This window comes from Halichoeres trimaculatus, unplaced genomic scaffold, assembly GCF_033239565.1.
Source record: "Halichoeres trimaculatus isolate MK-OKI-2021-1 unplaced genomic scaffold, fHalTri1.1 fHalTri1_scaffold_7, whole genome shotgun sequence".
Classification (NCBI taxonomy): domain Eukaryota; kingdom Metazoa; phylum Chordata; class Actinopteri; order Labriformes; family Labridae; genus Halichoeres; species Halichoeres trimaculatus.
Window position 1 is genome coordinate 12,483,363 of NW_027437185.1, and position 72,089 is coordinate 12,555,451.

The window sequence follows — 72,089 nt, forward strand, 5'->3', positions numbered from 1 at the left end:
CCAACAAAAGTAAACACAAACATGAGACATCATGTTTTATGGCATGTGGTACACTTTTAAGACTCGCCCTGACTTTGTGGTCACATTTCAGGAACTGTTTTGTGTTGGAGTCCTTTAGAATGTTTAGAGGTCTCTTTTAATCCTTTATTTTCAGTAAAATGCTCTCTAAAAGTCATTCTTTAGTAAAAACTTGATTGAGGTTGTGTTCATCGTCACCAGTAACGCTGAGGATTGACTGATGCAATTTTGCTTGCCCAGACCTCTGCCTACATTACACAAGCACACAGTCATAAAGAGCAAAGAGGCGTAAAGAGGATTAGGAGGAATAAAAGATAAACCTTCAGCATGCTTTTCAAGCTTGGTTGAGTATTTCTTTTTGACTGTGTGGTTTAGTGATAGATCATTAAAGCGGGTGGGGAGGAAGGACCGGCTTTATATTCCAGGTTTTTATTCACTGACAGCGAGCTTACCCGACTGTTCTGGACTTTCTGCAGATCTAAACAGGTTTTAAAGACGGCCTGGGGGATAAGCTCTTGGTGCTGGCCTGGTTCTACCACTGAAGGAGGGGTCTCTGCCTCTAAGGAATGGCTTCGTCGGTTTCTGCTGCTGAAGCTGGTGACAGTGCTGCTGTTTCAGGGCACCCGGGGTGCACAGCTCCCCCTGTTGGTGAGCTGTGCTTACAGCTTGCAGGCCCTGGTGCTGCTGCGTTCCCCCCGCATCTCCACAAAGCCCTCCACGGTGCTCCTGGGTCAACTGGCGCTTGCAGATGTTCTTGTGCTGCTGAGCTGGTTTCTCCAGCTGGGGGTGAAAGTGGCCTTGTGGATGGAGGGGGCGGGGCTTGAGATCAGCGCTGACCTCATGACAGAGGGAGACTCGGCGTGGTGGAGGGAGGCTGTGAGCATGCTCAGTGAGCAGCTGCTTGATGCTCACCACCTCGCCTCTCTGCTCATGCTGGGGCTGCTGGGTTTGGAGGCCACGCTGGTGTCACGCTGGCCTCAGCAGACCCGGAGGTTCAGGACTTCTCACTGGGCTCAGCTCAGCTGCAGCCTGGTCTGGGTACTCGTGTTACTCGAACTGTTGTTCCTGCTCCACTCAAAACTTTTGCCTAGCCCCGGCTCTCAGACTCATCCTTCAACAGACAAAAACGCTCAGACTCTCCCTCTGGGACAGGAACCTCTCACCTACTTTCCTGCGTTCTCCCCCTGCCTGAGGACGACTCTATGGTTGCTGAATTTAAGGCTGCATTATGTTTTCCTCTGCAGCAAGGTGAAGAAGAGAAGAAGCTCCTTTCATTGAAGAATGTAGCTGGAAAAACATTATGAAGCCAGCAGAAGTACTGCCTTTTCATTTTATTTTTTTAGAATTATTTGATTATAAAAGGTCCGAAACCTACAATAACAGCGTGGATATCAAAACTGTTTACTGTTGCGGATTTCCCTTGTATTTTATGAAGTTGGCGTTAGCAGTTTGTAAAAAGTAGCCCAAATGTAAAGAGGTTAGAAATAAGTAACTGCAAATTAAACATTTCAGATAAAATACCAGAGTCTGTTTGAAGCTTCTGTGGGGAGCTACCTGTTTGCGTAGAAATTGGCACCCACTGTGGACTAAGCTGAAAAAAAAAAAAAATCATCCTGCTATTTAAAGGTCTCATATTAACTTTTCAACAAGTTCAAATAGGTCTCAGAGGTCCCAGGACAGTCTATTTAATTTTTTCCCCTCAAAATCCAGTTATTTTCTGGACTTACGGCTGCAGCATGACGTTTCTGAGTGGTTAGTAACAAATATTATGTGTCTTGATACCCTGCTGCAGTTACCATCAGGTAAACAAAGCTAACGTTAGCAGCTTGGTGCTAACCAGAGTTATATGACCATACCGAGCAGAAAGAACCGTATGCAGCCTGGACTGTTAGTTTTTTTAGACAGCACCATGAGGGACATCTAACAGGCAAACTAAACTGCAGCAGTAACACACACATTAGTGGTGACTGTGGTCTTAGCGTCCATAACAACAGCTGAGAGTGTGTTAGCTACCCTGTAGCACAACATTAGCTCAGCCGAGTGCTACCGCGATAAGTAGTCTCAACTGCCCAAACAAAAGACAACATTGTGTATATAAAGCTAGCTTCATGTGAAATATATTTCCATATATCTTCTCTTCAATGTCCCCTGATATTATTTACTCATGTGTGTTAATGTCGTGTAAGGAAACTAAGTTACAAACCGTAGCTTACGTTAGCTGCCATGCTAAAACCACATTCATCAGGCTATCGTGATAGGTAGAGCACATAGTAAAGCAACAAAAGTTAAACTTACAGCTCCCACGTATGTAGCTGGGTCACGGACAGTTGGCACAGATCCATGCTTCAGCTTCAGGTTCTTGGCGAATCCTGGTTTGTACTGGCACTCATTGTGACAGCAGTACGAAGTGAAATAGTGAGCACAACATTTAAGGAGTTGTTGTGGGTGCATCTCCATCAAAAATAAAATTAATCCACCGCGTCTTCAAAACCTCATGAGAGGGAGTTTAAAAAAAATACTTCTGTGCTTTTTTGTGCAGCCAACAACAGAGCAACCGCCGTGCTCGTGCCTTCGCCATGTTTACATTACAAAAGCAGCTGAGCAGCCAAGGTGAAAAACGCGCTGCACAGAAGGGGCAGTACAAGGGGCGGGCCTGGAGGAGTTACTGCTTCAGGATCATGACGTCATGCAGGGCAGATCTCAACTCTGCGTGTTTGAGCACACATGTTCTGAAAGCAAACTTTGTCTGGAGCAAGCAAGAGAAGGGGTTGTTTGGGGTTGTTTGTAGACAGGCTGTTACAAAACCAGTCTAAAGTTAATTTTGCATAATATGGGACCGTTAATGTTTCAAACATTTGAATATTTTCTGCAGAAAGAGAAAAAAAACACTTGTCTGGACCTATATCTCTCAAGTGTTTGTAATTTAAAATTACAGTTTTATGAAATGTAACATTTTTAGCTCACGGTCATGTTTGGTAATATTTGCTTTTTTAGGTCAGGAAAATAAATCACAATTAATCTTAGTCTCTTCAGAAACCAGGTAAAACACAATTTACAAGAGCTTTAACAGAGAAGGGATGAATTTATAAATTTTTGTTTCTAAGTCACCTTTTTGTTTAGTGCCAGCCTCTGTGTTTCAATTTCCTACAGTGACAGGATTACTCCAGCTATACAACCTCATCTGTGAGCCAAAATTGCAGAATAAGAGTAAATGTTTAAATCTTTTAAATTGTAAATATCTTTGAGCGACATTGGGCTGCTGTTGCTGTAAAATGCGGCTTCATGTGGGAGTTCACATTTGACACGCTTTGGAAGTCAGCTAAAGACAAATTTGAACAGATAGTGATCATGTTTATATTGTAAACAGGCTCATCCTGCCCTCCACGGGGTTTGATCTGGCAGATAGTCCAGGTCAAGACGCTGAAGTGAAATACAACAAAGGAAGTTTTTAAAAGTGTTTGCAGATTTTCAGACATGTGCTTCATGGAGTATTTCTCTTGGATACTTTTTCTTTCTAGCTAAGGTCTGTTTACAATTCTTTACCCCGATCAGTTCTTGGAAAATATAAAACAGGTTCTGCTGTCAGAATAGCTATAGTAAAACTGGTTTAACATCTGCTATCCACTCATTTCCTGTGCTAGATACTGTTCAGATGTGTGTGCAGTCACAGTACATAAATATTATCTGTGTGTACGAGTCAAAAGTCGGTCAGGATGATAACAGAAATGCTAGCTGCACAGGGCTTTGAGCTTGAAGGCAGCAGAGAGACAAACAGTGGCTTCAGCTTGGATACATGCCAACACAGCCATCAAAAAATTATACTAATTTGTTGCTGAGGATGTTAAAGATCAAAGATGAGCGTCCTGTGAGTAAACAGTTTGTCTGTGAGGTGCACTGAGGAAGTCTGTCTATCTGTCCCTCTCTGTGGTCTCAGCTGAGAAAATGTGCATGATGCAAACACAAAGGACCGAACTAAGGAAAAGAAAACCTCTGTTTGACTTACAGGTCCAGAATCCCCTGATGTGATGTAAGATAAGTCCAGTAGAGGGCAGCACAGCTCTTACACAAGCAGGCTGAACCAATTAGTATGTCTCCTTCAGTGTGTGTGTGTTTGTGTGTGTTGCTGCAACTTCAAGTGTTCCTGGAACTAATCAATTAGGGCTGGAGACAGAGGAACAACAGGGTGGAGAGGACTGAGCAACACTGGTGGCAGCTTCCTTCCCATGATGCTCTCTGTTCGGCTGCATTAACCCTGAACAGTGTACGCCAGCTTTGAGGCTGTCAGTCATAATGGAACAATGTAGGTGGGACGACAAGCATAAAATAACAGATCTGTTTGTCTTCTTCGGCAGGTCAGGGTTCATTTGTACAGGATTAGAAGGAGCAGAGGAGAGGACCATGTCATGTGATTTAAATTACATATAGTCTGACGGATACCAAGAGGGATGGTTTCCTTTATTGAGACACTCACTGTAAGAGGAATGTATAAATTGAAACTCGAGGACAGAATTGAATTGTAATGTAAACTTCTGCATGTTTCTAATCCATCACTGAAACTCTACAACCTGTGATTTGGCCAATCATTAACGTCCAGAACAGGATGTCCTTTAACTTGCAGTTGTAGTCCTCCCCCATCAGGTTGTGTAAACAGCTCAGTGTGTGAACAAACTGAAGAGATGCTCTGATTCAGAAATGTTTGTTTTTCACTTTCATTCACTTCTCTCTATCTTTTCTTTTGGTAAAGTGCACTTCCCATCGAGTAGATTTTCACTCCAGAAACTGTGAATGTCCAACTTTGAACAGTAACACTCAGGCTGAGTTCCATTTATCTGTCCACCAAAGTCTTAACATCAGGATGGCGATACCAGGACCAGAGTAGCTAAATGGAATGAAGCCACCGTGCATTTTAATGTGTGCACTTGCAAAGTCGACTTGTCTTCAATTGTTTCTAAGACAATGTAAAATACAAACAGGACCAAGCTGCTGCCAGCCCAAGTGTTCAGATGCATCTAATTTATCTCAGTGTTGCAAGAAATTAATTATTTTACCCCCAAAACTGTTACATCCTATGGTTATGAGCAACATTTTGCTTCTTGAATTTGTTATATGTCATTACAATGTTTCCCTCAGTTGCCTTTGTGAGTGTTTTGACAATAGACAGTATAATAAATCATGATGTACATGAAGTTGCCCATTTTTTTTGATTCAGTTTTGAGACCTAACATAAACGGGGGCCATATTAGAAATGCAGAACCCAGTAGGAGCTAGGATGAGGTAAGAAGGCACCTGTCAGTCAAATTTTTTTTCTTTATCCATTTCAGGTAGTTGTTACATTTTTTTTGTTATATACTGGACTCTAACATACCCTTTCTCAAACTATACTCATACATATATAACTTTGAAAATAATTATTTTATAAAAATCAACCACAGTACAGTGAGGGCTGGTAGAGAATTCAGCAATTCAGACCAAAGCAGTTTTTCAACCAGGGTTTAATGTAGTTTATTTTGGCTTTTTGGTTCGGTGGTTGAGTTCCAGCCCATAACAGAATCTCGAAGAGTGTAGTTTTTAACTTTTCTGCATCAACTTCATAATCTCAGACTGGAGTATGTCGCTTGCCTTTAACTAGTGTTAGTTTTTTTGGACCTTAGTTCTTTCTGTAGTCTTGAAACTGTGCCTTCTTTGATTACTTGTGTGCAGAGCCTTTTTTCACATTTTGATTACAGAAACTAACAGGAAAGGACTATTTCTACAAACTATAGACTGTATAGTATGTTTGCGTAGTCTCATGACATCATACATTAATTTTCTGCTAACTTATTCTCTGAAGGGTCATGAGTGGCTGGAGCCGATCCCACCTGACTGAGGGGGAGAAGTGGGGAACACCCTGGACTGGTCACCAGTCAATCACAGGGCTGACACAAAGACAGATAACCAGGTAACATTTAGAGTCTCACGCACAATTTAGATTGATGAATTTATCTGATGAGCATGTTTTTGGACTGTGGGAGAACATGCAAACTCTCTGACTAGTCCTAACTCCTGTCAGTCAAGTGTCACGTGAATGATTTCATTGAGGAGGGCCATCAGCCCTTTCTGGTTCAAATTAAGTTTTAGTAACAAAATATCATATGGGATAGTTATATTCAATTATGACTTTTTTTGAGAGAGACCTTCACATGCAATGCATTCTGGGATGCTGCAACATTGAAACAAAACTACCCCTAGGGAAAAACCCAGAGATAAAATATACTTATTGGGGCGTGCTGTATCTATATATTCAGGATTCATCTTATATAGTTTTGGTTTCAAATTAATGGAGGTTGGTAGTAAAACTTACATGAAATTGATGCCTTGAAAATTTGTTTCCGTGAAACCAAGGAGGCAGCAATGTTGGAAGTGACAAAGCTCTGCCAATTGGTGGGATAGTGGGAAACTGTTTGTTGCTAATGCACAACTAAGTTCTGCTGTGGTACTTCTAAAAAAAAAAAAAAGGCTCATAAAATGTGGATGCGGGGTAATTAGGTAACAAGCAATTGGCTGTTGCAAATCTGCAACATCTGCCTTGAGAGGGCTTTTAGCATCTTCACTAACAGCTTTGGTGTGTCCACCTGTCAGTCAGTCAGGTCAGCTGTGTCTCTGTCAAGGAAAAAGTTAAACACTGAGTTAAAAGAAAGTTCACCATGTACAGCATGTGCCTTTAAAAAAGTGAGCTGATGGTCGTTCAAATAATTTCTCTGATGGGCTCTGAATAGGTTTATTTTATGGATAGCTTTTCAGGATGGTGGTTTTTGGGGCTTCTGCATCCAGCGTCATGTAAACACTCAATAAACTGCTGTCTCAGACACATTTGGCTTCATATTTCCATTCCTGATGATGCTGCTTTATAGAAACTTTTATACATTGATGTATCATCTTATTATCCGACCTGTTAACTTAGTGTTTCCTTTTTGAAACCCAGGACACTTAGGTTCTTTATTTGTTGGTTGTTATGTTACCAATACTGGAGCTTGACTTAATTCAGTTAAAGCTCTGAATCATATAAATACCCTCTCCTTATTCTTTCATCTGTCCACAAAATATGACATCTCTTCGGTGCTTATTTGTTCTGAGCTCAAAGGTGCACTAAGTGGGCCACTTTTATTAATATCTTTCTTCAACAAAGTCTATCATAACTATAATCAGGGAATACATTTTACCCTATTGATAAGAGCATCACCAAGTTACCTTAATCAGCAAGAAATCTGTGTACAATGAGCAAACCAGTGACTCATGGACCAAACTTAACTGATACTTTTCTCACGATCAAAATACATCAGCTGAAAATAAAGAGGAGTCACTGTTTGGGTGATAAGGAAGGAGAAATAAAGGTCAGTTATTGTGATTCATCATTATATGCCCAAACAATAGCTTTTTCTCTGTGCACTCATAGGCTGAACCTTTTCTCTTTAGTGTTGTTTACATCAAGATGGTTTTAGTTTAATTTGATCAAAAAACAATCACAGCACACTAACTTTATGGGGGTAAATGAAAAAGAAGATTTATTTGTGGAAGTAAGAGCTGTATCTGAAGCAAGAAAGTCCTCACCAGAACCAGGAGAGAGGATCACTTCACAGGACTTTTTAAAAATTTATCTCATTAAACTTGAGGTCTAATCGGCTCTGGCTCTTTCAAAGCCAGTATTTTGTTTTTGCCACAGGCTTTTATAGTTCAAATATTGGCCAATTTATTCACATCCTAACTCAATTTTTGGACCTTATTGAATTGAACGTGTTTTACTCTCTGAGCTCCAGGTCATGTGTTAAGTTTCTTTTCTTAATGCGTTCATATCTGATGTAGAGCACTTTGTGATGTCTTGTGCTTGAAAGTTTCAATATCACAAACCTTTCCAAGAAGGCCATGTTTGGAAATGAACTGATCAGATCTCTGGCAGGCAGCTCCTTCCTGGGTGTACCCTGAAGCAAAGTACATCAGCCCATTATATCAAGATAGCAACAGCTAGCTCTGTCTGCACAGTCTGGGGTCAGTCTGGTCAGCCTGTCTGCCTCGTCTCCCCAGAGAATGAGTGCTCACCCATGACTGCTCATGCTGCACCTATCAGTGCTGTGGGATAAACAGCCACAGCTCAATCTCTGGCTGTAGCTGCAGAAAGTCTGAGGTCTCACTCTGTGGTCTCGGTCACAGCCTGCAGCATTGATCTGCTCTGGTCTGCTGCCGACAGCTGGTCTCTAATCAGGTCAAAACTAACCACTGGCCCCAGAGTCTAAGGTCAGCTATAGACGAAGACACATGAACACAGAGGACTTCCCGTCCCACTGCAGCCATGTTAAAATCAGTCCATAAAGCCTACAGAGCTCCAGTCTCCTGGGTTGTACTGCATCGCTGCCTTTGTCCAGCTCTGTTGTCAGGGCCGAGGTATGTATGGCACGACAGGGCTGCCCCTAAACTCTCCTGGAGCCAATGAATGAGAGGATGGACGGAGGCAAGGGGAGGAGAGCAAAGGAAATACACTCATCATCGCTTTAAAGGAGAGCAGGACGGAGCGGTCGAGGAGGAGAGGAGGTGGAGGGAGGCAGGGAGGAAGAGGAGGTGGAGGGGGCATGGGGGGTTGGTGTAGTAATGGGGTCTTTGTTCTGGTTGGTGTGACTCACAAAGGCTTGGCCGGACAAGCACAGCTTAGTTACCGTTACCAAACACAGAGAATAGGGAGGAAAGACTCTCAGTGTGTGTGTGCGTGTGTGTGTGTGTGTGCGTGTGTGTGCGTGTGTGTGTGTGTGTGTGTGCGTGTGGACTAGGTTTTTCTGCAACCAAACCTTATATCAGGCGTAGCCTACACAGTGCCCATTAACACCTGGTTCCCCACAGCGACCACATGAGGTGCCCCTGAGGCATGTCCTGAAAAAGCATTAAAGGTCCCATATTGTGCAAAAATCACTTTATTAAGTCTCTTAGTGAAATTTGTGGGTCTTTGGCTTTCCTCCCAGCCCACAAAATGTGATATTTAATGACAAAACCTGTATTTATTAGTGCTTGTGAATGTAAAATCATGACCTAAAAGGAGCTGTTAGGAATTTACGGGGTTTGCCGACGTCAGAAAGTCCCTTTTTTGACCAATCAGGAGCAAGTCTGACACCTGACTAGTCCACTGGGGCAGATACCCCCCGAACCCCCTATCCGCCCACTACTCCCCCCACATCTGGAGAGAAATCTCTCCAGCAGCGGGGAGAGGATTGTGGCTGTTTTGGGCTGTAAACAGCCACATAGTTCCATGCACAAGCTTCCCATCTCTGAAGAAGACAAGTCTAAGCGGCTAGAGTTCATTTATCAAGGAAATGTTCCAGCTACACTCAGTAAAACTGTGCATGTGTGGGCTAGTCACTTCACGGCCGACTGCTTTTCCAACTTTGAACAGTACAACAGAGGGCTAGCGAATAGACTGGTCCTGAATCCAGGCGCATAACCAACCATCCACCAACAAACCTCGGACCCTGGAAATGTGAGTATTTTAAATGCTGTGTGCTGTGGAGCAGATGTAAGAGCTTTTCCTCAGTGTCCCCCCTGTCTCTGTGTTAGCTTCAGGATGCTAACTTTAGCTGCGGTTAGCCTGTTATTTTAGCCTGTAATGTTACGATAAACGAGCTTTGCTGTTTTCTAAACATTGTGCACTCGGAGCCCGTGGTGCCGCTGTCAGTGACGTGGAAGAGAGGGGAGGTATCAACGGTGTCTCATTTACATATGAAGGTCACGCCCACTAAATCAGAGCGTTCTGAACAGAGGGGCTATGAGAGCCTGTAAACAATGCTGCTGTGCTTGATTTATTGGCTTTTTGGACCAAAACATGTTACTACCATTTCATGAAGACATCAATGATCCATATTAAACTGCAGAAAAGGAGCATAATATGGGACCTTTAAAGCTTCTTCTAAAAATTTTAGTTGCTGTTTGTTTTTAATCAAAAACACTTTTATTAATGCAAATTTTAAAATAAAAATACTTATCATAAACTTTTGAAAACAAAACTGTTTAATGTGTTAATGAACTCTGACTTTGTCTGGAGTCAAAGTTTGATGAGCTTGTCAAAACCTATGGTCAAACCCCATGTGACTCTTTACTGAGGTGGGCGCAGATGTGCTGGAAAGCTAGCTTTCATTCTAAAATGTAAAAGAGTTGATTTTTCTATGTTACAAAAGGGATAACTTGTATATTTGTGAGACAGTGTTCATGAATTTGTCAAACATGTGACTTATGAAGTGTAATTTGAAGACATGGCAGTTAATGATTTCCAAAATACTGTTAGTGATAATTAAAACAAAGTATAACAGGTGTGTTCTTAAACAAAATGCTACAAATGTGCTCATTTCTACCACCAAGAAAAATATTGACAAGATTTTCAGAGATGTAATGCCTCTGGCTTTCAGATGTTTGAACGGTTACCTGAAATAATGTTGCATGTTTATATATATATATATATATATATATATATATATATATATATATATATATATATATATATATATATATATATATATATATATATATATATATATATTTGTGTGTGTGTGTGTGTGTGTGTGTGTGTGTGTGTGTGTGTGTGTGTGTGTGTGTGTGTGTGTGTAAGTGTGTGTGTGTGTGTTTCCAGCCAGCATTGTAAAAAATCATGGTCAGTAATAATTAACGTAAACATGATCAGAAAGTCTCTTATTGTATTAATATTTTTTTAAATTATGACTTTTACCAATAAGTGATTAGTGCAAGTTTGTTATTCAGGCAGTTTGTATCTAATGGGTAGCTCCTTGTACCACTCAGTACCCTTGAAGTAGCCCTCAGTATCAAAACAAATGGTGGCCCCGGCCTTTGCATTGGTTTTGTTTTATTTCTTGGCCCAAGCTTTTCACTGCCAAGACATCACAGGCAACCTTCAACAGTCAAAACAATGGCTTTGTCAGACACGGTTATGTAATATCGGCAGCAGACTGTGAATTTTACACCTGGTCCTCTGGTGCTCTGCCAAACCAGTGCATAACAACCTCACAACAGTTTTTGATGATATCTTAAAAAGTCATAAATTCTCATGCATAGATATAGAAATGTTACAGCTTTTTTTCAGTGAAGCTCTTTTTGTGTTTGTAAACATTTGGCCTCTGTCTCTGACTCTTTGGAGCAGAGTGATTTGGCTTATGTCACTGAAATCTGTTGAGTCTCTGCTTTCATCTGAGGTGTTGATTCTGTTTTTTTTCTTTGTGTAGCAGTGCAGCCAGAAATGTGGCGAGTGGATTGACACAGTGGAGCTGTAAGGGGTTTGAGATGATTTATGTAGTTATTTGAGTTGTGGTTTTGGTGTGTAAAAAATAGGTTTATACAGTCTTTTAGGGTTCTGCTTGTTCATTTGATGTGTAACATCGCTATATTTCGTAATCATTTCATGCTGTGTTCGCCAAGTGATGTCAACGTCCCTCAATAAGGGATCTTCTGGTTCAAAGGGTGACTCTTGAAAAATTCCTGCCTTTATATCCTGATAGCTACCTTACACAACCGACCACATAAGCCCATTACAAATGCTCAAGCATCTGATCTGGCAATACAAGCAGGAGGGCTGTGAGAACTATGAAAACTTCTGTGTTTACTTCACCAGCGGAAAGGTTTATTCAAATTTCTGAAGGCTTTCAGATCGTTTTCTTTTCTTTTCTTTTCTTTTCTTTTCTTTTCTTTTCTTTTCTTTTCTGTTTTCTTTTATTTTGTTTGTGTTGCAGACCCAGTAACTAACTCACAAACTCTGGATTAAAGCTCACTCTAAACCAAGCAGCACTGGAAGCAGCTCATTATTTTAAACACTTTCAGCAGTGTCTAAACTTTGGTAAAAGCAGATAAAAAACCCCTGGTGAGTAAGACTTGTCATATTTTGTTATGCCTTCTAGTAATAATGGTTGAAAATTGTGCTAAGAGATATCCAACTCTGTAAGATGCTGATGCTGACCACCACAGTCAGCTGATCTAACTTGAAGTCAGTAGACTTAAAATATTGTCCACCACGAAGAGAATTTGTCTTTGGCCCTTTAGCTTCAAAATGTGGGCACAATAACATTCATGCAGTCAGTATAACAGAAAAGCAGAGCATCAAAATTATACAGGGAATAGATCTCATCTCTCTTTATAAGGCTGAGGATGTTTATCATCTTGGGATAAAGGACTTCTTAAACATGTTGGAGCTCAGAGGCTCAAACTAGAAGAAGAGAGGATGGGGACTATTACAGGATCTTGATCCATGTCATAAGATCCAGCAGGGCATAGGCTACGGGATTCCTAGTATTGTTATCTCAAAATTAACTTCAAGCAACATTGTCCTTTAAATGGCCCACTGAGTCAGAACTGCAACAATTGTGTCTTCTTCTCAGTAAAAAGCTCAGTGAGAAGATAAGAGAGTTGCCAACAAATGTAACAATGCCATATTTAAGCTGACTAAGAGAAGGGAAATAATGTTATGAAACCAGCATCAAGGAAACATGTTTTTATCAACAACACCACCATCAAGAGATTAAAGACAGTGGTGTTCAAGGAATTGCATTTATGCAAGTGTGTGTGTGTATGTGTGTGTGTATGTGTGTGTGAGTTCATCTTAAGCAGTAAGCAGGATGTCCTGTCCTCCCTGCTGCTATTGTGGAGTGGACAGCCTGCCAGACGCTACCCTCAAAGACCACTTCCCTTCTGTCAAGGGCCTCTCTCTATCGCTCACACACCCACACACACTCACCCTGCCCCATGCCAGCCCGAACACAATGGGAACCTGTCCAACACCTCCCTGTCACCTGGCTAAAAATAACTCTTTGGTAGCCTCAGACATGAAGATTGTATTGTAACAATGGTGTGGCAGGACTTTGATCAGCCAAAATAGCCTTGCTGTTATTTTGGATTGTTACACATCACCAGTACTGGTATTGTTAGCTGATAATGGGACTCCAAAGGTGGAACCCCTTTGTTACTCTTAAATAATAATGTTCTCCCTTTTTAGCACATCAGTAGTTAAAGATTATAAATAGTTGGCACGATCCTACTGTCTAATAAAAGTCTGCTCACTTCAGTCTCCTGGGAGGGTCGGTTATCTAATCAACACAAACTTTATAAGAACACTAAAAACAAAAAAGTTGTTGTAAAAGGCATTTACACAAACATTACAGAGTGTGTTTCTCTGTACCAGGAAAAACAGCGGATAAAAAATAAAACCAGGGATGGCGTGACACATCACGTACATGTACCCATTTTAAAATACGTTACCATTTCCTGTCTGTGGTGAGCTGAGGTATGCATGTTACACACCTACAGTCGAAAAGAGCTCAACAGGTGGTCTTACTTTCTTGTTATATGTCATTATGAAAGTTTCCTCTTTGTTAAAATTAAGCAACAATGAAGCAGAACAAGCCACCCTGGGAATTTTTATTGTAGCATTCCTGCAAAACAATTTGAAATGTGCAACCTGCTTTCAACTTTTACTCAGAGAATAAACCATGCATCACATTCTCTGTGGAAGCCACTTTTCAATCTGTGATGGTGACATACTGCATGCAGCCTCCTGCACCTTAAAGAGACTCAATTCATGTATCAATTTTCTCTGATTTTCATTTCAAATTCTCAGCTTTCTTCATGATCTGGCCGGTTGGACATCAATAAGCTTTCATAGACAACACTGGCATGTGTTCATCTATCTATATAGCTCTGCTGGGTAAACTCCCAGAATGCCTCAGCAACCTGCTCTCTATTGTCTCAGTATTCCCTCAGATTAAGAACGCTCATACCCTTTAATGATTTTAAAGTGAATGGTAAATGTCACTGTTTTTCTTGAGAAGTCACTTTCTTTAAATAGTTTTACTCTGTTTTATTATTTTAACAATGTAATGCTTTATTGTTTATTCATGTGTCATGTATTTGCACCTGTTTTTATATTGCGTTTGACTTTGTATGGGTGCTAACTTGGCAAGGACTCTTTTGAAAAAGGTTTGTAATCTCATTGGGACTTCCTGGTTTAACAGAGGTTAATAAATAAATAAATAAATAAATAAATAAATAAATAAATAAATAAATAAATAAATGAACTCAATAACTTCTTTCCTCTTTATTTTGAAACTTGTTCCATGAATGTTGCCCCCCCCCTTTTTTTTCTTTTGTGGAGACAGAGATTTAAACCTTTATTTTTATTCATAAGGAGTATGTAAAATTAATCATTTAAAAAATAAAATAAAATAGGCCTAAATAAATAAATAAAAAGTAAAGATTCAGGAAAAAAAATTACAGGAAGTCTAGTAGACCGTAATCCCACCTTGATTAGAAAGCATAGAGGGGTTTATGGCTTTGATACTCGGTAGCATGGCGTAAACACGGAGCATGCAGCAGTTCAGTTTGACCCTGGCGCTAATAAGCTGCGACCTCCCCACTCGATGACACCAGCCCCCTCCCTGTGTCCTTCCCTCCTCCTCTACAGTCCCCTGTTCGCACTCCCCCTCACCCTCCATCCTCAGCTCAGTCGAGGTGCTATTGTCTCGTTGCTGGTTTTCCTGTGCAGGCAACTCATGTCACGCGCGGTGACAGACGCACGCGCACAAACAGCTCCGCTCCGCGCGCTGGCTGTGATGAGGTCCCATATCCAGCGGGCGGACGGAGCGAGCAGTCAGGACTAATTGGCGAACTAACCAGAGTAGCTGTCGCAAGTTTCTTGATTAAAAGCGACTTCATGGTATCAGTGAAGAGGTTGAGCCCCCTCACTCTGAGCTGTGGAGGAACAATCTGCAGAGAAAGTATGGAGTCTTTCTTTTGACAGCTGCGCCGCTGCCAGACTGACAAACACCAGTGACCGGGAGGTGAGCTGTCACCATCCATTCAGCTGCCAGTAAGTTCACTCTTATTGTCCTCTGACAAAAACACTTTTTCCCCCTCAAGTTTGGAAAACAACTTGTGTGAATCTTACGCTCCTGTTAGTATAAGTGTCTTTACGATGCAATTCGGAAAAGTTGACAAAATGTTAAGTCAAGTCGTGAAAAACTCACATTATATTATAACTGTGATAACTACTTTCTTGTGAGGTGAATCAGTAGACATACAAGACTAACGCCATTTATTCGAATAATAATGTGTCTTCATAGAAAAGAGTTCAAAATGCGACGTGCAGATAACAAACACTGAGCACTCACAAAAGTGTGCTTCTTTAACGTGCAGGTTATCTGTTAGGTCAGAGACTGAGGCAGTCAGTGATAACTTGTCATTAACACCAAAATACAAAAAACTAGTTGTATGGCCTTATAAATATGATGTTGATTTGATCCAAATCCACAAAGCTCCTTATTTTTCTTCACACTGACAGCCAAAGTTGCACTTTATGTTCTCCAAAACAGCTACATGACAGCAATCTAATTACTTGATGTGTTTATTGATCAGCATTTGGATCGGAAATATTTTCAGATCCTTCATTTTTTTAATTTTCATGTTCAAACTGCATAAATTATTGTACAAGAACTTCAAAATCAAAATGTAGTGAAACTACAACCAAAGACGACTGAGCAAAGAAGAAAATACTCTAGAACTAAAATTAATGAATGATTATTCTGATGAAGCTCAATCATACAAAAAGACTGAGCATTATAAACCAAGTGATTATTTTAGGGCTTCAAATGCTGGTTGAATATCGAACAGTGATGCCACTGAGCTCCTTCTTGCTGTAGTCGCTGAAGATGTTCGCTGTGAGCCTGGTCGTCCTCCACCTTTAAACCTCAGGGCCCTCGTCCTCCTTGCATGTGAGAGAAAGGAACAGCTGGATGTGAGCTGAGCCTGAACTTGATCCTTTCAGATCAGCAGGTCCCAGAGGCCTGTTTCTGTCACAGTCACAGACTGCGGGGGGAGGCCCTTTAACTGTGCAGCTGTCCACGACCTGTAAATGAGAACTACACACACACATGTTGATACACACACACATATACACAAACACAAGGAAGTGAAATCCATCAGGAGGACTTCTAAGAATTCACAATTAAACCAACTCCATCTCTGCTTCTTGGAGGAGTAGAGGCGAGTGTTGTGTTTTTCAAACATAAACTCTTTTGCAGCCAAGCTCAATGTTCTATAGACTGGGCTCCCTGCAGGAACAACATCAGCTGAATATGAAGCCGGCACCGTCAGCGGTCCTGGGACTGAGCCACGAAACACAGAACCCTAGTGTGTGTATGTGTGTATGTGGATGTGTGTGTGTGCAAAGATTGGCACATGTAAGTTTTGGCCGGCCCTGCTTGTGTATGCACGTGTGGAGACTTGTGCATATGTAAGTGTGTGTTTGGAGCAGACGGGTACAGTGAGGGCATTGTGAGTTCTGGTTAAGGCCTCCTGGGAGGCGTGTGAAAACGCAGTAAAGATGTCACACTGCAGCTGGCACAGGACAGGGCTGATGGACTGCTTACACACAGAGTCTTCCCTTTGTTTATCTGTGTGTGTGTGTGTGTGTGTGTGTGTGTGTGTGTGTGTGTGTGTGTGTGTGTGTGTGTGTGTGGTGAAAAGTCAGAATGAATCTCATCCAGAAACACTCAGAGTTTTTACTCACCATGTGCCAGCGGTGGACCACCTCACTGCCTCCTCAGCTCTGTTGCGTAACACGCGATAAGGCGACTTCGGCTGGTTGGACCCAGCACTGCAGGGATTTAGATCTTACCTCCTATAAGGTCAGGAGATTTGAAAGTAAAGAAATTATTAAATTGTTTAAAACCAGGACAGCAGAGCCTGATTTGACCTGTTGTTGTTATCCTCGATAAGGATCAAGCCCTGAAGCTCAGTCCTACAATACCCATAAGGCACTTGACAACAAGGTTATAATAGTTTTGAATTTTTCATTATAGTTTAGTTTTAGTTAGTTTTGACATTTTATTTTCCATTACAGCTTAGTTTTAATTAGTTTTAGAGCAGGTATTCTAGTTTTTATTTAGTTTTGATTTTTGCAACAAGGCTTAGTTTTAGTTTTAGTTTAGTTTTAGTTTTTTCAAACCTTATTAACCAGGTGCAGGATTCAAAAAGGTCAGAGTTGATATTTTTTAATACTGTTTATTTTCAAGTCCAACATAGTGCTCACTGATCAGTCAATGCTGATACTGAACTGTTGGCTGCTGCCTTCAACACAAGAAAATAAAATAAACTTAGTATAAAAAATATAAGCATAAATTATATAAAATAATGTTGACATAAATTACTTAAAAATAATATAAACATTAATTAAAAATAAATATATAAAATGAGCTTCAATAAATAAAAACTTGGACTGTGTAACAATAAAGGCAGACACAAATACAATAAAAACTTGGACTTTGTAACAATTAAACTATTACAGATGCTCTAATTCATTGCTCCACTACGTTTCGTGGCAGCACAGCACACAGCCAGTCAGTGCAGTAAACAAGCACGTCCCCGTACGCCGCTATGATGGTGCTGTACGGCACTGACAACTGCTGAAAACTGTCGTAAAATTGGTTGGGAAAAAGAGTCTGATTAATTTAAATCCTAAAGGCTATTAATATTTTCAAAAACTATAACTGAGGTAATTTTGTTTATCATTTTAGTTAGTTTCAGTTAGTTTTGTGAACACAAGATACAGTTTTAGTTTAATTATCATTTTTCTTTTCTTTTCTAGTTTTTATTAGTTTGAGTTAACTGCAATGTATTTTACATTTTAGTTTTCGGATTTAGTTTCGTTTTAGTTAACTATTATAACCTTGTTTGGCATTTCTGCTCATATATATATATATATATATATATATATATATATATATATATATATATATATATATATATATATATATATATATATATATATATATACAATGTTTATTCACAACAGAGCATTAACAGTGTGTGAAATGAAGTTGTGTTTACCTGCATGCTAGGTGCAAAAAGACTTGCAGTGTGGTTTTTATTAGTGCAACAGAAGCTTGATGCTGAGATCTTTGACCACACAAACCAACAACTCTCCCACTCATGTGCTATTTGTTTAACAAATAATAATAAAAAAGATGTGAGCATAAAAGGACTCAATATATATTCACTGCCTGTCCCTCAGTTTTTTCCCCAGGAGCATGAAAAAAGATTTCCTCTTTAAATTGCACTCAAACTCGGTAATCACAGCAGTGTAGCTCATAAAGCTTTACTTCCCAAGTATTAAAGCACTCATGAGCATTTTTGTTTTACTGATCTTGTAACAGATTGAGAGCCATGATTGCAAAAGAGGTCATCACCAACAAGACTAACAGTTTCCAACTTATAATTCTTCAGTGCATGAAACCACTGTGAGTGGTAAGTGTCAAACCAGACAACCTGTTGTATGTTGAAGACACAGAGACACATTTGACTGTTAAAAGAAGCAGGACAAGATTAACAATGCAATAAAAACCTCTTGTCATAATGAACCTGTACTCAAAGTTTCTAACTGCAGCTTTAATGCTGGATAAATTTATTGTGAAATACCAAGAGTGTTCAAACACTGAGATAATGATAACAAAGGAAGTGCTTCACAAATTCATCACATTTTTTTAACAATCTACTTCCTGTCCTGACATCAGGGACCGGAAAAAAACAGAATAACATAATAAAAAGTTAAAAAAAAAAAATCCCGACACATTGTGTCTTACAGTGATCCGTTTAATTGTTCCAGTTTAACAACAGAGCTGTTGTTTTCTTGATAACACCGCTCTGTGCTGTGGGAGCCGCACCACTTTCACTCTTCTCTTTGTTTTCTTCCAGTTTGGACTCAGTTTTAAAAACTTTCCGCCAAAGATTTGATTTAATTTTTTGATGATAATTTAGTTATCGGTGTCTCTGAAGTATGTTTTTTTAACACTTATTTACTGAATCTGTCTCTGTGTCTGGTCGCTGTTAACCTCTCACAGCAGTAATGACGGACAACCTGTGGACAGTCAGACTTTATTAGTTAGATAAACAAAATAAAATCCACAAAACAGAGCCAACATTTTTCATAACCACTCTGAAGTATGACGGACACGTAGGTATATGTTGTCAGAGTAATGCTGGACATGACTTCAGAGGTGGGTGTAACTGATGCTTCCTGTGTGTTGATGTCACTCTTCATAAAGTGTTTATTGTCTCATTGTTGTGAAACGAGGGAGGAAGTGTTCTTAAAATATGCTGACATAGCTGCGTTCTAAACATCCTACGACCCAGACATAAATGTTTAAAATGACCTCTATAGCACGCCACATGGTATGAAATCATAAAAACAGACTAATGTGTTAAACTGAGCGTGTATTTGTCACTAACTCTATATGCTGCCTCTTATGTAGAGCTAAAGTTGTTTGTTTCTTCTTCTTCTGCAGCTTTTATAGTGAGGAAGTGACCATGTGCTCTTCCTCTCACTCCACAGGATGACTGACCGGCGCTGCAGCCGAGCATCCTGACTGTCTCTGCCTCTCTTTGTGAGTCCAAACGTCCACAATGACCTGCAGGGGACTTGAATGGCGAAGCCCCTGCTGACGCTCAGGATCACCTGATTTCTGCCTCCTGTCCTGACAGCCTTGGTGTCCATCTTTTCTCTGGAGCCTCCTCCTTGTTGAATCTGTCACCATGGCAAGTCTGGTGCTCAATGAGACCGGAATGGAGGACTGTGGCATTGATGACTCCTTCAAGTACGACTTGTACTCGGTGGTCTACAGCATGGTCTTCGTCTTAGGACTGATCACCAACTGTGCAGCCCTTTTTGTCTTCTGCTTCCGCATGAAGATGCGCAACGAGACCACAATGTTTATGACTAACTTAGCGCTATCAGATCTAGTGTTTGTGTTTACATTGCCATTCAAAGTCTTCTACAATGTGAACCGCCACTGGCCTTTTGGAGATGGACTGTGTAAGGTCTCAGGGACAGCCTTCATCACCAACATCTACGGCAGCATGCTCTTCCTCACCTGCATCAGCGTCGACCGTTTCCTGGCGATAGTCTACCCTTTCCGCTCACGCTCCATTCGCACGCGCAGGAACGCGGCGTTGGTGTGTGCCGCTGTGTGGCTGACCATTGTGGGAGGAGGAATATCAGTGACCTTCTTCTCTACCATTAACAGCACAAACAGAGCCACAACGTGCTTTGAGGGCTTCTCCAAGAGCACCTGGAAGACCTACCTGTCCAAGATCACCATCTTCATTGAGGTGAGCGGAGGAACTCTGCTGGTAATAAGGAGACATCTGATTTGCGAACTGTTTGTAACGCTGCCTGTTTGTTTTCCAGATCGTGGGCTTCCTCATCCCCCTCCTGGCTAACTTGGTATGTTCCTCACTTGTTCTGCGGACTCTGCGGCGTCCAGTAACCGTAGGTCATGGCTGTGACAGTAAGAGACGTGTCCTGAGGATGATTTTGGTCCATTTGGCCATCTTCATCATCTGCTTTGTCCCCTATAACTCTATCCTCTTCCTGTACGCCCTGGTGAGGACCCAGGCTCTGGCTAACTGCGCCATAGAGCGCTTTGCCCGGACTCTCTACCCAATCACTCTGTGCCTGGCCAGCCTCAACTGCTGCCTGGATCCTGTTGTCTACTATTTCACCTCAGAGAGCTTCCAGAAAAGCTTGACCCTGGGAGGCAAAGGGCCCGGCTCTCGTCCTGAGAGTATCCCTCGCAGTGACACTGAGAATATGGACACGGCAAACGCCCTCCCAAGTGACACACAGACTCTCGCCAGCAACGGGAAAGACTCAAAGACAGCAGAAAGTCAGCTCTGACTCAGCAGGGAATAAGGGAGGTGAAGAAGGACTCGTTGGCTTTGACGAGAGCCCTGAACTGGAAAAATAAAGCGATCAGCTGTTTGGTCCTGGATGTGACAAACACATAACTCAGCAGATTAGTTAAGTCCTGAGGTAAGTCCTGAGGTATGGCCGGGGCTTTACGGATTAATCCACCACTGGAGAGCAGAAGAATGTATCTGTGTGTGTGTTTATTCTGAAAGAACAAAACAGGGACCAAAAACCCAGACACAACAGGACTATTGTCAAGAGACAGGCAGAAGAGACTACAACACATCCTCACTCAGGCTGAACACACACACTCACACATACACACACACACACATGCACCCACAGGAGCACTGGATTGTGAATGAGATACAGATTTCTGTCCACAGTGGTGAAATATGCTGATTAGTACTTTTGTAACACATTGAGCCCATAGTTTTTTGTTTTTACTGGATATTACACCGTTTTAGACATTCATGTTTTGACACTCTTTAATGTGTTGAGACTCTCTGTTGTTATAACACAGAAACCGCTGACCTGCCAAGTTTAATGTGTCTCGTGTTGAAGTTTGAGGCCATTAAATGTCTGTTTTGAATCTCATTATTATTTCTGACCCCTGTCTGGTGCCTGTTATTCCTTCAAACCTGTTCTGATCCATGTTTTGAACCACACATTCTCTTAATATGACTCGATGTGAGAAGATTTTTCTTCTTTTGTTCATGTGTTTTATAAGAGCAGCCAGGGCGTTCTTTATGGAGGGCAGCTCTGATCCAGTACAGGACCTTGGCCCTGGTGGTGTGTCACAGGCCAAATGCTTATTATGACTGGAGCAAAGGACCATTGTTTGCTTCTGAATGAGCTCTCTCTGTCTTAATCTGGCCTTAGACTGCAGATCTGCTCAAAGTCTCTTACACTCAGCAATGTGCAAACAGTCCAAAGTAGAAGTGAACACTGTCGACTAAATTCCCACAAATCATCTTGTTACATTGCACAAAGTGAAAAACAGTAATATCAGCAGATCCAGGTGATTGCTCTGTTTGTATGTGCTTATGAATTTGTTGCTCATTTCTGGGAAGGCTGTATTCAAATGGCCTCAACCATCGTATCAGAAGATGAATTAAGCATGCTCTGTTAAGCATGCAGGGACAGCATGGTTAACGGAAAAGTCAAGGTAAAACCAACTTCTGGGCAAACTTCCTTCAGTTTCATATCCAAAAAAAATCAAAGACTTCAGCTCTCATTATTCACTTAGGCAGAAAGTTCAAACTGAAGGAAACTTTTGTAGCTTAACAGCCTTTTTACTCAATCCAAAATGAATTAATTTAACCTGTACTCAGTCAAAGCACAACCTGCTCAACAAAAGAGCAGTTGTTTGTAGTTAGTTGTGAAACAGGAGTCATTGTTTAACACATATCCCTTCAATAACCCATTGCTAGCTACAGCAGCTAAGTCAGGCATCAATGTCACCTATGTGTTTTATTCTTACATACTATCGGCTAAAAACCAAATAGAGGTTGGAATACTGTTTGCCCAAGCTGTTTTCCTCTTTCAAAGTCATAGACGCATGTTATCTTCAAAAAAACAAAGAACAAAAACAAACAAATTTGGGATGTACTCCGCAAAGATGATTGATGGAAACATCTGCATTCAGCAGCAGAGACAGACAGACAGCAGTAGATGGGTTCAGGCATTTGGGGTCAAGAGTACCAGAGGAGGACTGATGCAACACGGCAGAGCAGGAAATAAGAGGAGTGGGATTGTAGAAAATACACATAAGCTAGCTGTCATCTGTCGGGCGCCTCATGCCAAGAATGAACTGATTTATAGCAAAAGGAGACACTCGACCCTTTGAATGTGTTTCTGTAGAGTCAGTCTGCCCTTCATTCTGCAAACTGCAGCTCAGCAAGCTGTAAATACTAGCCTCTCCTGACCCCTGGTGGCCATCAGGTAGAACAACAATCTTATCACCCAACCACCCCATAACAAAAAAAAGCTTTCCAATGGCAATTAACTACAATGTGCCAAAGTCTAACCGTGACCTCTGTTTCCAGGTCAAACCCCACCATGCACAGGAAGTTTTATACAGGACCCAATGATGTCTATCTGAGTCATTTTGTTGAGGTGTGTCCTCACATGTTCAGTAGTGTGAAAACTGACAGGTTGGATAAAACTGCTTCATCGTGAAAGCATTAACGCTTGGTGAGAAACCTTACTGAAGTGATGATCTGATAACTGGCAGATGTGAAACAGGAAGTGTTGCACCGGACAGAGGAAGCAGAGACAAACTTATATTTATGTCCCAACTTCGGACTCTGCAGTATGCAGAGTGAGACCTCACTCAGACCGCACCGTGTATGAAAACAGATTTGAGATATTTAGAGCCAAGCTTAAACTACTGACTGAATCACATTTTAAAAACATTGTAGTCGTTTTCAGACATTTATTGTAAAACTGGAGCATCTATCACTTCTTCATCTAACAGTCTGACTTGTTTTCGGTTTCCTTAGTCCTTCATAGTTCTGCAGTTTGAAGCACAACCTGACTCTCTAATCATGCTCAATACAGAGTTCATCTTTGTTTCTTTTTTGACTCAGTGACGTAGCACACAGTAGACAAACACTTGCATGCATGTGGGCAGAGCTTCCCCTTCCCCTCATCCCCGCGTACCCAGAGCTAGACGAGCCAGGGAGTAGCTCACACCTCATGCAAGTACAAACAAAAACCACATTATTGGTGATCTCATGCTCATTTGTGCACTTGCACACGCCATCAGGGTTTTGTCTCTGCTGCTAAAAGTGAGTGTGGAAGTCCTGCTGCTGACCCTGTTGGCTGCTGAGGTGTCTGAAGAGGAGAGAGCGTCAGTCTGCTGTTTACAGAGAGGTGTGAAGCTGCCGGAGCATGTGGCTGCTGATGGTCACTGGCATCTCCTCTCTGTCCACGCTGATGATATAGAGAAGATAAAGAAACACAAGGTAAATACTCAGAGTCTGTTTGGAAAATACTGTCTGGCGTGTGGTCACTGTGTTGTGCTAAGTCTGAACATTTGTGGTAAAAGTCGTGCGTCATATTTTGCTGATGATGGAGTATTAATGACTAAATCATATTTTACTTCATGTTTTAAGACATCAAACTTCATCAGTGTTGGTGAAAACATAATTTAATGTTTTAATGTCTGAAGTTTTGCATTTTTTGTTTGAATGTTTTGTAACTGCAGCACCTCAGATGCAGGTGAAATGTCTCAAAATGAACCTTCAGCTGAAGGTTAAAACATTGACAAACACTTTTGAATACACTGTTGGATAATTTTACTCCACAGTGATAAGAGTAGCAAATCCCCCATGTCAGTTTGGTATATTTCCTTCAATGTTCACATACATTGAACTTCCTTAAACCTGAGTATTGGGTCATACTGTTGCACAGCTCTTTACAGCCCAGGGTCACAGATCCGTTGACTGCCACAGACTGAAAAACACCATCTGCCGCCAGAAGACTCAAAAGTACAGTAAAGCAGCAGAAAACTGTCGCAGGTTTTCTGTTCCCTTTCTGGAGTCGACAGAGGAAGGGTGTGGTGTCGTCTTGATGGCAGGAGGAAGGGCAATGCTCCGGTGATAAGCAGAATAAACGCTCCGTCTTACTTCAACACATTTCCTGCTGCAATCTTCAGACACACTGCATGACCTCAGATTTTTCACACTCACACATCCTATCTAGATTATTAAAAACCTGATTACTTTTGCATTAATGTGTGAACAAATACTTTTATACCCAGAGAAAATCAGAATGTAGTGAGGTGACATGGTAGAGAGGATCATACAGTTCTGATGCAGGTCACTGCACAGTTCCTTGGACAGATTTTAGAGCATCTTTCTTGTATTTAGATGACTCATAAAAAAACAACAACAAAAAACAAACAAAAAACATTATCATATAAGCTATAAAACAAGGAACAAAGAACCGTGTGTGTGTGTGTGCTTTCACTTTTACTCAGGTCTTTAGCCCTTCAGGAAGACCTTTCTGATGAGCTGTTGTATCACTTGCTTTCTGAAAAAAGGAAGGAAAAAAAAAGGTACATTCTGCAAAAGAATATTACTGCACGAGACATGTTGCAGAACTTAGTCAAGTAAAATATCTGTAGTAAGGAAACAAATATTTATATATTCTAGTTGGCTGAGATATTCTTCAAATACTTTTTTTAACATGATGACAGCATGCTGTTTACTTACTAGTGAAAGAGAGCAGTTTCTCTGCAATCTCACTGAGTACATGTTTTTTATCTGGATGTGGTTTATACCAACAATAGCGGGATGGAAAACTTTACAGACAGAGTGAAAGTAACATTGTATTTTTTATAGTTTCTAGTTTCAAACCTGCAGGTGTCAAAGCCTCCAAGTAAATGAATAAATAAATAAATAGATTGATTAATTATGAACCAACTAATTAATCGTACATTCATACATACATACATTTATACATACATACATACATACATACATACATACATTAAGCTGTGAAAATTAATGAAACATTAAGGAGAATTGCTTGATGGGCTGAGTTTGTTTTTCCAGAAACAACAGCCAACATCTGAATGAAGAATGAAACCTTTGTTCTCAATTTCTCAGCTATGCTGACAAGCTGCTTCTTTTGAAAATGAAAATAACAATGTATGCCACCTGTGCACAGTTTATCTGCTGACTTTAGTAATAACACACAAGAAGCCCCAGAGGGGCAACTGATAGTCCTAGTATATAAGGATAGAATAGACTAGAATAGACTAATATGGAATAGAATAGAATAGAATAGAATAGAATAGAATAGAATAGAATAGAATAGAATAGAATAGAACTTTATTTGTCATTGCAACAACGAAATTGCAAGTTGCATATGAAAAACATATGATGCATTTGAAGCACAGTTTTTGATGACCTTTTTATTACAGTAAAAAAAATTAAAATCAGTACTTTAACAATAATCTATTTTCAATTTTAATATTTCATTTTCTATTTTTTATTTCTATTTCTATATCAATATAACTACAAATGTGAAAATTTCCAAGAGTTCTATTAGGTGTTTCTATAAGTCAATGATTTATCAATAAATCAGCCAATTTCTATTTATGTGACAGTAAATCCATCCAAAGCAAACACAAATTAGTTAAAAAAGAGTTAGTTAAACAGATCCCAAAAATAATCTGAAATAAGAAATGGGAAAGTAGCATAGAAAACTTCACTTTATATGCCAGCAGAAACCTTGAGCAGTGTTCAACACTAGAACCATCAGAATAGTTATTTTTACCTTTGTGTGTATATATATATATGTATATATATATATATATATATATATATATATATATATATATATATATATATATATATATATATATATATATATATATACATATATATAGAATAGAATAGAATAGAATAGAATAGAATAGAATAGAAACTACTTTATTTATCCCCGAGGGGAAATTCAGGAGTCACCGCAGCATTTAAGAAAACAAAAGTAAGAAAGAGTATAGAAAGTGCAAAAATGTCCATAAGAAATTAGATGACGACATCCTGTCCACCACTCTCCAGCCCAGCCAGTCTCCACCTCCACAGGGTATATATATATATATATATATATATATATATATATATATATATATATATATATATATATATATATATATATATATATATATATATATATATATATATATATTTGGTCATAACCTTTCAAAGTCAGTAGGTCTTTAAATCTCAATCCACATTTTTTTTCTTTTTCTTTTTGCCACGAAGGGTCCGATTGACCACACACTTCTCAGAGGTTATACTTTTAAAAAAGGTATCTTTTGGTTGCCTGGCAACTAACTGGGGAAACTGTTGGTACTATTCTAGTTTGAGTCTATGTACTCTGAACAGGAAAAATATGTGGTTAATGTTTTGATAAAATGTCTGCAAGGGATTGGTTGAGAAAGATGACAAGTGTTAATATTTGATATGTTTAAAAGATGTCATGATCATTTTAGCATTTTATTTTATCATTTTTTAATATCCCTAAATGTGTGATTAAATGTGTTTGAACAATGCTGGTGTTGTTTTGCTGTTAGGAGGTATGCTTACATAGAAGTCCTGTCAATGACTTAGTGAGGTGCTTCTGTTAATATTTGTGTTATCGTTGTTATCGTTAACAGAAATTTAATGTAATATCTGCAGCAACTTGGTGTGACAGGTCTAAGCAGCACAGTAATGGCACTGTAAATAATTTAGAAGTAATTTACCGTAAGATCTGCAGCAGCGTTTTTATAGCGCAGGAAGTTGTTGTTGCAGATGTTATTTTTGTTGCATGATGCATCATGACATCAAACAGGATGGGTACAAAGAGGGGTTCTCAGAAAGCATTCAGGAGATGATTTAAAGTTACCCCAGTGTTTGAAAATCCTGAAATAACCCTGACATCAGACACTGTAAGGTAAGTCATGTGACTGGCAGTGATCTGTGAATGATCTTTGCAATCAGGGAAGAAAATAATTCCTATTATTTGTTCAGGGTCTTCAACCCAGAGGGTTTTATTTCAGCAGCTGTGGTCCAGAGACTGTGAACACCAACAGATTGAGTATGTTCAGTCAAAAGGTGCTCACTTTCTTATTCAGTCTAACTGGAGTGAGGTCTGTCTCCTCTCCTTCCTCAGGTCTGATGGCCGTGTTCCTGAACTGAAATGACTCAGAATGCGTCTGGATGGGGGGGATCGTCCCCGTCCAATTTATCGTCCTCCCAGTGTGGCCACGACATGACCAGCTGGGAGCAGTGCATGGACCAGATGTACACGTACTTCTACCTGATCCTCTTCATCCCAGGTCTGCTCCTCAACACCACTGCCCTGTGGGTCCTCTGCAGACATATCAGGTACACGCAAAGAAGAAGTTTAAAGTGGCGTGTTGAGAAAGAAACATAGCACGCTCAACTAACACTTGATCATGTTGCTCTGCAGAAAGAAGACCAAGGCGGTGATCTTCATGATCAATCTAGCGGTAGCAGACCTGGCCCACATCCTGTCCCTGCCCCTCAGGATTTATTATTACTTCACACACTCCTGGCCCTTTGGACAAGGAATCTGCTTATTCTGCTTCTATCTAAAATTTCTCAACATGTATGCAGCTATCGTGTTCCTGGTATGTTGGAATCGTATGAAAAAAGTCTGATGCTTTGCTTTGCGAGTCATTGTTTGACACATAGAAACACTTCCTGTGAATCTTGATTTGACAAATGATTCTCATGTCACTGTTTTTTCTAATCCCAGGTTTGCATCAGTATTCAAAGGTGTGTCTTCCTGCTCAACCCATTCGCAGCTCGCCGGTGGAGGCGGCGCTATGACCTGCTGATCAGTTTGATAGTGTGGCTGGTTGTTGGTTTGGCCTGCTCACCTTTCATCGTGATGCGCAGCAGCAGCAGCAGCAGCAGCAGCGGCAGCAGCATCCTGCAGACTGTCTATAACCAAACCTATCCTCCTGACATCACTACCAGTCATCCAGAGCCGTACACAGAACTTTACTCTGCAACCTTGAGTTCAAGCACCAGCAGATCCAGCACCAGCTCTCCCACCATAGCCTGCTTCAAGGATTTGCCCATGCGTACCCTGTCTCCCGCCCTCGCTCTAACCATGATGGCTCTTGCTGAGCTGTTTGGTTTCTTGATCCCTTTGGCTTGCATCAGTTACAGCTCCTTCCGCATCGCCTGCTCCCTCAACCAAAGGTACAACAAGCAGAGCTCGACCACACTCAACTCCCCAGTGCTCGGCCGGCTGCAGTCAGTCACCTCCTTCAGTGGGACGGAGAAATGTCAAGAGAAGCTGACAGCTGGGGAGAAGCGCCGCGCCCTGCGGATGGTACTGAGCTGCTTTGCCCTCTTCTTGATCTGCTTTGCCCCTTACCACATCAATTTCCTGCTCTACCTCATGGTGTCACAGAAAATAATGACCCACTGTGCCACTCAGCTGGCTGTGCGTCAGTTCCACCCGGTGTCTCTGTGCCTGGCCAGCCTGAGCTGCTGCCTCAACCCTCTGCTTTATTATTTTCTAACAGCCGAGTTCAGGTTGCACCTCGCCAGGCGCACCTCCTCCTTCACCGCCTCTCTCCTCTCCTCCCCGGTCAGCTCCCCGACCCCTCGCCCCTCTCAGCAGAGGATGACCAGCATGGAGAGCAGCTGCTCGGACAGGGAGTAGTTACCCCAGAGCTGTGCAACACCTCAGAATAAGAACTGAGCCAGAGCTTTGAACACCACATGGAAAACCATCAAGAGGAAATGACTGAAGAGCAAGACATCTGATAACAGCAGCTGGATGTGTACATATTTGTTTCATAATGCTTGTTACCAAACAGCTACATGAATGTCATCTTAGTTTCCCAATGCACAGGAGCTACAGCTTGTTGTTGAACTTTAGAAGCAATGCATCATCTTTAAATAAGCTATTATCTACACTGCCAGGCCAAAAAACAAAGTTGCCACCAAAAAGAAAGGTCATACACTCTAAATTTTGTTGGACCACCTTAAGCTTTGAACACGACACTCATTCACTTTGGCATTGTTTCAATAAGCTTCTGTAATTTCACAAGATTTATTTCCATCCAGTGTTGCATTAATTTTTCACCAAGATCTTTCATTGATGATGGAAGAGTCTGACTTCTGCGCAAAACATCCCAAAGATTCTCAATGTGGTTAAGGTCTGGACTCTGTGGAGGCCAATCCATGTATGAAAATGATGTCTTATGCTCCCTGAACCACTCTTTCACAATCTGAGCCTGATGAATCCTGGCATTGCCATCTCGGAATATGGATGTACCATCAGGGAAGAAAAAGTCCATTGATGGAATAACCTGGTCATTCAGTGTATTCAGGTAGTCAGCTGACCTCATTCTTTGAGCACAGACTGTTGCTGAACCTAGACCTGACCAACTGCATCAACCCCAGATCATAGCACTGCCCCCACAGGCTTGGACAGTAGACACTGGGCATGATGGGTGATCACTTCATCTGCCTCTCTTCTTACCCTGATGGCCCATCACTCTGGAACAGGGTCAATCTGGACTCATCAGACTTCATGACCTTCTTCTGTTGCTCCAGAGTCCAGTCTTTATACACAACTATTCAGTCCCAATCCCACGAGTTCCCCTTCAAGGAAATGCTCTTACTTTCACTATTAAACACAGCCCTGAGTTCTACTGTTGTTTTCTGATCATTCAGGATTTTTTTCCAGCCACATTTCTTCCTCAAAGACGATGGGTCTCCATTGTCTTCCTGTTTTTAATAATGCATTGAACAGTTTTTGACCCAATTTTAGTAGTTTCTGTAATCTCCATAGATGTTTTCTCTGCTTGATGCATGTGAATGATTTGACCCTTCTCAAACACACAAACATCTTTTCCACAACATCGGAATGTGTCTTTTGACATAGGTGTCTAAGAAGTGAGATGCAACTTGTTGCACTTGTCGGGGTTAAAAACCTTGTTCCCACCTGAAAGATAAACGCCCATGCATTTTTGTTTTTGGCCAGGCAGTGTATTCCAAACCTGCAGATCAATGAAAATTGTTTTTTTTTTTTTTTTAAATAAAGCATTTGTATGTCTCTTGTCTTATGGTACCTTGATGTCTGTCACTGTTATGTGTCTAAAGTTTGATGACAGTGAAGCTGCTGGTGTCACAGTGAACGAAAAACAGGTGCCAGCTCCTTCCTCTTACTTCCTCTGGTAACACAAAGTGGTGAAGACAGTTGGCAGCAGTTGCAGCAGCTCCAAAAAACCATCAACTGCCAAAAACTTGCAGTTATCTGTTCAAAACTGAAAGTCAGCCTCCACCAACCACCTACTTCTGCATCTGCTGAACTTAAGTGGGCGCCAACTCTGACGCTTCGCCCACCCTGGACCGGCCCACCCTTTGAGAAAGCTGCACATCATTATCATCGAATTCAAATACCTTGTTACAAAGCTGCACGCTGTGTTTCATGTGTTTGAGTAACCACAACACCACATTTGATGCATGCGTCAACATGAAACCAACAGCTGTCTAAAACAAATGAAAAGCAAACTTAAAAAAAAAAAAAATCACTACCAGAATTAATTCCTGGCTTGTTACCGCATTTCTTTCTGCCAGTCAAAAGAACAATAACAGCAGATAGATGTCACCCACAAGGAGAGGAGCAGCTCTAACACCAGAACTCTCAGTGTCAAAGGTTCTTGTAAACCACTCCCCCACTCTCACAGGAAGCTCTGTGAGTGCCAAAACCCCCCGAACGGCAAAGACGCAGGGAGAGAAAGACAGACAGATACACAGAGCACAGAGAGGAATAAAAACCGGAAATACAGATGATGAGAAAAGATAAGTGAAATACTGTATCTGGGAGTCAGGAGAGGAGATAAACTCTGAAAGGAAGACAGAAAGTGAGGAGGAGTTGGTGAAAGAAAGTGAGTAGCATTAGAGGAGGAGGAGGAGGAGGAAGGGGATGGCATGAGTGTTGGCTGATGCTTCACCCTTCTGCTTTTTGATGCGGCAGTCTCAAGTTTGAAGACGGAGGTGAGAAATGATTACAGAAATTTTACAGCTTCTTTTGAGAAAACCTATCTGTGTGAGAGTGTGTGTGTGAGAGTGTGTGTGTGAGCTGGATGCTTTCAGCGTGGAGTCATGCCTCATGGGGAGCATGCATGTTTCTCCAATGTGAGGAATGTTTGTTATGTCTGTGAAAGTGTTTCTGTGGGTCAGAGTCACTGGTGGTTGCTTCGGCTGTGAGTTCACGTACGTTATCATCGATAGGGTCGTATCAGTGTGAAAGCATGTGTGTGTGAACAGATGGGGACCACTAAACTTGGGGTTGGGGACCATCTTTTTTGGGTGCTGATACATGAGGCTGGACGTCATGTCTGAGCGGAAAAAGTGTAGCACGCCAACATCCCACAGAAAGATGAATCACAGAGGATGAAGTTATGTGTTTCCATTGGCTTGATCAAAGCACTAAAACAGAAAATACGGTATGACTTAGTTTTAAGAAAGAAACATTTCTGATTTTGTATCTTTACTCCCAAACCTGATCAAGTTCGCCCTCTATGATCAAATTTCTGTCACGTGTGGCTGCTGGATATTACTCAAAGACAAACCTCTGGAGATCACGTCATTCATAACAGTAATCCAGAGTGAAGAAATGAAATGACAGTAATCAGTCATCGCAGAGAAATACTTGAAGGTTTAACTGATGCCAACATTCTGCATATGCACAGTGAGGGTGCTGAGTTTATGAGTGTAAGGTCAAAGGTCAGTGGGGCTGAAAACATGTCTGGGGTCTGAGGGTCTATTTGGAGACCCCCTCTTAATGGTCTGAGGAAAGGAGGCCAGTGTGTCATGGAGGAAAGGAAACCTGCTTTTCAGTTATCCAACTTCCCTCTGCTCATTTATTTCCTATTCTGAATCCAGTTGTTGACTGTACAATGATTTAGACCATTTTAACAGATATACTTTTGTTGCAATCGAATATTTATGACTGCAGTCAAAGAAAAAAAAGGAACAGGAACAAAGTCTGGTGTTGGCCTAATAAGAAAAACAGAGCAGAGAGTCTGAATTACACAAGTGGAGGTTAACATCCCACAGAGTGCTCGATCCATTTCTCACAGTCAGATGGGAACTGACAGTTTCTCCATATCAACGTTCTTCATTGACAAAATAGTCCAGTCATCATTTTATTACTTGTAACCAAAAGCACATTGTGAAGGTGTTAATCTCTGACTGAGAGTTTGTCAGGGAATCGTTGAAATATAATGGACAAAAAAAAAGAGAAATCGACTACTGTTGCAAAAGACAGTCCCCCAAACGTAAAAATCATCTGCGTTTAATTTCCCACATCTCCTTTAAATGTTGGAAACAGAAAATAGAAAATTTCTGGCAGGGATCTTGAATTGGTATTGCTAGCCTGACTTCTCCAAATATCACTTCGTCGTCCTCAGATATTTTCAGCCTGAACATATTTCTGCTTTACTTCACAGTCGAGTTCGTTTTGATGTTTGGAAGTCTGTTATGAAGACTTAAAAGCTCTGTGAGGACTTTCTAAGTGATCTTGAAATAGTTTCACATTAAATAAGTTGCCTGTTCACTTTAAAATGAGATTATCAGTATCCATGATGCCACACCAGCTGGCAAAGTTAAGCAGTGTGAAGAAAGATCTTTCCCCTAAAGATTTCTTGATTTATTTTGTAGCAATGGAGGAGACTTGGTCTGGACTGGAAGAGCAGAAAAAGCTAAACAATAGAGTGACAGAGCACGAGCTAAACACGAGGGCTAAACTGTTTGTGATAATGTTGATTCCAACCCACAGTCAGCAGTTATTCTGCAGTGGTCTGTTCAAACTTGAGAGTCTATCAATAAAATGCAGAGTGAGGTTACGTTAGCTCTGCTTGGTAGATGACTGGCAGGACACAGCTAACCAGGATTTACAAACATTACACATTACGGACACGTCTCAGAGCACCGGGCTGCGATAGTTTGCTCACCTTCAATACCTTCAGTCTGCTCACAATAGCACTACGTAACTACAAATAAATACATTACTTTGTCACTTTGCATGCTGGAAAAGTTTGCCTTGAACAAAAAAAGGTACTGTTAAAAAGAAGATCTACACTCCCTTCATTTACTCCAAAACCATAGGCTGTATGATAAATCATTGCAGTCTCTGTGATGTCACCCATCTGTTTCTGAAACAGAGTTTTGAAGCAAATCATTTACAGGGGCCCAAGGGGCAGCATCTGGTTAATAAAAATGAAGCCTATGTGGAAGTGATAAAAGTTGCTGTTAGTTGAGAATCTGCTTGAGGCTGGCTGAGGAAAGACTGGAAGTCACGTACACACCCAGACATAAAAAAATGACTTTTACAGCATGAAAAATATATATATTTACAGCATATTTTCAGCTTGGTTCAAAACACAGCTTGGGTCTAAAACGCTGATTTCACTATCGGCACACACTGTACGGTGAGTGATTTTTTTTTCTACCTCTGTGGTTTAGAAGTTATTAGGATTGTTTGATTTTCCAATCAGAGGCACTGCTCAGGTCACGTGACTGCCAGGCGCCCTGTAGCTGCTGGAAGAAAAACTCTGAGCTGGCGTCATAGCAAATGTCGCTACGTCCACGGATTTGCTTCACTTCACGGTTTCAGGAACAGACGGATGACGTCACGGAGGCTACGTCCAAGTTTTATACAGACTTTGCAGGGGCAATATTGGAAATGAGGCGGGCTTTGAGCCCCCACACTAACAGCCAAAGGGTGACTGCTTGTCAATCAACTGAGCTGTGGCTCTGATTGGGTAAGCTCATGTTCTCAATATGTTTTAACCTGCCAGCTTTGAAAAAAATTCACACATACCCCTACAGTGGGCGCTGATAGAGAAATGAACTGTTCAGACATTTTTTGTATCAGGATGTAAACAGGTTAACGTTTATTGTCATGAAAAGTGTTTTTTTTTTTTGTTTTTTGTTTGGCTTGGTGTGGACGTGACTTTTGTTTCGACCCACCCAAGAAGGTGCAGATGTAAATTAGCTATAAGCTAACTCTGGAACAATGCATCAAATGATGAAATGTATGTTAAATAGAATAGATTAGAACTTTATTTGTCATTGCAACAAGTGCAACAAAATTGCAAATAAAATAAAATAAATTAAATTAATAAATAAATAAAACTAATAATCAAATAAATAAAATGAAATAAATAAAAATTAAATTAGAAAAAAAAGGGGAAAAAAGGTGGACACTCGATGAACTGCAGATTTTAGCACTTCCTCATTGTCTTATATTTTTAGGCTGAAGGTTCCTGTTTCTTCAAAACAAATTTCTTGACAAGAGTCTTGTCCATGTGACAGTAGGTCTTCTTCTGTCGTATGTCCTTAGACCTCTAGCTCCGTTCAGCAAGCCAATCAAGTGAGCCACTATCGAGGTCTATTAAGCACGGTGACAGTAGGTGATGGTGCTCATGGGAAATGGTGTCTTTATCCAGGAAAAAAGCTACCAATCCTGGCTAATGGTGTGAATAAGCAACAAAAGATAGTCCTTACAGAGCCTTTAACCATTCAATTATTTACAGTATTTTGTCTCACAGGCACATCTGGTTGTTTTGCTTCTTTTAAGCTAGTCTCAGGCCCGAACAGTCATCACTCTAAAAGTGCATGTGCAAAGTCTTCAGAAATTAGACACCTTCATGACATCTTTGTGGTTTTAAATGAGGGTGTGAGACTGAGGAAGGAGGGGGTGGTAACTGCAGGAATGAACATCTGAAAATTTAAACCATGGGCACTGATAGGATAAATTAAAGCTGACTCTGAATCATAAACTATCAGAGCACGTGAAGAGAACCAGTTCATCGAGCAGCAGTATGATGCGTTTAATGATATTATAGTGAAATCTGATTAAAATGTAATAGTTTTATAAGTTAAGGTTCATGATCAGTAGATATAAGGAACAGGAAGACGAAGAGAGGTAGAAAACAAGTTGTTTGATGAATATGAAACAAGCTTCCTGCTCCAAATTATGCAGAGGTTGCTTTGCTTTGAAGTGACAGTCAGGGGTAATTTTTTTAGATTATAATTTTATATCATGGTCATATGAAAACACATCATGTTAAATCTTAAACCATTAAACTCTGTCACTGTGGGTTAGTGTCATAAGAAGGAGCCAACTTTTAATGTTGAAAATCAAGACAATTTTAGAAATAGTCTGGACTGCAGCTGTATTGAGCACTTGTTAATAGTTACACCTTGGTTACGCTGGGTGCCCCATGTTGAGAAACCAGCTGGACAGCTAGAACAGAAGCTGTGCCATAGATGGACTGTACTTTAACGTTTGGGTCAAACTTTCTGAAACTTACATAAAGTTAGAGTTGATCCCATCTACAGTGCAGCAGATAACTGAGCCTTCAGTTCTCTGATAAGTTTTCTCCACCAGGGGCCCGAGCATACCAGGGTCCCCTGTGGATGATAATCTAACTTTAACAAGCAAAGGCTTTTCCTTCATTTGTACAGATTCTTTTTCCCTGTTCCCCCTTTAGTCACGATCTCTCAGATTCATCCTGGATCATTTTGAAGGGGTCCTGACCCCTCGCTTGGAAACATTTGAGTGAAAGAAAATAGGGTCAATCCAATGTTTGACATCCAGCTGCTGTGCTGGTTTGCATGGCACTATCAACAATCCAACAATCCCATAGAGCCATACAGGGAGTGACTGTGTTTAATCCTTTTAGACAGAAATGTGCCAGCACACATAACAAAAATGTCAGACTTTTTAATAATGTACAAAAAAAACAGCAGCTTGCAGAAATGAATGTTTCAGCTGAAAGACTTTCATCAGTGTTTTACCTGCTGTGTGGGTGTGACTCACTCACATGCTCAGTGGAATATAATGAAACACACAATTACAAATAATCAACCGAGTTAACACTTTGAAGGGGAATCGTAAGTCAAGTAAGTAATCAAAAAATTACTCTTTAATGCCTTAAATACCAACTGGAGGGAGACCGTATTTTGAGGTAACAAGAATAAAGAATCCAAAAAAAAAAAAAGAAAAAAAACTTGGATCACAAATCCAACTAGAGAAATTGTATTTCCTCGCAGCAAATGTGTTGAAAAGCTGAGGCTGAAGAAGGAAAACAAGATATGAAATTGCAAAAAGCAGTAAAAAAAAAGCAGGAAATAGGAATGGAGAATAAGAAGAAGCAGAATAGATTGTAAAAACATAGAAATAGAGGTTAAAGTAGTAAAAAAAGAAGAAGTAGTACAAGTAGTTTGAGTAGTACAGAGGGAGTTGTGGTATTATAAGTAGCTGAAGTGTATCAGTATATGAGTACTTATAAAAGTACTTTTGTTTGTGAGCGACAGAAAGAGCTCTTACATGTGCCTTTGTTGTTGAATGTTTTGATTCGTTAGTATAAACAGCTGTGTGAGATGAAAAGTTTCCGTGCAACGAGCAACGAGCTCGTTAGGCAGCTGGAGAGCTGCAGCCGTTTAACTTCTGTCTGGGACAGTTGATGGACATGGGAAAAGTAGGGTCTGTGTCTCTCGTAGCCGTATGAAACATAGGGAGCTAGTAGAAAAAACGACTGCACTGTGAGAATCTGAAGAGATGAAAAAGATTAAAATGAATGGTTATGAATGGTGACGAGCTGACATTACATTCTCACATTCTGGCTTTTTTGGGACAAACAGTTCAATCTTTTGGTTATGAGAGTTTGTTTGGGAAGGTTGATTGTCTCATCAGCAGCCTCCTTCTCTCTCGCTGCTGAAGTCACACACTGTAAGAGCGATTTTCTCACCTCAAAACTCATCTGTTTAAATGTACCTACTCTGTTCAACTTACTCTCTCCCCTATTTTTAATAATCATTGTTTTTATAATATTTTTTATTTTTGTTTTATACCCATCTTAACTTTTGTACTTAAATTGTAATGTGTCCTTGAGTGTCCTTAAAGGCACCATACAAAAAAATAGTATTATTATTATTATTATTACTATTATTATTATCAAAGTTTGTGTTGCTTAAACAGTAAAATCTTGAAAACTGTCAAAGATATCTAAAAGTTACATCACATTTATAGTCAAAAAGGATTTGTGAACATTTTAAAGCACTTACTTTAAGATTAGCATCTTAAAATTGAGGAAGTTTTTTGGAGAAAAGACAAAGTTTCTCATTTTTTTTAAAAGGGACCTTTTTGGGCAAAAGTGAAATAAGTCAAAAGAAATGACAAAAGTCATTGTATCCATGTCCTGAAGAAGCTGATTTGGTGAAAATTTGATTGGTGAAAATCTGTGAAAATTTGAAGACATTTTAGCTCAGCAAAAATAGTATGGAGGAAGAAGAAGAAAGAATCAATATTTTGAAATGTTAAATCAGCATTTCAATATAACTAGGACCTGACAGAGAGATATTATAAGGCATGTGACCAGACAAAATGTAAATCTTTCATTGTTGTCACAGTTTACACCTTTAACATGTTTTAAATCCAGTTTTTCAGAAACACAGAAATTAACCTAAAGAAGTTGTGAACTATCAAAGTACACATAACCAAAAACATAATTAAAAGACTGTTTTGACCAGTAAACAACATTTTTAGCCCTGAGTATATCTTATCCTGCGTCTTGAACTATTATTATGCACCAATTTTGGCATTTGTTGCACAGTTTTATGACTTTAATGTAGTCTTGTTTTTTCCAGGCTAGTTTGTGTTTTTGAACTCTGGATGTTCATGAAACACAGTTTCATATCATGATGAATAAATTCATTCAAAGGCGTCAGCTGTAAGACTTGTTGGGTTTCTGCAGAATGTACAGCGCTTTAGTTTTATACCAACAGCTTACGCACATTCCAATTGTAGTGAGGTGAGATGTAACTGGATAGGCTTTGATTTAGTTTAAGCAGAAGATTCTGTCTGAAGAAAGTGAACCCAAAAGGACTTTTTCTGGAGGATTTTTTATTGACCCCCTTTAGATAGTGTCCTCTTTTGGTCAGCACAGATGGATTTTAAGTGATTTGGAGTTTGAACATACCAACTTGTTTTCTCACTGTCATTGCTTTTTACCCAGTTTATTTTTCTGTAGTTGATATAAAATTCCCAAAGATAACTTTTTATTGGTCCCACTTAATTTTGGTCATGAACTACTTCTCTTTTCCAGAAACATTGGGGGAAACGCTAAATTTGTTAGTTTCATTTGTGACAAAGTATTTTTACTTCGCTATTACCCGTGCATCACTTGCACCACTTCTGACAACTGAACCAAATGCAAACAGGATTTTTTATGACCACTCACAAAAGTTTTATCAGTATTGATTTGAGTCCAGTCAGCACCATCATTTCCCATTAACACTGAAAACTGTGTTACACTATTTTTACACACTCAGAATGGTCACTCAGTTATTCACCAGATGTTCATCATCAGGGTTATTTATGTGACAGTTTCTTACTTCCTATAATAAAGAGGTCTAAAGCATTTACTGGAGGACATAAAAATCTCTTTTTCCCATAAAAGGTGTCTGAAAGTCTCAAAAAGAGGAAGCTCATAAACTTAAATAATTTTAGTTGAACAAAGTGTTGAATAGATTTATTCATTTCCCCACATCTTAAAATACCGCAGTGTACAGCACTTTTGTCTGTGCAGTGATAAGCTACAGTCAGTTCAGCTCAAGATTAAATGATAAAGACGGTGAATGAAGGAGGTAATGGAGCTGGGTGAAGAGGGTTGACTCTCAAGGCCCATGTGGTTATGTGAAGGCAAACAGGAAAGAAACTTTACCGAACCAGGGTAACACCTACTACTTTGTACCGAGAGGAGGCTGCAACACGCCTACAAGCTGGAAATTTGGTTTCACACTTCACCTCATGTTTCCATCTGAAGTGAGGAGTAGTGTCATCGCAGCTTGTAATCACTTGTATTCTGTGTTACTGCCAATGTCACAGGTGTGACGGAGGAGACACTTGAGAAACAATCTCATCTATTCACAACCAGAGACACTAGGTTTGTTTTGGTTGTGTCGACTAACCACACGCACGGTCTGATATACTGAACGAACCGTGCTAGTTTCACTGACGCTCAGGCGTTTCACTCTGGCTCTCTGTCATCGACACATCGTGCAGCTGGAGGGGAGACGCTCCGTGGGAGAGTGAAGCTAGAAGCGTCTCTGCGGGTTAGCATACTTACAGTAAATGGCACCGCCACAAGAGCTGCATTGACACTGAGGGTGTTTTACGCTGTGCACTGTGCAAACATGGAGTAAACCCACCTGAAGCAGCAGTTTGAACTCATGAGCTTGTTTGCATTTCTGCATGTGTTGTTTGATATGAGCCAATGGAGGAAGCATCTCTGTATACCAGTCAGGCTTCTGTAAAACATGCAAAATAAGCAGTAATAATTTACATTGGCACAAGTTCCTGTTTTTTATAACCTGAATTCATCCATCCCAGCATGCACTGAGCCAGAGTTAACCCATTTTTTTTCTTCCTTTACCAGGAAGCAGTGATGCTGGGACTGACTGCAGTTTGAAACACTTCACCATCCCTCACAGAGGTATAAAGCCTCTTCAGCACAACAGACAGCATGGACCTCCGCTCACACACGTCCACACACGGACTACAATCAGCTCTCCTGATACAAGCTTCCTGTTAGTTCAAAGGAGGCTTGTCAAGACCATCAACAGCGGTTTGACCTCTGCTTAAGATGACTGTAGGCAACCACAGCTGTGAAAGCATTGAGGTGTTTCGCACGTACCAGCACCAGGTGTATGCAGTGGTGTACAGTGTTATCCTAGCGCCGGGTCTGCTGGGTAATGTGCTGGCCATCTGGGTGTTCAGAGTTTACGTGAAAGAAACCAAAAAGGCTGTGGTGTTCATGATGAACCTGGCTGTGGCCGACCTGCTGCAGGTAAAAAAAACATCTTTGTCTTTGAAAATAAATCACATCTGATCATTTTATCTGGTGCACATTTTTAACCGGCATTTGAAGAGTTATGAGTTAATCAAACAGACTTTTATGTAAAAATGCGTGAACAGAATGATCAACAAGTTAAATTACAGCTAATGGTAGAAAAATAGAGTGTGTCCTCTTATGTTATCCAATAGAACATGTGTCATGTTTTTTAAGAGAGTGAATCCAAAAATAGACACATGTCCAGATGGTCTTGATGAGCTCTGGTTAAGTTAGTTTTTCTCTGCAAGCAGTGTCTGAAACTGAAACAGATATTTAACGCTCCAGAGCTTCAGAGATCACATGCATGCTAAATTTGTCGTGCTGCTCTGACTTAAAAACAAATTTTGCAACTCAACTATGAAATATCTGCAAATTTAACAAGCAGATTTAAAATGATGCCTCAACAAAACTTCCATCAGTTGATGATTTAGAGGAAGTTCTTATTTTTGTTCAGATTCAATCACTGTTCTTCTTCATTTACGTTTTATCTCTGCTCCGTGACTTGTTTAGTCAGGTGAAAATCAGGAACATACTAAAATGAGTTGTGATAAACAATGTGAACAAAAGCTCCTTTCTTTGAGCCTCCATGTGACTCTCCGTCTCCCCTCAGGTGCTCTCTCTGCCTCTGAGGATCTACTACTACCTAAAAGACTCTTGGCCCTTTGGTCATCCACTCTGCATGTTCTGCTTCTACCTAAAGTATGTCAACATGTATGCCTCCATCTACTTCCTGGTGTGCATCAGCGTGCGCCGCTGTGAGCTCATCATGAATCCGCTGAGGCACAACTCGTCCAGGCGGAGAGGAGACTTGTTTATTTGTGCCTCTGGGTGGCTGCTGGTCTGCCTGGGCTGCCTGCCTTTCCCTCTGCTGAGGAACCCCAGCAGTGAATCGTACAATGGTTCAAATGGCAGAGCGGTGTGTTTCTCAGAGCTGCCCATGAGGCCTGTCAGTATCCCTGCAGCCTGGGCCCTCCTGATCCTCGCAGAGCTCCTGGGCTTCATCATCCCCCTCATCCTGGTGTTAGCCTGCACCTGTCTGACTGCGGGGAGCCTTCGGCAGTCCACAGTCGGGGCCATTCCTGACCGAGGGGAGAAGCGAAGGGCCTTACGGATGGTGTTAAGCTGTGCTGTGGTTTTCTTATTGTGCTTCGCTCCTTACCACGTCACCATGCCCCTGGACTTCCTGGCGAAAGCCAACGAGCTGAGCAGCTGCAGCCTCAGGGACTTCATTCAGCGATGCCACCCTGTTGCTCTCTGCTTAGCCAGTCTGAACTGTTGTCTGGACCCTCTTATGTACTATTTCACCACTCATGAATTCTGGAGGCGACTCAGCAAGCCAGAGATACCCGAGGGCATGGCTCTCAGCAGGAGACTGTCCTGTATAACAGGAGGGGAGACCCCTGAGGACTAGACTGTAGTCAGACTCTTCAGACTTTTAATATGAAGAACTATGAGTTTGAGCCTAACCACTAAAGCCTGCGGTAGAGCCTGGGAGTCGTTCAAAATGTGATCCTGTTTCTATTTATAGTGAATAAAGGTGTCTGTTCTTTCTATATCTGTATGACTGTCATGAAGTGAGCGGTTCCTGTTGCGAAGGATGACCATCTGTGAATCATCATCTCTAACAAGAAACACGGAAGACAGGAAACTTCCAACCAGATTCACATTACCAGGCATGCCCAAAGTCCAGCCTGGAGGCCAGTCACAGCCCTAAGGGCCATTTTTTATACGGCCCTTCACATCCATCATAAAATCTACATTATACACAGAAATTAATCATATTCTAAAAAACAGGTAATTTGTATTTTTTCTAAAGCACCCAACAATGGTTCTACAAAACTATTAATACATTGAAGACCTCATCGGTTTGCATCCTGGGAAAAGTTATGTTAAAAAAAGTTCTGTTCTCTTCATTTGCTTTTCAACACCATAGCCCCGCTGTTGCTTTTCCGCAGCACTTTGTGGCAGCTTGGTTCCCTGTAAGTATTTCATCACATTGGGAAAATGGTCTTAAATCTCAACAATTTAATTAGTAAAACTCTAAGTGTAAAAATCCTAAAAATCAATATGATGTTGCCTAAAACTCAAACTAATAAATTAGTTTACTAAAGGGTTAGAGGGCTCTACTCAGTCCTGTTACAGGTACCCAGTCCTGATACTCCTGATTTGAGTAACAAGGCTGAAAGTAACAGGACTGGATTCTCAGCATAGAATTAGCAAATACATGACGTGTTGCCACATGACATTCATGCTAATAGCATGTTGAATCATTGCACTTTGTGAGGTTCAACAAAAAGTTAGTAGTATATTTTGAAAATAAGCAAGTAACATAAAAAAATGGGTAACAGAACTGGGCTGAGATTTTAAAGTAGAAGCAGTATAATTTACAAATAAATCTAATGATACCTAGTTATTGATATTTTCAGAGAAATTATAAAAAGAAATGTTTTAAAGTGATCTTAAATAAATTTTTCCCTTCTAGATATATACCTGATCGTAATCCACATTTAAAATGAGATTATCAGCGCCAATATTACAGGATACAGGCTGTTTTAAATTGTTACTTCTTAGCTTCCAGTTCGGGTCGTCCAGGACCGGATTGATTTACGGTACATCTAGGTCTCCATGACAACACCATGCCAGCTGACAAAGTTTAGTAGAGAGAAGAGATAAAACAGAGATCTGTGTTTTTTTCTGCTAAAAATGATTTCTGTGAATAATTTTGTAGTGATGTTGGACACTAAAGCCTAACTGTCAGACAGAAAAAGGACAGAAGAGCAGAAGAAAGCTAAACAGGAGAGTGATGCAGCCCGCGCTGAAGGCTAATTGGTCTGCTTGGTAGATGAGTGGCAGGACATAGCTAACCAGAATTTACTAATGTTACACATTACAGACATGTCTTAGAGCACTGAGCTGCCAGCTGCGCTACATATAAACGGCTACTAAACTACTTACAACCTGACAGTGTTTACTTGTTGTTACATTAGCCTACAGATACGTCGGAGCACCAGGCTGCTGATGTAGCTACATATAGCCGGCTGCTACAACGTTAGCTTGAGGTCTCGTTCCAAACCGTAGCGCTATGTAACTGTACTGATAAATACCTTACCTCCGCGCGTTGTATCCAGTAAAAAGTTGTCTTGAACGAAGATTTTTTTTTTCTATTAAATCTACATATAATTCCAAAACAAACACACACCTCACTAAAAGTAATTTATGACAGCCTGTAAACACTCCAGGCCACAAGGTGGCGAGGGAGTGCCATTAAAACAGATCCTCCTCATAGCATCTTGAAGGCTTTCATGTGTATTACTTTTATATTTAGTAAAACTGTCAGGAGCTGCTGGTAGTTTGGAATTCCCTCATTTTCAATGAAATGTGGCCCTCTTTGAACAAAGTTTGGTTACACCTGCTCAGAGTATTAACACAGGAGAAAATAATTTTTGTTGAATTAGGTCTGACAGCTAATTTTTGGGCGCAGAACCCAAAATTGATCTCCGTTTTTCTCTGTCACGTCAAGATTTTGAACTATAGGATCCCTGTTTTCTTATAAATAAAATGTGAAAAATACTACATTTAACAGATATGTGCTAAAAATCTTCAAATATTGACATACAATGAAATATGAAAAAAAAAAAACAGGCATGACTGCAATGTTTATTTAACAGCTGAGGAGCTACATGATCTGGAACAAAGGAAATATATACCTATGTAAATAAAACACTAAGATGGAAAAGTTACAAGCTTTGAAAACTAAAAAACATAAAATGAAATAGAACTTGCGGCAGTATGCCCATGGTTACAAAGTTAAAAGAAAAGCCAGCAAAAATCATCTTAATTCTTATTATACTGGCTTTTTGATTGCAGATATCAATACTGTCTAAATGTGACTGCTCAAACAAGTTGCCATGTAGCTGTAGATGGCTCCTATCGTAATAAGCTGGCAAGTCTTACTAAAGCTAATCAGTGCTTTGCTTATCTGGAGGGTAAGCTCTGGAGAAAAAACTTGACGTGATTGAAAAAAACTGACTGGAATTTTGGAGGCATCTTAGTTTTAAACAGTATATAATTCAACTCAATTAAGACAACAGAATTTTTTTTCAAATTGTTCCCTGGTGTAATAAAAGAGGTCAGTGTCCAAGGTGCTTCTCTCATTAGTGATAAACAATCAGGACAAACAGCCACACTTCAGGTAGAGAAATGTAACTTTATTCAACAACAAAGTGGAATTGATTTCAGTAGCTGGATACAACATTGGTTTTTAGTATTGTTAAAAAGCTGAGACAAGAACACATTTTTACAAGCACACGTCCTGTCTGATTGTCTGTCTTGGCAGTCATGAAGTGGGAAACCACTGAAAATAATTAATCTGGCAAAAGGACCGTTTGTCATTCTTTCAAGGTTTTTTTTCTTTCAGATCAGGGATGCAGACTTCTCCAATGATTTTTAGAGACAAACTGTTCCTGTGAAAACTCTGAATATACCCTGTTCAGTCTCAAAACGCTGCCTCAAAACGGCACATTATTGCAGATAACACGTTTTACTGTAGTACAAATTCAAAAAGCTTTAAATTCAGAAACATAAAGTGTTTTTCAAGATGAATTTAGAGAACGTTCCCTTTAGCTTATTCACTTCTTTAGCCCTATCAGCCCTCCCTCATGTTTACTGTCACACATGAAGTGTCTACACAAACAAACACTGGTTGTACAGGGTGCTGGACTGCTCACCTTTAGGTATGACATCATTAATGAAAATAAAACCTTCACATCTGGACAGCAGAGGCCTCTGGGAGCAGCAGGGCACTCTGGGAAATATCTACAAAGATGGTGAGTGAAAGCTCGGCTCAGGTACCATCTATTGATAACACAGACTACCATGTTTCACGTGTGCTGTGACTAAACTGTACCTCACATTTCCAGGGTGGCTTGTGTACATCACATCGTAACATAGAGCAGATCAGAACAGCAGGCTGACACAGACAGTCTGAATGAATGACTCGTCAGTACATCTAGGATATTCAATAGTAGGTACAACAACTTGTATCTGAAGGTGGCTGGATGTTGAAATACAATAACAATTATAAGTTAGCAGGAAGCTAAAGCAACAGAACAGAAAGCAACATAAACTAAACTAAACCCAGAGCCTGATGCTGGTTTTCTAACTAGTCAATACTTGAGCAAAGGAGCTATAACTGATACAGGCTGAGGAGACAGCAGAGGAAAGGGTTCAGCTAACACTGTAACTTAAATTCACTTCTCACTGGGGTTAAAGCAGGGGAGCAAAAACTGGAATTAAGAAGTCTATACAAAAGTGACTTTCAGCTAAAAAGTTGTTCCCTCCCGCGCTCACATCCTCCTACTCCCAATCCGCCTGTCACTCACTCCTCCCTCTGGATCTCTCCGTCTTTCTCACACTGTCACTCTCACACTCTCACTCGCTTCCTAAACTGCGCTCAGACTTTCCCATCAAGCCATGCAGATCTTGGTCTCGGTCACGAACTTGTTCTCAAAGTGGTGGATGAGGAAGCAGTCCTCAGCCGAGCGCTTCTGAATGCCTCCACCTGTTAGACAAAAAGAAAAACACAAACGTGATTTCAAATATCAGAGTGATTTTACTTTTGGGCTTCTACACCTTCATTCAGGACGGTCCGGACAGTGGATGGAGCAGGAATCAAACCCAAGCCATTCACTTAAGAGAAGCAGTAACTTTACAGGGGGTGAACTTGAAAATTTTCAAAACAAACCTTTTTTTTTTCTTAATTCAACTAAAAATGTTTTAAAAGACTAAATTCAAGCTGGATTCACCAGGTATGTACAGAAAAAATCATCTGAAATATAATAGCCTGTTTTAGGATTTATTTCTTAAGTGTTTTTATTCTTCTCGGGGCATAAAATGAATGTTTTTACTTATTTTAATCCTTTAATGCCATACATGTCACACTTAATATATTACTTTTAAAGACCTCTGTCTCATTACCATGACCCTTTCCTTAAAAACCCTTTAAAAAAGTGTACAAAAAGTGTCTTCAGCCAACGTGAAGGTTGTCACCCCACAACAGGAAGTCGAAGTTGTCTTTTAGCTGCTCTCCGCTCATTTTCAAGAAGTTGCAGTAAGAAAAACATCTAAATAGTTACTCATCTTTTAAAAGGATGTTTTTCTGCATTGGAAGAATGAGTTTACAAAAACTTATCAAAAAAGCTGCCAAAACTGCCCAGTTTATCAAATATGATCCAAAATATATATCAACAAAATGATACAGTGGCATTTCTTTTTTTTATAGCTTTTGTTAAAAGGGTTATTAAAAACCTCAGTTCCAAAAAAATGTTATTTTCTTGCTATTTCTGATGGTTCAAGCTTTTAAGGGTTGATATTTGTCATTTTTCATAAAGTTACAGACATGTCCACTACAGCCGACAACATACATTCAACATAATTAAAACTAGGAGCTTAATGTAAAATTATTAAATTGTGTTGTTGTTTTTTGTGATTTCATGGACAGTTATTTCTTTTTATGCTTTGCAAAATATTTTAACATTTTTTCTTACATTTTAACTTTATTTCATAGTTGACAAGCTTTTTAACCCTCTGATGCATTTCTGTTACTTTATGAAAATATCAAATATTTGACAGAAAGATGTTTTTTTTCTACCAAAGCTGAATAAAAAAACTTTTTGAGGAAAAGAGAAAATAGGGAAAATCTTGACACCGGCTGATGTGCAGTTCCACTATAGAAACCATTGCATTTATGAAAAATAACTTTTAAATATCTGTCCACCAGAGTGACCACTGTGACCAACCTGAGTTGTGTGTAACAAGTAAAAAAAAATCCACCAATAGAAAAAGAAAAGGATAATTTTAAGGTTTCTTGATTTGGGGGAATATCTGCAGATTACTTTCACTCAGTGAGTTTTTGTAATGTGCGAAAAGCTAGTGCTCTATGTGAATGCATTTTTTTCACATATTTTATTTATTCCCAAAACTAAAATTAAAACTTGTCAAAACAAAAATCAGTATAATAGTGGTAATGCAGCAGGATTTGTGCCACTGCAAAAAGCTCTTTATGTGAGGGATCTGGGTGGCTGAATCTTAACATGGTCGAACAAAACAAAATTGTTTCTTTAATAATTTCAGGGTAGAAATATGCAACACTTACAGCTTTCTCCCTCATTGGGTCATTACTCTCAGAGTAAATGGTGGTATAATAAAAAGGAGAAAAAAACCTGGAGTGCAGGTTTGAGCAGCAGAGAGCAGCACATCTATCAAAGATGCTGCAGGTTGAGCCTGACTCTACCTGTAACAAGCAGTACTACAAACCTCACAAGTCAATGAAAGACAGAAGTAGAGAAAGCTAAAAGCTTGTGTCCATACTTTGCTGGATGGAGTCAAAATGTTCCTGCAAGGAAACAGTTCAAACCTGTTCACTCTGAGACAGCCTGAATTCTTCCCAGTGAGGTTAATGTGCAGAGTTTGATTTGATATAATAACTTACATCAGAAAGAATTCACTGTTTTTGTGGTATTGTGTGACAAAGCTCCTAAAGTTTAACAAAGCCTTAACGAGCGTTAATCTTATAAATGTAGAGCTTCATCTGTAAATCCAGACCTGACAGGCTGGAGCGGCGTTGCATCCTGTAAGTCTTCTTTCCATCACACAGCCGGCGGATGTAGAAGCCCAGTGGCTTGATATCATCAATGCGCTCCGTCACCACCAGGTCCTCGTGCACCAAGTAGCTGCGGTAAGAGCCAGACTGGGACGAAACAGAAGAGGTCAGGGATCACATTGACACATATTAAACACTTTCTTAAAAACAGCCTCATGAACACGGCTGCAAAGAAATGTTAAAAGATGAAAAAGTTGGAACAACTTGATTCTGATTAATGAATTATTCCCAACTTTTGTGAAACACTGGATTAAATCTACTGACTGAGCTACGAGCCAGCAAACACCAAACACTGAAAGCTGGACGACAGGGTGAAGAGAAACTACATTTTTAAAACCTACTTAACTATGAGAGCCTGATTACATTTTCTTCTTCAGCTTGTCTACCTGACCACATCCCCCTGGACTCAAACAATGAAAAACAAAGTTTTAGCTCAGGAAACTGAAGACTGGATAGCTGTTGGTTGTTACAGTCTCCTGTTTTTAGAGGTAAAGATGATTAATTTCTTCACTTTTCATTAACGCCATCCACAGGTCAGAGCCAAAGCAAATAATTTGACTAAATACTATCACAAAAATGACAATAAGCTTAGCACTAGTCTGAAAAATGCTAACCAATCATAACCAAGTGCCCCTCTAAATTTAATTTTAACATGGTTAACATTACACAAGGAAGCGTGGGGTGTTACAGAGCATCTTGTTTGAAAATGTATGATTCAGTGAAAACAAGCTGACTACATTTACAAAATTTTGTTTTCGAACGAAACCTTAAAAAAGTTATATCGAAGGAAATAAAAGAAAAATGTGTAAGCAACACATCCAAGAGGAAATGACTCAGTTTGATTGCAACAGAGCTAATATTATGATTGACAGTCTGGAATTTGAGACGGTGATCAGTGCTGGAAATTTCACTACACATTTCAGATGTGGCAGATTTACGCAGGATTACAGCACAGACAATCACCGGTGTTATCATAAGCCCTGGATTTGCTCAGGTTATACTATCAGCACTTCTGCACCAGCTTGAACAACAATGTGCTCAGTTTGCCTCCTCCACCATTTCCTCACCATCAGCTGTGAGAAGAGGTCAATGAGGTCCTGAGGGGGGAGCACCACAGAGGTGTTCAGAGGGATCACAAAGCAGGCCCTCAGAGTCAAGTCCAGGTAGGCCGTCAGCTTCTGCTCACACACACACACACACACACACACGCACGAAGAGATCAGGACAGAGTGTAAACCACATCAATAAGAGATCAGCATCATCATGCACTGTATTTAGGTTTCGTTAGAGTGTTACCCGGTTGAAGTCATGGAGAATGTAAGCAGGGTCGCTGGGTCCGAAGCGTGGAGGTGGAACACTGATGACCGCCATGCTGTCAGAGATCTCCACCTCCTCCTCCACGCGGGGCAGGTAGTACGGCTGGCTTTCTCCTCCAGCTCCACCGGACATGTCGTTGAACTGCATGGCACCATGATACAGCCTCTGGAGGACACAAATGAATCACTGTGTTCACGCTGCCAATCACAGGCACAAACACTCCTCTGACGCCCAGACTGAGCTGTCAAGTGAAGACATCACTCACATTTTTTGGACAATACAGCAGCTGCATCGTAAGAGCAGACGCCTCCAGGAGAAGCTGGAGCTCGTGTTGGAGTGAGTTTAGTTAAAGAGCTTGTTTGGATCAAAACTTTTCTGAGCATTTTTGAGGTTTTTGCATCTCAAAGGCAGGGTCTGCTGTACGATGAGGTGCTGATGAAGCTTTATTTGACCACCAGAGGGCACAAAATGAAAATGGTATTTAATTAAGTTCTGATATTCTTTTTGTTCTGAAACTTGATTTTTCAGTGTGTTTGTACTTTCTAATTAGTGAAAGAAGGCAGTCGTCATCTTTTTACATTTTGTAGCCGTCTTATAAGCGAACAGACATGTCCTTCACACGCAAAGCAGGGCAGCATGGTCATCCTATCGAAGGGATCTTTGTCTTTACCTGATCAATGCAAGTTTAGTCATCTTCAAAATGATGCTTTGAGCTAATAACACCACCTACTGCTAAACCAAAATCAGAACAATGAGCTGAGGGTGGTAGTAAGTGTGTTAATGTAGTGGTGTTTACTGTCTACATTAATTTTAAAGAAGCATACCTAATTACAAATGAAATGAGATGACTTAATTGTTTTTCTAAAGGTCACAGCTCTTTGAAAAACAAGTAAGAGGACTAATGAATCAACAAAATATGATCCCGAAGGCAAAAAGAATATTGAATTAATCCTTGACCCCACAAAAACTAAGATATAACCAAGTGTTTAGTTTATGTCTTACTTAAAATATGTCTAATAAAATTAGTATGAGATACATTCACTGGACAAGCGTGGAAAATGCCTGATTCAAAATGTTGTAAGACAAAAATTGAGCATGTAAAAGTGGAAAAAAATGCCAATGAGGTAAATAAAAAATGCTTGACAAGTTGTTTTTTTAAATCTCAATACAAGAAATTAAACATGTACATTTTGTTACCCCAACAGCAGATTTTTTTGAACATCCTGAAGTGAGACTTTTCCTAGAATTGCCAGTTAAATGTGAGTCATATTAAATCTACTAAGACATTTTTACTGAAAAAGTGGCAAAAGCACTTTATCAGATGTCAGTTTTTGCAGTGAGTGGTTGTGCCACGTTCTACAATATGTTTACATGTTATATTGATTCTTTTGAAAAGGTATTGCTTTATTTACATTGAAGAAGAGTCGTTGGTCAGACTCACACCAACAAAGTGTGAAGTCTGCATTTTCTCTAAAGACGGAAGTGAGCAAGAGTCAGCATCCTCATTTCCCAACAGAGCAAGAAGAGAGGCCTCTCCAGCAGACGAGAGCAGCTTTAATAATCCTTCCTTTATTCAAAGAGACCAACACGTCTCTGCACATCTCTCATGTCAAGCTGTGGAGTATTATTATCAGTCATAACAAATACATTAAAAGAGCGAATCAAAGAACCTCAGGAAGAAACCTTCTAAATGTGTTTTAAAATAAATAATGTGGCTTATAACTTTTGATTGTCCTGTTTATGTTCATTCTCAATCAAGCGGCACACTAAGTATATCCAACTGTTGTATTACACTAAGATGCAAAAAAATCTCTTTTTAATTTAAATACTGAAAAAGAAAAAATAAATAAGTTAAACATGTTCATCTCAGACTTGTCAACACTCTCGATTTAGGGGGGAGCCTTTTGCTTTTTAATCCTATCTCCCACCCTTCTCCTGATATGTAATTTTTCCTTATTGTCACCCTGTTTTTAAGTATCGTCATGTCATCTCTGATAATTTTTCAAGTCAAACCAAGTCCTGAGCTTGTGCCTGATATACAAAACTCAACCCCCCCCTCCCTGTAGTTGGTTTGATCCAAGGATGCTGCATGAGAAACTCTCTGACTGCAGGTTACACAGACACACACAGACACAGGGAGCTGTGTGCCACTTGTTGCTGAAGAGTTTATGAGAAGATCAACCCTTTAATTTAAAACATAATTTATGTGATGAGTTATACTTCTGCACTGGTTAAAGAGTTTATCCATTTCATGGTTTAGGCCTGATCTGTCTATCTATTTAAGTCCTGACAGGCATTAACGTAGATTCCTCTTTAATATTCATGAGGAGAATTTGGAGCTATGTGAATCTTAAAACTCAGGAGGCTGAATGTCACTATATCATAGGTGTAGGTAAGTCATTGTACCTGATCATTTCAGGTGGTAAACATCTTATTTTTTCAAATTAAAAAAAAAAGAAAAAAAAAAAGGAAAACAATATGAGAGGAAGGTTTGTTTACTTTTAGTGATATCATATTAAACCATAGGAAATTACCTTAATTAAGTCAGTGTATATGCTGAAATCCTGAGGTTAAATTCAATACCTTTTTAAGACTTTTTAAAAAACATTTCAAAAAGTCTTAAGACCTTACCGCGACTTTAAGCTGCTGTTAGCAACCAATCTTTGATGACTGCAGTTTTCATTTTAACATAAATTAGATAAGCTGGTAAGGAATAAAGCTTGAAAGTATAAATGAAACTAAAGGCAGGTTAATTGACATTCTCATTACCACAACAAGTAACAGTTATTTAAGGCCAACTTGCAAAAAATACATACGGACGGCTACTAAACTACTGTACAAACTGAGATTGTTTTCACATTAGCCTACAGATATGTTGGGCTGCTAGCGATACATATAGCCCGCGCCTCACAAAATTACAACTTTGCTTGTTGTCATGTCTCAAACAACAGCGCTATGTAACTGTATTGATAAATACCTTATCTCATCGTTGTATCCAGTAAAAAGGTGATTTTAACAAAGAAAATTTGTTCAAAAACAACTGAGATCAGGGGAAGCTTTCTCTAAATCATAAGAATCCAAAGTCCCAGGTCCTCAAAAGTCCGAGAAATTTTCTCAGGAGGCTCGAGAAACTCTTATGATCTAGAGAGAAATATTTTAAGACGCTGAAGCTTTTTCCAGATCCTCACGCTGGTCTGTGATGAATGAGACGAGCAAAATGATCGTCCAATCACCAGGTTTGGTTATTTTTGACCCTGAAAACATTTTCGAACAACATGGACTATTTCTGTGGCGGATATATGGAACTGTCTGTCTGGCGTGTCAGGTTAGTTTGTAACAGTCACAAGGAAGAAGATAAATATTCATGGATACGTTTGGAGTCAAAGCTTGAATACCAATGAAATTTAATACCTCATAACATTATGATGAAGACTTTTTAATACTTTTTAAGGGCCTTAAATTTCCCACAATTGATTTATCAACTTGTAATACTTTTTAAGACCCGGCGGACACCCTGTTAGTGATGGGGAAAGGTACCCTCTATATTACATTTACAAAGTAGAAACACATAGTACAGAGATAAAGCTGAGCTGCTAATAGAACCATCATATTTTGACATCAAAACAACATCTGACGATGTGAAAGCTCCTTGATAAAGAATTAACTAAAACAGGATTTAGATCATTGTGTTGAAAATCATTTGATTAAAGCAGCAGCAGTGTGTTTGAAGTGTTTCAGGTGGTGAGGATGGAGCCAGCTTCAGTCACATGTGGACTGGTGTTGCTGACTAAATTTTCTGATTTCCTGAAAAATCTCCCTCTTTTAAACACTCTAATGTTGGCAGGTAGACCATCTTGGTCGAATCTAACTCTGACTGAAACTTACATTAATATATAAAAATGTTACTTAATGTTATAAAGACAATTTGAAACAGAGTCTGGGCAGATGCTTCCTGACAGAGTCCATGTTTGCTCATATGAAGGTGATAATGATTGGCTCTAACAGTGAGGTCATTAGACATGGTGGTACGTAGATGTACGTGCACACGCACACACACGCACTCACACACCTACCTTGGGAGTAAAGTATCGATAGAGACACGCTCCCCCCACAATGAGCCCACTGAGGATGAAGGCGATGCCCAGCAGGGTGAGCAGACAGCGACCTGTGGAGCCCTCACTGCCCACAGAGACAGAGGCCGACTCAGGGTCCTAGAAATGCAACACACATACACACGTACACACACACACACACATGCAAAACGACAAAATGCCGGAGAGAATCAGAATATCTCCTGCGATGGATCAACATTTCATACACAAAGATTTGACTCAGCAATCTATAATCCACTGAAGCTTTAGCCGCTGCAGAACAGCTGGTCAGAAGATGGGCGGTCCCACTCTGCTGCTGCTGCTGCATCAGGTGCACGATGGCTCTGCATGCATTTGGAAAAAATCACTGCACATCTTTTTATAGCAGGAATGTCAAATTAAGCGATTGCATTGCGGCTGTGTTGAGTAAAGAGATTAATGGCACAGCCTCCTCCAACCGCCCGCGGCCGATCCAGGCCTACTGCCAGACTAAAGACGGACTCTGGACTCAGACGTCGCATAGCTCACCTTCTCTGCGGCTGGTACCTCTTTGCCCAGCGCCTTCTGCGCCAGAGCCGAGTTAAAAGCGATCTTCACCATGCTGGAGAGGAAACCTCAGCTCAGGTTTCTTGTGCAAACAGAAAAGGGAAGACAGTGGGTGCTGGACAGCAGGTCCCGTCTACTCTCAGCAGCTCCGCGCTGTGACGCACTTTGCAACCTCGGCTTTATCTAGCGCTTCCGGTGGCTGGTGGGGCTTAAGCTCACATCCGACAGAAGAAGCTAGAGAAAAATCCTGATCTATTTCAAGCCACACAGCGTGTAAAGACAGCCAGCAGCTGAAACTATTGCTTCCTGTTTTTACTGGTGAACAGTGACAGCAGGTTTGCCTGTTTGTTACCGTTAGAGTCCTTTCTTTGATTTTTTTAAAAATACATTTGGCGCCATCTAGTGGTTGCAGGAGAGAAATACTTAAAAGTACTGGAGGGGGACAAAAATAAAAATCAGACTGTTTCTGCTGAAGCAAACTTTTATTGAAAAGTTTACACTTTCTGTTTAACTTGTCTCCTTTAAAACGCTTTATTCTGTACACAAACATGACTTAATGTTGCTCTGGCTGCACTGTAATTTAATAAAAGTCAAACCATGAGTTAACAAAGTAGCCCATTCATCCCTGTGAAATATTCCACTTTCTAAACTGACTCTGTAAATATAGTCTCTCCTAAAGACTGGGCACTACCTGCCAGCGTGTTTGCCCACTCACACTCACATACACAGGACACAGCATTCACTGCACTGTGTGGAAACACACCCATGCCAAGGCTATACTGTATGTCTGACACACATCCTCAGTCCCCTGGTCTGTGGTGGTCCTCTGCTTCCTCTGCTCTTACTCTCCTGACTCAGTTAAGGCTGAGTTAAAGTATGAGTAAATAAACACTTACTGCTGTACCAGCGCTCTAATTCCATGCAACTCCGTGGCATCTCTCCAGCCCTCTTCTCTGCAACTGTACCACATGCATCTCTCACAAACACAAGCACACACACGCACTCTGCACGGCTATGATATTTCCTCTGTTAAACAGACGGATTGGACCGGTAATCACCACTGAAAGGTACATAAACAGAGCAGCTGATTTCTGTACCTTACTCCCCCTCCGTGCACCCACTGAATCTGACTCTCCCTGAAAACCCTAAGTGGTCCTGAAGGCTTGTTTATGGGCTCGTCTTACGCTGTGTTTGATCTGAGAGCTTGCCCACACATGCATAGATGGACCCACACACACTCACACACAGCACAAGAGAGGGAGGGCCTGCATTAGCAGTAATAGCTGAGATGATAAACAAAAGACTTAAATTTAATCCTCAGGGCTTCTCAGCATCACACACAACAGAGGAAGAGTAAAAGGCAGAGAAGGGAGCCAAGAGGAAACCGCATTGAGGGAAGATTTGAAGCATGGAGGCAGGTGGAGAGGGGGTCAGGGGGATTGGACTTCTCCTGGGGGAGAGTAAAGTGATGACTGGGAAAAACAGAGAGCAAGTTACAGGGAGAGGCAGAGCAATCTGCAGTGTCTGATGCTTGAGTGAGTTTTCCGAAGAGCTGATTAACGACAGATTAAACTTGCCGTCCATCCAGTTTACATCCCAAACTTCTAATGCGCCTGCCAGGTAGAGTTTCTGTGCCTCTCAAAGTGAAAAGAGCAAAACATTTATGGAAAGACACCCGTGTTTGTTCTGTGCAGAGGCTCACAGGGGTAGCAGCCATTATAACAGTGGATGACAGGCGTGTACAGTGGGGTTTAAGTGCCAGTGTTTCCCTGTGGTCTGCAGCAGCCATCCAGCAAAAGCAATAAAAATACACACTATATCATGTACGTGTATACACACACATGCTCACATACACACACGCCTCGCATGCTATGTCAGCAAACTGTGAGAGTTTGCAGAGGAAGAGCTGTCTAAATAAGTGTGAGAAAAAGAAGCTCACACATGACATCACCCACAGGCAGGCCAACAAATATGATCACACTCTGACTTACACACACACACACACACACACACACACACACACACACACACACACACACACACACACACACACACATACACACACACACACACAAACACACACACACACACACACCTCATAGATTCGTCATCAATTTCAATCCCAGACATGTAAAACCACAAGTGACAAATGACTCTGTCCCTTTTTACTCTCTCTCCCCTACACACACACACACACACACACACACACACACACACACACACACACACAGAGTCCAACTCCTGCTATGGCAACAGCTGGCCACAGAGTTGAACCCAAAAGTTTGACACTGCTCAGTGCCTCATAACGTCACTGACATGTCTTCATGCAGACCCGCCATAATCACCATGTGCCTGGAGTGGGAGAACATTTAGTGGTCGCAGAGATAGAGCGGGGAGGGGGAGACTGTTAGAGACAAACAGAAGATCATGTGGTTAAAAGCAGTGCCCCCTCCACCCTTTAAAAAAACTGCTTCATCACACTCTCATGATCCTTGCCCCGCCACACACACACTTCTGGCGATCACATGTGGCTCTGAGACAGGGGTGACAAATGAGTCTTTCCTGTGAGTATCAGCTTCTAAAGCTACGCTGGCTCTCTCGCGGCACTGTCTGTCTGCCTGTCTTCATCTTCTCAGCTTGGCTCACCTCAGGGAAATGTAATAATTTCATGCTGAAGGAGCTCTGATGGGCTGGATGGGGTACGAGTGGAGGATAACGTCACAGTGAAGAGTTACACCAGCTTTTCATAACTGTGCATCACAGCATACTATCCATATGCTGTAGTGTCCTTGGGCAAGACAATTGAAGCAGCTTTGGCCATCAGTGTGTGAATATATGTAATATAAAATCACTTTAAGTGACTGTAGAGTCACTTAAAGTGACCAAAGTATACCAAAACGTATATTTAGTGACGTCTCACTAAACTGCATTTGGACTGTGCATGGGCTGCTTGTTTAGAGCTGAAGCTCTGTATGTTCTGCAGAAAATAAACAACTCTTACATCTGACATCTTTAAATGAACTTATTTATCATGATGTAAAAATGTGTTTCATGAACATTTGGAGTTCAAAAAACACAAGAGCTGACACAAAACTAGATTAAAGTTATGAAATGATGTAGAAAAATTGGCATGTAAAGACTGTTTCATAAAGCAGGATAAAGACTGTTTGAGGTAAAAACGTTGTTTTCAGGTCAAAATTGTCTTAAGATCATGTTGAAAAACAAACCTGATAAGATCCAGATCCAGACCATAAAATAAAAACAATCCTGACATACGGTATTTTCCCCACATTGCCACCTTCTGGATGCATTTTTAGAAAACACTAGAATAGTTAAGAAATGGAGCATTCATATTTTACTTTCAAAGTTAAATATGTCAGTAAGTGCTGCCTCCACAAATACAGTTCATTCATTATTTTCAGTGATCAAACATCTGCAGCGTTGTTTTGTGTGCTATGTTTTAACAGAAAATCAGTGGTATCTTGAGATGCAGTAACAGACACAACAGATAGTGCGAATAGCCTGTTGTTTGGTGGCTTTTAGTGGGTTAGCTTGTATGCTAACATGACAAATGGCATGGCATTAAGAATGTTAACAAGCCGGCACAAAATGGCACAGTTATAACACAAGTTGTTTTTTCAATGAAAGATAAAAATTTTTACATTAGCATTATCAGTTAGCAACATGAGTATTGGTTAATGACTAAAAGACCTTTTTCCACATTTGTACGCAACAAATTTAAAATTCATTTAAAACTCAAGAATCATATGAAGCAGCAACTCCTGCAGACGTGTAAAGAAAAACTGCAGTACACAATAATATATGTGTATATGCTCTATGACATCACCCATCTGTTTTTGATGCAGAGTTTTGAAGCCTATAGTCAAAGGAGGCCATATTGGAAAGCTGAACTCAGCCTAACTTCATTCAAGTTAGGTAATGATGTAATAATGATATACATTTAAAAAGCTAACATTGCTGATGCTAATAATTCAAAATTGAAAATGTTGATCGAATTTTGTTTTTATGTCAGCCCGTGCAGAGAACCACAACACTTCCAGTTCAATAAGAAGAGCTCCTCCTCTAGCCTTGTTGCTGTGTGTTATTTATCATATGATAGACTCCTCAGAGAGCAGCTCTTCCTCAGTGAGTCATGGTGGCAGCAGAGTGCACCTCTCCATGTAAACAAAGACCTTCCTCTTTAACTTTGTTGTATTTCATCACTTTTTTTAACAGTTGTTGGAGTTTTTTTTTTATTGAGGCCAAAAAACAAACAAATCATCATGGAAAGTTAGTTTTACATGGCTTAAGTCAAAAAGAATGTTTTCCTCCAAACATCTGACTTCATGTTGAGTCTGCCTGCGTGACGTAGTGATGAGGTGATGAAAAGCCAGCAGTGAAAAGTTGGATGAGAGGCTTTTTAAAGAGTGTGGGAGAGGACAGAGGGTATGATGGAAGAGAGGGAAAATGAGGGTCACGAGACATAAGGGAGGGCAAATCAAGGTAGGCAACTGGCACAGGTAGAAAGAGAAAACACAAGAATGGAGTGAGATGAGAGGGGATTAAAGAGAGGAGCAGAGGAATGGAAATGGACGTCTGTCTGTTATGATCCTGAGGGTTACACTCAGGGGAAATGACCTCATCATCATGAGACCAGTCCAGACAGCTACATGAGCATTTCAGCCATGTTGCCTTTGTGTTGGTAGAGCGCACGCACACACATACACTTATACACACCTAATACACACCCTCTTCTGAATCGTGGCCATCATCCTAGCTTGGTCCAATCACTTCCAGATTTGATGACGTCACCTCTGTAAGGTTCACAAGAAGAGCAGGACACACACACACACACACACACACACACACACACACACACACACACACACACACACACACACACACACACACACACACACACACACCGCGCACACATGCATATGCACACATTAGAGAATGACACAATGATCTGTTTTTCCTTTGCTTAAGTCACAGGTCATTTCACAGATCTTCTTCAGATTCAAACAAACTGCCATCTCTCCTCACAGCTGGTACCACGGAGCACTGATTATCTAACGGCTGTAGTCCTGTCTGTGGTTCATGCAGCCAACAGAGGTTTGTAGACAGAGTTCTGCTAAGGATAAACCAGGAGGAGCGATTATTAATTCTCCTTTGTTAGCTGATGTCAAAGTATTAATGAACAACACACTTTACTTCACTTACTAAATATTTTTAGCACCATGGAGTCTGTTACTGTCCTAAAGTGCTTATGGCTGTGAAACAGATTAAGAACTATAAATATTTGATGCCATAATAATCCTCATTACTTCTCCTCTGACTTCATTCTAACTTCAGTGGTATTTTATGGTCTGTTGAACTTTATCTTTTAGGAAAAAAAAAACACAAGAACTTTAATTTATGATTTTCATTTGTTTTACGAAATGGGTCCAACATTAGCCAAAAGTTTTTAATAACTAAGTCCTAATTCCTAAATACTTGTTAAAAATATCTCATTTACTTATCATGGTATCAAAAATTTGGAGTAAAATCTGAATCTGCTTTAGAATTTCTGTATACTTACTGTCACATTGTGTATGCGCTACTGTTCTATAATTTGTGATTTTACCTCCACCAAGGAGGTTATGTTTTTGGAAGAGTTTGTCTGTTTGTCTGTGAACAAAATAACTCAAGGAGTAACAAACAGATCTTCATTAGATTTTCAGGAAATGTTAACAAAGGAATAAGGAACAAGAGATCAAATTTTGGAGGTGATCTGGATCACTCTCTGGATCCAGGACTTTTTTTTAAAGGATTCTTTATCATTATGAGATAGGGCTATTTTCTCCACATGTGTATATAGCTCCATGATAAATGGTCAAATTGCTTTGCAAAACAATACAAGACAAGGTCACCATAATTTCTGACAGATGTAAAAGGACGATCCAGATCCTGCCAATATTCTGGATACTAAGATCCAGAATATGAAATAAATACCGGGTCATCATTATTTTCAGGCTATCAGGTAAAGAATTATCATACAAACCTGCAACTAACACCAAATTGTAACAGACAGTCTGCTGAAAGGGAGTATAACATTAAAGTAGGACTAAAGTGTTGGTGACAATCACAATATGCTTGGTGGAGGTCTGCGCTCTCTGAGTGATTTTCTAGTTTTTCATTTGAATTTCCTGTTGGGCAATTTGAGGGCTGACTTTTAGAGTAAAGTTTGAAAACATTTTTGGACCTTGAGTTTGGCTGATGATGATACATCCAAGAGGAAGACATTGCTCTACATCAAAGAGTAGCCTCAAAACTCATTTTTGGGGAAAAAAAATGTAGTTAGAGCTGCCTGTAGTCTGGACCACAGACTGTATAAAAAATGTACATAGTCTCTGTGACATCACCCATCTTTTCCTGAAACATTGATTTTAAGCAAATTGTTAGCAGGGGTCACACTGGAAACAGCACAGTGTGTGCTATTAGAAAAATTAGCTATTCAAACATCAGATATTTTTGTACCAGGCTGTAAACATGTTTATTTATGTTAATATTTTTTCTGGTTTGGTGTGTGTGTGTGAGGCTTCCTGTACTTCTGGAGCCACCACCAAGTGGACACTTGACAAACAGCAGTTTTTTGTATTCCCTCATTTTTTTACTACAGAGGATGCCACTTAGACTGGACCAGAGCTAAACACTGTAATTAGAAATAAAAAAACCTATTTAACAATTATTTGTCCTTAATCTTTTAAGGTTTTTTTTCTGTTTTTCAAACATAGTAAACAAAACTTTAAAATTACAGAATTTATCTGTAAAATAAAATCCTGGAGTTTTTTTTTTTTTTTTTTTTTTTTGAGGCATTATGCCAATAATAACTAATGTCTGTGCTACAAGGGGGCTCCCACACATTTCTCTGTGTTGAGTGGTTTAAAAAACAACCTCCAAACTTTTAGTGTCAACATTCTGACTCCTTTTATTCAGATGACGTGTGTGTGTGTGTGTGTGTGTGTGTGTGTGTGTGTGTGTGTGTGTGTGTATGATCTGGTTGTCCGTGGTGTTGCTCTTGCTATTGTAAATGAATCACAGGTGTTAAAGAATCAAGTGTTTTGCTATATGACACAGAAAAGTAATAAAACTGGCGACGTCTTCAGCACCGTCAATGTTTCTGAGCAGGTTAAAGGTCACCATGAAGACAAATGTGATTTGATGTACTGTGGATGAAAGTGATATCCCATGTGTGTGTGTGTGTGTGTGTGTGTGTGTGTGAGAGTGTATGATTGTCAGGAAGGACTTTCCTGAGCTTCAAAGTCTAAGTCCTGGTCAGGATGTAGTTATTGAGCGCTAATTTGAGAACCATTTGATTGCAGGCTTTATGTGGGGCCCTACCAAACACGCACACACACACATGCGCAGGCAGACACATGCGCACACGCACACACACACACACACACACACACACACACACACACACACACACACACACACACACACACACACACACACACACACACATTCTTTATCAGTCATTAATCTATCAGGTGTCATTAACAGCGCAGGATTGGCTGATTGGAACCAGAAGGAGACAGAATGATGTCACACAAACACACTTCACTGCCAGAGCGCTCATGTGTCTCCATGCCTCCCTTTTATCCTCATCACACTCACACACACACTCACACACACACACACAATTGCTTGTCTATTTGATTGACATTTAGATAGATAGAAGAGCGAGAGTGACCCTACAAAGGAAACACTTATTCATCCCTCTCCAACACGCAGCCTCACCAGAAGGAGAAGGTTTCTGGTTCCACAGTCGAAGAGTAAAAGGTTGAAAGGTTTGAGTTCTGCAATAAGAAGGAAACATGGATTGTTTCTCCTGCTTCAACACACATGAAAACAGATTCTTTTTTGCTGCTCACAACGCACTACAAGGCTTTGTTTGGGGGGCATCTATTGTTCGGCTGTGACAGTAATCCCTTAAAGAGGTCCTGTGTTTCCACGCTGAGAGTGGATCTCTTTATTAACACTGACTGAGGCTCATTATCTGTAAATACAGGCGGGAGCCACTAATAAATCATTTCTCATGGCCCTGATAGAGCTCCAACCACAAGGCATTAAAGCGTCGTGAATGTAAACCACAAGTTGGCAGGGAGTGCTTTGACTTTGTGTGTCTGTGTGTGTGTGTGTGTGTAACACCACACTCTGGCAGGCAGGATGATGGGGTTAGAGCTGGGCTTTTGATTGAAATAGCATGTTGTCTTTTGAGTTCCCATTTTGGCAGGGTTGAAATTATAGTGTCTCTGCGGAGCTGCAGAAAGTCTCCTGGGGTGGGAAAAGAGTTGGAGCAGAGAAAATGTTTCTCTGTACATGTGAGGGCATCTGGTTATGGCTTAGAGATGCCGCATGACCTTTTCTCCTCAAGAGGGATTTTAGTGGTTAAGAAGCAAGACTGAACAGTTTCTTCTCAGCAGAATTAGAAACACTGCGGCTTGCCATGTCCTCAGGTGATGTGTCAGAGTGTAGCTGTGGTGGTGAAGGTGTGAGGGGTTCTGATCCAGTGCCTTTGGTATTTAACACATGAAGACTGACAGGTCGAAAGCAACAAGTCTTATTCTGGAGCCAGGAGAAAACAACCTTCTTCTTAACGCAGTTTATGGATGAGGGAAAATCCTGAAACTGGTTGGATATGTGTGCAGCTTCGCTAATCAAAAAAGGATACAGCGCTGCTTATTGTTGTGCAGTAAGATGCTCCTGGACAGAAGTCTGATTCTCTTTCCTGCATGCATACGCAAACAAGACTGGATTCCTGGAACCACTGCATGCATGTAAACCCACTGACTGAGTCCAATGCATAGGCAGCCGCACAATAAACCCAGTGTGACAGATGTAGACAGCAATCCTTCCAAGTATTAGGGCTGAAACGATTTGCTATTCTCATGATTCAATTCTATTATGAATATTGGGGTACCAATTCAATTTAAATTGCAATTCTTCTAAAGTTATGATTTTTGCGATTTTAGTTTGCTTTTTTCCCACCAGACCATGGGAAAAAGTTAAATGATGATGATAATGTCTACAGACTTCGTCAGGAGCCATACTTTCCCATAAAATGCACATCACGTGAGTCAGAGAGTAACATTTCACCTTTTGCTGAAGAAAAGTGGTAACTTTTTTCCAATTCAGGTTATAAAGAAAGACTGAAGAATTTGAATTTAAAAAAAAATCATTTTTTTGGACAAAGAATCCTGATTTTGATATTGTCAAACAAAAAATTCCTGATATATCAATTTTCTATTTTTGCTCTCACCCCCTCCAACTATCACTTACATACTGTAAGCAAGTGTAAACCTGTTGGACAAAATAATTTTGACACAAAAACATATTTTTCTCCCAATATTTGTAAGGAAACTTATTAAAAACAGCACCTGTGACGTGCAGTGATGTCATGTTGGTATGAATCAGCTCATTTGTTCAGTGACTCTAAGGTACCACACCTTCAATATAAATCAAAGTCTAAATCTGATCTCACACGAGTAACTTCAAATATAATTCACACCATACAGGTAGAAATCTCATTCTTATTATTTTGTATGAATGCACATTCTAGATGCTCACAAAAAAGACTAAAATTAAAACTGCAACAGATGAAAGTTGCTCCTACTGATTTTCAGCACAGTTCCACAATCAGCACTGAAATGCAATCCATCATTACCACCAACAGTATTCAGACCAGTGCCATTTTTTCACCCATTGTGAGGCAAGAAGTCAAAAGATGCTGACATTTGGCACTTGTTCATCCAAGGCATGCACAAAAGTGACCTGGCTGCAAGTGGATTTACCATGTTCACCAGAAGTGACCGCACGTACACCGTTCTGTTGATAATCAGGGCGTTGCAAAATGAAATTTCTGAGTTAACGAGCAGTGGCATGTGGGATGATGTTCTTAGGAATAGTGACACCCATGATGTTCAGTTTCACTAAAAATAGTCAAAGTGCTTCCAGTTAGAGGAGCTACATAAATCAGCTAACATTTGTGAGCTTGTACATAGTAGTTTGATAAACATTGGGCACATATAGGGTCACATGCATAGACTGTATTAAACATGGACGTAGTCTTCTCAACGTCACCCGTCTGTTTCTGAAACGGAAAATGAAGCAAATCGGGAATCATGGACATATTGGAAGTGGCAGGGGGCTTTGCATACAGCTATAGGGCACCTGTCAGTCACATGAGCTGAGCTGTGCCTCTGATTGGGCAAGCTCGTGATCTTGATATCCTCTGAACTGCAGAGTTAGAAAAAAATTCACCCCCCGTACAGTGTGTGCTGATAGTAAACTTGACGATTCAGACAGGAGAAGTTTTTTGAACCAGGCTGTAAATAGGTTAATTTCTGCTTTGAAAATGGCTTTTTTTGGCTTAGCGTGTATGTGACTTCCGGTACTTCCAGAGCCAGCCGCAAGCGAACACTTGAGAAACAGCAGATTTTATCACTTCAGCATTGTCTCATATTCTTATGCCGGAGATTGCAAGGAGTTCTGGCAAGTGTTAACCTTGTTTTCTTTTCTATTGTTCCTCTGTGGGTGTCTAAGTGCAATGAAAAATGATAACTTTAGCATTTCTACATAAAAATCAAGGGGGACATCATTGAAATTTACAGCCAAAATACATCAGATGAGTCTCTAGTCCAGCTCTGCTCTGCCAGGACAGTGGGTCATATTTGTTTCCATTCAAGTTAACTCACACTGGATCCACTCTGTTGTGGTCAGGCTGCGTCCCTGCTCCGGCAGGTCACAGCAGATACACAAGCTTCCTAATTCTGCTGGAATCCAGGGATGTGACTGCGGCATAAGTGTGGTCAGAAAGAATAGAAAAATGTTAGATAAGACCTGATCCATTTATTATTACAGGTTAAGGTAGCTTTGATTTCCTAGTTTGCTTGATAAGGCATGGTCATTACCAACCAGGGTAAATAGTTACTTTCTGGGGGGGGGTTTCAGTGCAGAACATGCCAAAAACTGAGCACCAAAACATTCAATCAAAAGCAGAGCATGTATGAAAGATGGGTTAAAAGTTGGATGACTTGTGTTAGTAACACGAGGAGTGCTGCATTTGCACTAACAAATATCAGTCAGAATTAGACTTTAGAATAGAATTTAATTTGGAAGAGACAGTCTAGGGGCCGTCTGCACGACAACGGTTTTTGGGTATAACGCAAAAGTATTGTTGCATTTCAGCCTCGCGTTTACACATAAACGGCGTTTCAGCCGACCTAAAACGCAAACTTTTGAAAACAGCCTCCACAGCAGGATTTTTCTGAAATGCTGCCGACACCACTGGCGTGTAAACAGTAAGCCGGCGTTTTCAGTGGAAACGCTGACGTCACACTCCGCCTCGCGCGAGGGCATACAACCGGACAACAGTACCGTTCTTACGATCGTAGCAAACTACCGTGTTGTGCTTGTGCTGCTCAATGCTGAATCTGCTGACTGTCTTTCAACAAAATGAGAATCTGTTGCTCTACTTGAACTTGGTATTCCCCAATACACCAGATGATTGGCTCAAATCTACTTCGGTGAAGATCTCCCAAAAGCTTCATATTGACAAGACAGCTATAGCACCACCTGCAGGCCTGGCATGCTTAGTACAACGTTTTCAGTCCCTCAGCGTTTCCGTGTAAAGGCAGATTTTTTTCCCACTGTGTTTTCGCTGTGTTTCAGCGTTTTCAGATGAAACGTTGTCGTGTCAACGGGCTTAAATAGTGAAAGACTTGTATCTATTTTATAATGATGATGAGATGATGATGAGTTGAGTTAGTACCTCACTGGTGCTTGAACTCCACAGGGAGGATGATTGAAGGTCGTCTGCCCTCAGCTGAGGCAGGATTAACACTCAAACCTCCACATGATGCGCAAAGACTGTCAACAAGAAGACTGAAACAGGAGCAGGATAGGAACAAAGTAAACCATGTCCACAGAGATGCCAAATGAACGCATGTTGTTTGATCAGTTACACAGTGATGATCTTAGTTATCAACAAAAGCATTTCCACAGTGTACACGTCTCTTTCAAGGAGGCGATGTTGTATATGAACAATTGCTCTTCAGCTTAAACAGACATTTCCATTTTTGTGTTTGTTGGCGTTAAAGCTTTGAATTCCTGCATGATTAACACTGTTTCCTCTATTCTCCTTCCCTCATTCTCCACTCCATTCATCCTGTCTACCTCAGCAACAATCGAACTCGAGCCAGGCCGAAGCGGCCAAACTCTGACAGATCAACCTTTCTCAGAGGTCACTTTGCTTCGTACGGCAGCCAAGCCGGGGCAGCCTCCTGCAGCAGCCCGGGCCAGCCCTGTAGAACCAATCATAGCCATATCCAGGCACATTCTGCTCAGATGAGGGATGAAAGGTCCGATTAGTGCCTGCTGGAAGTATTCAGCGCGTCGCCCCCCCTCTTGCTCGGCCCATCACCCCGGCTGGCGGCCCCTCCTAAGCAGCCCCTCTCCTCCTGTGATTGACATGTGAATTACAGTGTGTGGTGATGATAATAAGAGTGCTACCCGGGCCAGGCCTGGGCCTTCCAGCCAGCCGCCAATCCCTGCTGGCACAGCCTGAAAGACAACCGCTGCCACCATCTGAAGAGGCAAATAAAAATGACAAGCTAACTGTTAAAGAACTGCAGATTTTCACATGTTGTTTTAAAAGCTTTTGTAGCCCTGCCAGATTTTTTTCATCTCTCTTTCCTCTAAATTTTCACTCTTCTTCTCCTTGACCACATCCAGATATATGAAACCCCTCATTTATCAGAGCAATCTAAAAATAATCCCCTCCACTGTGGTGAGGCTTTGATAAAAAATATTTGTGTAGAGCATGTTTGTGCTCCGTTGGACAAAAACAGATAAAGACATGTGTGACTCCGGTTTCTCATAACCTCCCACCACATACACGCTAAGTTTCCCCTTAAATAATTACTACTTTTCTTCACCCTGCATGTTCAAAACACCAGAAAGAGCCCCTGACACATTTCAAACTCTCGCTGAAGTCAACCCAAAAAACAGTTTATCTTCCACTGCTGGCATTGTTCACTTTTTAGCATTTGTCCAAACAGCTCCAACATAATGTGCTTGTTACACATTACAGTATTAGGAAATTACACTCTAACACCCTGCAGATTATTTTCCACCCCTTGACATCCTTCAGAAAAAGCCCCATCTAAGCCGTCACAGGAGGAGCAGACAGGACAGGGAGGAGATGAGGAGAGAAAAAGGCGGCTCGACTGAGATCCTCACAGGCACAGTCTGATTCTCATTATCAATTACGTCTGTTTTTGTTTCTTTCTACCACAACCATTAACCACACAGTTACTGGCAGTCAGGGTTAGAGAGAAAGGAAGAGAGGAACACAGAGGAGGAGAGGGAGAAAAGGCATTTTTAATCAAAGAATTAGTTATCTAAACAAGTGAGACGAATGTGCCGTGCAGCCAGATCCTCAGCAGACCCTGTGTGGCCCCATGTTGTGGACAGATGAAGATCTATACGTGTTTAATAGGAAGAGGGTGAATAGCAAAGGGATAACCAAAGGCTTAAGGAGAGAAAGGGAGAGAAGACAGGAGAAGGAGGAGATAATTCACAACACACTCATGTGGTGAGCGGTGGAAGCCTTGATTTGGCAGAGATGTGACTCTCCTCTCCTCTTTTCCTCGTTGCCCTCATCCTTCCTTACCCACCGGGGCCAGGCAGCGGGGGCAGGAGGAGCCAGTAAAGGCTGGATGCCGTGGCACATGAGCCATTAAATCTTCCTACACTGTGGGCAGGAGGAGGGCGGCAGCACCAGGCCTCATGCCCGGGCGCCTCGTATGCTGCCAGCGCAGGACCCAAAGCGCAGAGGTGCTGCATGGAGGGAGGAGAGGTCCTGGAGCTGAATATGTTTATCTACTGAAGATGAACTGTTGTCACTAGAATAGAATAGAATAGAATAGAATAGAATAGAAGGGAAATTTAGTCACAGCAGCAATGAGTGAGAGTCCACCAGAGACAACAGCTTGGTCATAATTCTCCGGTCAGCCTCAAGGGGCAACATCCGTTAGTAAAAATGAAGCCTATGCAGATGTGCAAAAAGTCGCTGTTTGTCGAGAACCTGCTTGAGTCTGGCTGCAGAAAGACCGGAAGTCAGGTACACATCCAGCAATTAAAAACAGACTTTTACTGCATTAAAAAGCATATTTACAGCCTGGATCAAAAAGCAGCTTGGGTCTAAAATGCTAATTTCACTATCGGCACATACTGTACGGTGAGTGAACTTTTTTCTATCTCTGGGGTTTAAAAGTTGTTAGGATTGTTTGATTTTCCAATCAGAGGCACAGCTCAGGTCATGGGACCGGCAGGCATCCTGTCGCTGCTCTGAGAAAAGCTCACAGCTGGCATCATAGCGAATGTGGCTGCGTCCAGGGATTGGCCTCATTTCATGGTTTCAAGAACAGACGGGTGACATCGCGGAGGCTACATCCATGTTTTGTACAGTCTATGATCAGCCTCCACCTCCACAGAGTCCATGACTGAGCTGGACTTGTCCACCAGGTTGTTCAGTCTCTCTCCGCCATATCCCGTCCGCTCACGGCAGGTAAAATAAAGGCGTGTTAGCTCTGTTAGCTATGTTTGTGAATAGCATAGGCCGTGTTTACACCAGGCAGACTGGTCCGGTTCGTCTCGGTATGGCGCGCTTTTTGCGGCGTTTCCACCGATGCATCCCGGGACAGATCCCTAAAAACCAAGACAAGCCGACCTACTTTTTTGGGACCCTTTCGTATGGGTGCCAGACTGAACTGATCCGCTCTCGGGAGGTGGAGTAACATACTGCAGACCGTTGATTGGTCAAAAGAATCATCTCCTGGTGGCACACAGACTTCTCTGAAACAAAGCTTGATTGCTCTTACATGTCAATCACAGAGCGGATGAAATGCTGCATGTCTTCATCTGTGCTCTTTGTTTGCTGTGTCGCGTTTTCTTCTTTGTTGGATTTAATAGCGGGGTAGTCTGCTACGGCGTCGCACGATTGTTTACCAGCTGCGGCTTCCGGCATCTGGCTTACACACCGCCCACCACGAGAGGGCACAGTTTGCTGTGGAAACGCAAACAGGATCAGGCTTAACTGTACCAAACCGTACTGAACCGACCCGCACTGCTTGGTGGAAACGCAGCTTTACTGCTACTCTTCCCTCTGGAGCTGGGTTAGCACAGCTAGCTCGTCCATCTTATTAAGATAGATCTTATGTTCCCCATAACGATGATCGTAGCTCACACTGCAGTACCAGCACATTATCCGCACATCCTTCTGCTCAGCTTGTGGGGAACATTGGACCTAGGACTGATTAGCATCGACATGCTACAGGCTGCTAACAGCTAAAATTTTGTGTGTAAATCAATGAAACCATGGTTATACATAGTATTCCAGACACACATTAACAAAAAAATGAAAAAATAAAAACACCTGGAGAGCAATGACAAGCTCCAAGATAAGAAAATAAATAAAAAGACAATAAAAATAAAGGTAATCACGATAAGTTTGCTAAACTGAAGAACAAAACTGTTGCTTGAGTGACCTCGACCAGACCGACAACACTTGCTAAACCTAATTTACCCCCAAGAAGATCAGAAACATAAGTTATTTCTTATAGATCAATGAATCATTGCATTTTTAATTCAAATATTCTTGAATGTGACTTGTTTTGGCACAGATCTAGTTTCCATTTTTTCAAACTTAGGTCTCTGTGTTTGCAGGTTCTCTTTTTGTTTGCTGTACTTCTGTTTTGTTCATCTATGGAGCATTTCTGAACAGCCTCTGTAGTTCAGTGAATCTGCAAATCTGGTGAAAGTGTTGACAGCCACAATCACACTGCAGCCGCTGTCTCTGACTTTAGACGGTCCATCCTGATCATCCCAGGATGAGGGGAGAACTTGGATAAAAGAATACTGGTTTACAGAAGCCATCAGGGACTCCAGTCTGGGAGATCGTGTGGACCCCAGACAGATGAACCCCCTGGGTGAGGAGGTTATGAGTAGCAGATGTGACACCACACACACACACATCTTCAAACACACAAAACATGGAGCTGATGACATGTCAGGGTTAAAGGAATTTGTCACTGTGTAATCAGCTATGTCGTAAAAAGCTTTGACTGCTTGTTTGTTCAGTTTTCTTCTTCTTCTTTTTCCTCTTTGTTTAACCGCAGCCCAGGATGTTTGGCTCTGTAAAGTAGAAATAATGGAAAAGATGTCCGTACCGTCATGTGCGACCAACAGAGATCCTCTTATTCCTCGGTTTAAATGAGAGCTTAAAGTCAAACTTGCAGGAACCGGTGTTGGAAACAATTAGCACATCATTGTCTCATACTGAGTGTGTATTTCTGCAGGTGGGCCCTCATTCATGTCAAATACACAGAAATCACTTCTCATTAGCTCAGCCCTGCACTAAGTGTGTACAGCGTTCTGGATTCAAACACTCCACATATGTCAGAGTGGACGGGTGGTAGAAGTTTGACGTTTGGCAGCGAGAGGGCATCCGCTCCAGCAGCCTGTGCCCAGAATAACCCTCGACACACACACACACACACACACACACACACACACACACACACACACACACACACACACACACACACACAAACTGCTCAGCATCAGGATCCAACTTAAAACAAACCATCAGGGCCCGTCACATTCACTCAGCACTGAGCAACAGACAGACAGGCCTGTTTATAAACACACACACATGAATGCATTAATTTGTGCACACACAGTACAGACAGACGCCTAACAGAAGTGTAAGACTGGTCGTGATTACTCTCTGGGCAACAAGCCTCAGCTATACACACATACACTAAACACGCCAACTAAAAGTGTCAGTCATCAAGTGAAAACATGACTTTGGTGAATATCCCAGAATAAGCTGTTTGTACTGAAATGTGTTAAAAACAATTCAATTTGTAGGAAGAAGAAACACTGCAACCACTTCATATTAAAGTCACATTCATCATTAATGAGTTAGGCTTCATCAGGCCCACCACAAAGTCTAAAATGCTAAACCAATTACTCACCAATAATCATCCATTGGGTCGTGAATGCGCAAATCAACAACATGCCAGCGAGCCTGAAGGCGCAAAATGATCGGAAAGCCTAATTGTAGCTGATCATCTGACTTCCGCATTAATGGAAACCTGAGGCCCGTGCGTAATTGGATTCGAGTCTCTTGCTTCCGCCAAGCGTGCGTATTGTGCCTAATAAGAGGAAACATGTGTGCCAAACATCCCCGAATGAGACGAAAACAGATTTGCACTGGATCAGAAATATCAAAACTTCGAGGGGCAGCTTCCTGTTGTGCTCGACGGAGCCAGGTATCACTGCGCCAGGCGAGCGCGTCATTCGCTGGCAAAGTTTGATCACGTGACAACGACTAAAGCGCTGAATATAAAAGACAACATGAATAATGATAATCTGATAAAGTGAACAGGAAGAAACTGCTCACCTCTTGGTTTCTTTCTATTTCTTTCTTATATTTCAATAAGCAGCGGTGCACCTCTACGCGCTCAAACACAAAGTTGGTTATTTCTTTGTTTTACCTTTTCCTATTGGTTGCAGTTTGGGATGCACCTCTTTTGTTACAGTATTGAAGGAGGACGACAATTTAAATGAGAATAAACATAAATTCAGGCGTCAGTCCCACAACAGGTTCTGATGACAGAGAGCATGTGATTCCGGTTGGTCATAGTTCTCCATTTCCCGGCTGTTGTCAGAGATTTCCATCACCAACCAAACCAACCGTGCCGTAAACACAGCCCTCATTTGTTTTCTCCTCACAGCAATTATATCATGTGATTAAAAACATTTTAAATAGAGCCTATGCTGACTTTTATTTGTGTAAAGCGGATCTATTTCATGTCGAGGAGTAATGTAATAATCCCGAGCTGTCATTACGGCCCAGTTTCCCCCCTGCGCACCGAACTCCATCTGATCTGCGCCCTTATGAGAACCAGACTGGCGCACACCCTCACCGGGCACCGCAAAGAAAAAAAAAGTTCCCACTTCTATGCTGGTGGGACGGGAGACAAGAGACCGCTTTAAGGAAAGCCTTCAAATTAATATAGGAAATGTAAGATTCAACAGAAATGCTGGGAGATTTTTGACTTTCCAGATGGTCTGAATTAAAAGACTCAAATATTTGTGCCTGGACTCTCCCTCCAGAGCTCTGAAATGTTCTTTCTATTT

General features: G+C 40.8%; 4 protein-coding genes across 4 annotated transcripts in view; 2 read left to right on the plus strand and 2 right to left on the minus strand.

Moving 5' to 3' along the window:
• The window catches only part of cysltr1 (cysteinyl leukotriene receptor 1), an 11,815-nt gene extending 9,401 nt beyond the window's left edge, over nt 1–2,414 (minus strand). Inside the window, exon 1 of the mRNA XM_074674452.1 lies at nt 2,314–2,414. The gene's annotated coding sequence lies outside the window, so the exon portion shown is untranslated. The remainder of the gene's footprint in view (nt 1–2,313) is intronic.
• Nucleotides 2,415–14,554: 12,140 nt separating this feature from the next.
• Nucleotides 14,555–21,327, plus strand: lpar4 (lysophosphatidic acid receptor 4). The gene is made up of 3 exons (XM_074673690.1): nt 14,555–14,893; nt 19,412–20,187; nt 20,267–21,327. Exons 2-3 carry the CDS (start codon nt 19,612–19,614, stop codon nt 20,753–20,755), a joined length of 1,065 nt encoding a protein of 354 aa, XP_074529791.1. The 5' UTR covers nt 14,555–14,893; nt 19,412–19,611; the 3' UTR covers nt 20,756–21,327.
• A 5,858-nt stretch (nt 21,328–27,185) lies between these two features.
• On the plus strand, nt 27,186–41,681 carry LOC141793913 (uncharacterized). Its single transcript, XM_074674786.1, has 7 exons — nt 27,186–27,651; nt 27,737–27,917; nt 28,046–28,965; nt 31,292–31,311; nt 31,498–31,520; nt 39,972–40,175; nt 40,831–41,681. Exons 1-7 carry the CDS (start codon nt 27,464–27,466, stop codon nt 41,629–41,631), a joined length of 2,337 nt encoding a protein of 778 aa, XP_074530887.1. The 5' UTR covers nt 27,186–27,463; the 3' UTR covers nt 41,632–41,681.
• A 2,726-nt stretch (nt 41,682–44,407) lies between these two features.
• On the minus strand, nt 44,408–54,208 carry LOC141793198 (integral membrane protein 2A-like). The gene is made up of 6 exons (XM_074673691.1): nt 53,817–54,208; nt 53,271–53,408; nt 49,177–49,362; nt 48,948–49,058; nt 47,823–47,967; nt 44,408–45,780 (listed from the first exon to the last, which is right to left on the minus strand). The coding sequence occupies exons 1-6, from the start codon at nt 53,886–53,888 to the stop codon at nt 45,686–45,688; spliced, it is 747 nt and encodes a 248-aa protein (XP_074529792.1). The 5' UTR covers nt 53,889–54,208; the 3' UTR covers nt 44,408–45,685.
• Nucleotides 54,209–72,089: the final 17,881 nt, after the last annotated feature.

Coding starts and splice junctions, on each gene's coding strand:
- lpar4 (XM_074673690.1), top strand. CDS start 19,612: ATGGCAAGTCTGGTGCTCAATGAGACCGGAATGGAGGACTGTGGCATT. Junction 20,188..20,266: donor AGATCACCATCTTCATTGAG/GTGAGCGGAGGA, acceptor TTTGTTTTCCAG/ATCGTGGGCTTCCTCATCCC.
- LOC141793913 (XM_074674786.1), top strand. CDS start 27,464: ATGACTCAGAATGCGTCTGGATGGGGGGGATCGTCCCCGTCCAATTTA. Junction 31,521..39,971: donor CACTGGTGGTTGCTTCGGCT/GTGAGTTCACGT, acceptor CCTCTGCTTAAG/ATGACTGTAGGCAACCACAG. Junction 40,176..40,830: donor CTGTGGCCGACCTGCTGCAG/GTAAAAAAAACA, acceptor GTCTCCCCTCAG/GTGCTCTCTCTGCCTCTGAG.
- LOC141793198 (XM_074673691.1), bottom strand. CDS start 53,888: ATGGTGAAGATCGCTTTTAACTCGGCTCTGGCGCAGAAGGCGCTGGGC. Junction 49,059..49,176: donor TTCTCCATGACTTCAACCGG/GTAACACTCTAA, acceptor GTGTGTGAGCAG/AAGCTGACGGCCTACCTGGA. Junction 47,968..48,947: donor ACCTCTTCTCACAGCTGATG/GTGAGGAAATGG, acceptor GTTTCGTCCCAG/TCTGGCTCTTACCGCAGCTA.